Source organism: Miniopterus schreibersii (assembly GCF_964146895.1).
Source record: "Miniopterus schreibersii genome assembly, chromosome: 12".
Lineage (NCBI taxonomy): Eukaryota > Metazoa > Chordata > Mammalia > Chiroptera > Miniopteridae > Miniopterus > Miniopterus schreibersii.
The window spans coordinates 2878906-2939197 of NC_138112.1; the positions used below are offsets into that span (position 1 = coordinate 2878906).

The window sequence follows — 60292 nt, forward strand, 5'->3', positions numbered from 1 at the left end:
TCTGGCCTGATGGGATAAGAAGAGGTTCAGGTGAAGGTCAGTAAAATAATAATAGCAACACCAAGTAAAAAATTTTAGTGCTATCTACCGATCACTAAAATAAGTGATTTATACGAATTCTCGTGTACTCTTACAATAGCTCTAGGTCCTATTAGTCCCACTTTATAAATGCAGGAACGGAAGCTCAGGAGTTCAGAGTTAGTAAGCGGCGGGACTGGGGTTGGAACCCACATCTGACTGGCTCTCGATTTGAGCTCTGGTTGTGTAACAGCGAAGTGCTCCCTCTCCGACTCTGTCTTAATTCTAACTTGCATTTTCCCCATGGCCTTCAGGCTAATAGCTCCTGCTATAGATATGCTAATTATTAGATTTGGAATGCCAAGGCTTGAGGGTTTTTTTGTTTTGTTTTGAATCTTTTCTCTATTGCTTTCCAGAGAGTGGCAGGGAGGGAAGAGTTGCTGTGAGAGAGACACAGCAACTGGCTGCCTCCAGCCACCGGGCTGGGAACAAATCGGAAACCCAGGTGAGTGCCCTTGACCCCTTGACGGAGAATCCGACCCGAGACCCTTAGGTGCACAGGCCAACGCTCTAACCATCAAGCTGCACCGTCCAGGATGAGGCTTGAGATTTTGGAAGAACTGCTCCTTGCCAAAAGGTGCCTCTCGGAAGAGGTGGGGAAATATGTAATAAAAAAAATGACTGTTTACCAAAGACCAGACTTGAGGCAGGAGCCTCAAGACCAGACTCAGATCAGAAGGGGTCAATGGACTGGGAACAAAGAGAGTCTTCCTTTGACCCCTGTTGGTGCCCAGGTGCCTGCCACTGCCAGTCGCCTCTTGCCCTTCCTGTCCTCCTAACCTCGACATAAAAGAAGCCTGAATTCTGGGCTCTAGGAAGATGGATTTGAGAAATCTCTAAGTCCTTCATCTTGATCAGGCACATCTTCAATCAATAAACCTTTCCTTACCTCAAACTCTGACGTATTGAAATTGGCCTTTTGAAGTGACAGGCACAAAAACTTTGCACCCTTAATGGCTGGGCAAGAGCAAGCAGTGGGAAGGTGAGAGAACAGGCGCTTGTGGGAATCTGCTGGGTTTTGAATGGACTTTAGATAGGCCCAGGGGAAAGGAAATGCGGGGTGTCCAAGGCAAACAGTGGAAGGCGAGGGAACGGTTCTATCCAGGGGACCAGAGTAACAAGCATTTTGGTGAAAGGTGGTAAATCAGATGGAGTGGGCACACTGGCAGTCCCAGTCTGTCAGTGAAGTGTAAACTCCGTTTGGTAAAAAGAGACTGGGAGACACTAAAGGCTTACTCGGGGGGTGGTAGACGTGATAAAGAGTAATCTTTCAAATTCATCAAGCAGATGAAGTTAGGAAGGTCGCCAAGAGACCTCCGCAAGACAGTACTTTTTCCCCTGTTCAGTCTTGTCCTGTAGCCACTGATGTTACTTAAACCAACATGACACTCAGGACTGAAGAGACTGCCTACTTTTAGCTATAAACTGCCTTTCCAGGACTCATACGTATGATTACAGTTCTATTTTCAAGGACTGATAAAAGGCTCTGCAAATGGACTGGTGGCAGGAGACCAGAGCTGGGCACTTTTCCACAATCGTCGCTAACCCTGTAGAGGTTATTCAGAAATATAATCTTGTCACAAAGTCCTGGGTACAGACGTGGCATGGTACACATACCAAACGCGACAATTCCACAAGAGTGCTATGGACCCCCATCAACGCCGCCTGTCAGCAACTGCCCCTGAAATACCCGAAGGGGACCCGGCATCAGGGATGGCAGCAGCGGTTCCTTCTTGATCTAAGTAGACTAAATTAAATTTATACCTAAAGAACTAGTTTCCAGATTTCAGTGTCTCCCCAGCAACACATTATTTTTAAATCAATAAGTTAAAATTGCTGGTGAACAGTAATTTTTAGGAAAACTGAGAGGCAAAATGAATAGCTGGAATTCTCCGGGTGGGTGGCCACCTACCGGAGCATCAGCACGGCTGGGACCCGATGAGGCCCGAGGCACCTGGGGAGCTGAACTAGCAGGTTGTGGGGCCTTGGGAGTGGAGAGATGTTACGTCAGAAGGAATATAAATTCTGCAAACTAAACCTGGTAGTTTGGGGAAAACGTGTTTAACCCACTTTAGTGCTCCGCTTGTAGTGTTGCTTTCCTACTTTTCAACCCGCGTTCACTATGTGAGCGAAACACAAACAAAACGCGCCTGGGCGGTTGCTCGCCATGAAAACACCTGCCCGGTGCCCGCGCGTCCCGCAGGCGTCCTCCCTCGGCCTTCAGGGGCGCTGCCTCGTGTCTTCAGGGGTGTATCCTGAAGAGGTCATTTTTTACCTGCTCTGAAGCCCGAAGGAAAATGGTTCTTGGCTCCTTGGCCTTTAATCTTAGTGACTACCTGATGCCGCTAAAGCGTTTTAGGAAAGAACTTTATCTGCTGAAACTTCCTTTGGAAATCAGAATATTATACTGCAGGCCCTGAAAGGGGAAAACTATGAAGCTTGGCCAGGTGTGACACAATCATTTGATGGAGGACATGGTGTGGGCCAATCTTTTTTCTTAATGAACATACTTGTTATTGTTTGGGTTTGGAGAAAAGCTATTGTTTCCTTAAAAAACGTGTATAGAAAGCTAAAAGTGTGAAATCCATTCTAGCACGTTGAAAACATTTGGGTTTTAAGGTAGTATCATAGATATAAATATATCCAACTTCAAATTACTTGGAATTCTAGATTCTAAATATTTTAAGTTGACGTTAAAATGAGATGAAGTGTAAATTCACCTGTGATCCCCCCCCCTTCTGGTTCTTCAGTACATAGGATGCAAGACTGGGAGGTGACCTTTGCTAGGGACCGTTATTGCGACTGACTTCCAAGCAGTATTTTTTAGTTGCATCCCACTCTTTCAAAAAAGGAACCCTATTGTGCTCTCAATACAGATACTGAAACCTCAATTTCACTGTTGGATTTTTTTGTTTTTCAAAACATCTTTTCTACAGACAGATTCTCTAGAAGCTAGCCAACAATCCAGGCCTCACACCTGGGCTAACAGCTTCATAGTTCAAAATTTAAAAAGTCGGGTTGGAGAGAAGTGACTAAAAATCAAATGACAATGGCCAGCCCATCTGGGGAAGCACTTCCCCACAGCGAGCAGGGGGCTTCTCGGGGACAGCGGGCCCCCCAAGCCCACTACCACTGCTGCCAAGCGGCAACATGCTCACTAAGGAAGGGGCCACAGGAGTTACACGCTCACTATGGAAGGGGCCCCAGGAGTTACACGCTCGCCAAGGAAGGGGCCACAGGAGTTACACGCTCACTAAGGAAGGGGCCACAGGAGTTACACGCTCACTATGGAAGGGGCCCCAGGAGTTACACGCTCGCCAAGGAAGGGGCCACAGGAGTCACATGCTCACTAAGGAAGGGGCCCCAGGAGTTACACGCTCGCTAAGGAAGGGGCCCCAGGAGTTACACGCTCACTAAGGAAGGGGCCACAGGAGTTACACGCTCGCTAAGGAAGGGGCCCCAGGAGTTACACGCTCGCCAAGGAAGGGGCCCCAGGAGTTACACGCTCACTAAGGAAGGGGCCACAGGAGTCACACGCTCGCCAAGGAAGGGGCCACAGGAGTCACACGCTCGCCAAGGAAGGGGCCACAGGAGTCACACGCTCGCTAAGGAAGGGGCCACAGGAGTTACACGCTCGCTAAGGAAGGGGCCACAGGAGTTACACGCTCGCTAAGGAAGGGGCCACAGGAGTCACACGCTCGCCAAGGAAGGGGCCACAGGAGTCACACGCTCGCCAAGGAAGGGGCCACAGGAGTCACACGCTCACCAAGGAAGGGGCCACAGGAGTCACACGCTCACTAAGGAAGGGGCCCCAGGAGTCACACGCTCGCCAAGGAAGGGGCCACAGGAGTCACACGCTCACTAAGGAAGGGGCCACAGGAGTTACACGCTCACTAAGGAAGGGGCCCCAGGAGTCACACGCTCGCCAAGGAAGGGGCCACAGGAGTCACACGCTCACTAAGGAAGGGGCCACAGCAGACGCGCGCCCTGGCGGGCCGCCCGCGCCCCCGAGGCGCCGCAGTCCCACGGCTCGCGCGGGTCTGTCCGCGCCGGGACCTCCCGCCTACGCGGAGCCCTGGTGGCCGAGGGCCCGCGAGCTCAGCCCGGGAAGGATGTCTGTCTGTCTGTCTGTCTGTCTGTCTCCGCGGGACGAGGACGCGGCGAGGACTTACACAGCGCGGGCCCTGCGGAGGGAGCCCGGGGCCGCCCGCGCCGCCCACTCACGTCCGCGGGGCCGCGAAAGGCCGCCCAGGCCCCGCGCGGCGGTCCCCCAGCGAGGGTGCCACCTGCCGGGACGGGCACGCCGCCAGCTAGGCACTGTGGACGCCGCGAGGGCACCGTTTCGATCCCAGGAACGGCCTCTGCGCTGCGCCGCCGCCTCCCCGGGCTGCGGGGAGCGGCCCCAGGAGGACGCGGGGCGGGAGCGAGGGCAGCCGGCGGGCGGGCCGCGGCCGTTCCCGCCCGGCTCTCGCCCGGGCCGCGGCTCCGGTCACTTCCGTCAGGGACGGACGGGGCCTCGGGCGGCGGCGGCGGCGGCGGGAGCAGGCACCCCCGCAGCCCGGCGAGGCGCCCCGCCCCCAGAGCCCCCTCCCCGCGGCCGCCGCCCCGCCGCCCCCCCGGTGCCCGCCGGGCCGGGAGGAGGGTCGCGCCCCCGCAGCCCCCCCGCGCGCCCTCGGCCCCCCTTCCGGCCCGCTCCCCTCCCCCAGCGCCCGCGGCTCCGGGCCACTAGCTCGCGCGCTTCGGGACGGACGGGGCCGCGTCCTGCAGCAGCCTCCGGGCCGGGGACGCCAGGTCAGCCCTCCCGCCCGGCCGCTGCCCGAGGCCCCTCGGGGCGCGTCCCGGGTCCGCAGCGGCAGGTCCTCCGCGGCTCCAGCCCCGCTTTCCGCGCGGGGCCGACGGCAGGACGGACTCCCGCTGCCTCCGCGCCCGCGTCTCCCTCGGCGGCGGGAAGCGCCCTCCCGCCCTGCCTCCCGCCCTGTCCCCGGCTCGGGCGCCCGGGCCCGTCGGTGTGAGAGCGCGGCCCTGGGTCCCCGCGGGGCGCTTCCCCGCCGACTGCCGGCCGGGGGGCCGGGGGGCCGGGGGGCCGGGCGGCGGCCGAGCGCTCGCCATCTTGCTGGAGGAGGAGCCGCCGCCATGCGGGGCGGGCGGGCGGGCGGGGAGCGCGGACCGGGGTGGGGGAGCCGAGGCGGCCCGGCGGCGACTCGGGCGCCCTGCGAGCGGGCAGCGGCCTAGGTAGGGCGGCCGCCGCGACGCGCCGCGACTGGCGGCCAGGGCCAAGGCCCAGACCCGGACCCGGACCAGGGCCCGGGGCGGGGCGGCCGGGCGGGCGGGGCGGGGCCGCGGGCCGCGGGCCGCGGGCGGGGGCGGGCGGAGTGTCGGGGAGGAAGGAGCGCCGCCATTTTGGGAGCTTCGAGTCAACAATAAAGGACCGAGGGTGAAGCGGGAGCGGCCTCGGTGGTAGGACTCGGGCCGAGCGGGGAGTTGGCTGAGGGGCGGGGGGCGCGGTCGGCGGTGCGGTCGCGGCCGCGGGAAGCCCTCGCCGGCGGGGCGCCCTGAGGAGGCCGCCGCGGCCTGGACGGGCGCTGGGGAGGGAGGCCGGCGGCGCCGGGCCCGGGCGCCGGAGCGGAGTCGGCAGGGGGCCGGGGCGCGCCGCGGGGTCCGTAGGGGAGCGGGCCGCGTATTCGGAGGCGCTTTCCCGGGGCGGGGGCGGGGGGCGGCCGGGAGCCGGGCGGGGTGGAGGTTTCGGGTTCGAGGCGGCCCTCCAGGGGGCGGCAGGCACTGCGGTCGCGGAGGGCTCGGCTCGGACGGGGCCGGGGCTGGCGTGCGGCGGGGCCTCGTAGTCGGTAGCGAGCGGCGATGCCGGAGCCCCCGAGCCGTGGGGGAGGAGGGCGGTTTGGCCGAGGGCTCCCTTTGGGCCTTACAGGGAAACTCCATATTGTTTCCTCCCCGCGGGGCTGGTGCGTTCCCTGCTCGCGTTGCGCAGCTAGGATTGCTGGGCCCCAGCCCTTTTGTGTTCACGGTCACGGGGAGCTGGCTTGGACTGTGCGTGGTTTTGGGGGGGGACGGGGACAGGGAGAGTAAGAAATAATTGAATTATTATTTTACAATTACGGGGCTCAAGTCATTGGCTTCTTTCCCTTACTGCTTACTCCCTTGTCTCTCCCTCAGCCCCCTCTCCCTGCTCCGTAAAACTAGTCCCTCCGACTTGCAGACCCGCCTCGGGGGAACTGCGTTGGAGACGACGGTAACTGTTTTGCGTGTAAAACTGTCAATTGCTAACTGCAATCTGGGAAGTGCTGTAATTAACTCAGCGTGGGGCTCCTCCCAGCTAGTCTACGTTTCGTTCGAACTTTTGAAAATGTAGAAATACAAGTTGCAAATCTAAACTGGGAAGAGGTAGGAGGACTGTTTCCTTTTCTGAGACAGTGCTGCAGTGCAGGTTTCAGTTTTAATTGAGGGGAGCAGTTACCACCTTCCGGTCTAGCGAGACGCCTGGGTGCGTGGTGCGCGGCGGTGGTCACACTGGGAGGCTGCGCCCTTCGTGCTCTCGCTTTGCAAGTTTTCTGGTGTGAACTCCTGGTGCTGCTGATCATAATATAAACCTGTCGATACAGGATACCATTGACTGCCTTGAACTGAAATTAGGTACCTGTTAACCACGATCTGCTTAAGTTAATCCCATTCTGGGAGACTTCGAAATAATATTTCTTTGTGTGTGTGATAATTGAGCAACTTTTCTTTTTAAAAAGACATAAGCATTTTAGAAAAACTTTATTGTTTGAGAAGCCTTGGTGTATGGCAGAAACAACACCAAATAACCTGGCGTATGTTGGGTAAGAAATGTAAAGGAGTTAAAAAGGAACAAACCCAACAGAGCAGGCCTTTATCTTCCATCTGGCCTTTGTAAATTAAGTTTTTATTTACTACATTTTAAAATAAGAATTCGGTTTTGGGAATAATTAAAAATGGAGGCGTTTAACCAGTTCTTTTTTTAAACGATTAATTAGTACTCTGGGTCTCTTGGAAAGTTTGATTAAAGTTACTAGTGTGTTCAATCTTTCACAGCGGTTTTTTTGTTGTTTTTTTTTAAAAGGCAGGTTTGTTTTTTTTATAATTTTTTAAATACTATTTTAAGTTGGATTACTGTTTTAAAAAAGTGTTATATTGAAATGTAGCTAAGTTTTTTAGTATTCAAATTTTATGAGGTAGCTAAAGAGTTTCTTGGCTGTTTTCAAGCAAAAGATTTTGACATGTAGACATGTTTGTATCCTTGCTTCAGTTATTGTTTTAAAGGACAGAAACTTGGAAAAAAGAAAATGCATTTTTCTTCATAAAGTTTAACTTCCGTAGTTGAAATTCATAAGGGCACAAATGGGTTTTGTATTTCTAAAAGCATAAGGTTAAGTCAAAAGCTTACATAACTCTTTGAGGATTCTCAGTTGCTGTCAGAAATAGAAAAAAATTGTCTTGCCTAGTACATAGGGAGATTTACTTAAGTTGTGAGATACTTATCTTCTGAGTTGTAATGCAATTAAATGTAGTGAATCATTGACTTAGAGAATTCATGAGGGAGGAAACTGAAGGGGAGAGATTGTCATTTGACAACTATTTTTAATTTAATCACAGTATCTTTTTACCTAATACTCTCTGGGTTGCTTTGAACTGACAATTTACAATGTTTGATTTTGGTCTCATTGTGGGTTTGGTTTTGGGTGTAGTTCATCTTTTTGTGTGTCTGTCTACTAACCTGGCTAATGATTTGATCTAAGTGCAGCTGTAGTCTTACTTCTTTAATTTAAAAGAGAGTTAAGGGAAACAAAGTTTTTTTCTAACCTTCCTGTGTTTGCTAACTTAACTTTTTCTTTGTTTCAGATTGGAGTGAATTCAGATATATAACTCAATCTCATTAGAGAGCTTTTAAAAAAAGTTGATTCGGTGCATGAGAGCAAGTTACTGCTGCTTAACCGTTCAGAGACTTACAGGTGCTTGCCTGCATTGCAATAAAGGACTCAATATTGAGCAAGACTTATATTTATCTCTTCGTTTTGGAGAGCCTAATAAACTGTATTACAGTTTCTCTACTGACTTTCAAAAGTTTTGAAGTTTGGAAGAGACATCTGTACATTTAATACAGCATGAGCACGGCGAGAACAGAGAACCCTGTTATAATGGGTCTATCCAGTCAAAATGGTCAGCTGAGGGGCCCTGTAAAGCCCAGTGGTGGCCCTGGAGGAGGGGGCACACAGACACAGCAACAGATGAACCAACTGAAAAACACCAACACAATCAATAATGGCACTCAGCAGCAAGCACAGAGTATGACCACCACTATTAAGTAAGTGTTAGCATAAGTAACATACTTGGGGGTGGGGGGACAAGGATATTTCTTTTTACTACTTTTTAATGACTATGTATACTTTAATCATTTTGATTGTAAATAGAGGGCACATGGCTTTGTTTTATGGCTAGTAGGTATTTGCAGTAGAATGATGTATTTCTGTGATAACTCAGGTTTATTAAATATATAGGTACAGATGGTATATATTAATTTTGTATAGATTATATTTTGAAACATTGCTGGCTTTCATAATTAGCTGAGATTCATCTTGTTTTAGTCAATATGGTTTTTCCTTAGTGTTATAACTGCACCTTACCCTAGTTTAAATGACACTTAACCTTTAAAAGACGGCATTTAAAAGACAGCATCATACAAACTCCATATATTTTCCAGGATCAACTGTACAAATAATGGCTTCTTTCCTTTTGCCTTTGAAAAAGAACGTATATGCTTAGGTTTCTGAGTATTTAAAGTCAATTTCAAGTTTTAAATTTAAGGACTTGCCCAGCCTTCTGAACTTCAAACATACTCACTCATAGAAAATTTATCCATAACTTTTGTTTTTAGTTTATGCAACTTTGCATACATTTTTTAAAATAAGCTTTTTCCTCTTATACACACACCACATACACACAATAACATGAGTTAAATATCATAGAATCTCAGGATTTTGAACTCTTGGAAACATCTCTGAATAGCCCCAATCCCCCTTGTTGACTAAAAACTTAAGGGCCTCCCCTGACTGCAGAATGTTTTCTTTTAAATCTGGAAGATTGTTGGCTGCCGTTTTTAAGTGTTCACTATAAATTATTTGAATGGTAAATACCACTCTAAAGATTCAGTTAATAGAAAATTTAAAATCAACCCATTTGAGGTTTGGCTTTAAGAATCTAGCCATATAATTGATTTTATCTCGAGAAATCTAAGATGGTGAAACTGGTTCACTAAACTATTTTGTATTATAACCCAAATCTTTTCCATGCTTAAGAAGCACTTCCAGGATATCATATAGATGGTTACTGCTGTGTGGTTCACTTGCGGCCTATAAGAATTTCCAGTAGAATTGGTTTGGTCACTGGGAGAATTGTCATTAATGCATATTCTATTATTTTTAAGGTGAATGCTTTAATTAGAATATTTTCTAAATTGTAGTTTGTCTTGACAAACTATGAATAGGCTAGCAAAATTTAGGCTATTTTTAATCCTTAAAAACAAATCTGTGTTATCCTTATGAGAGTGTTTTCTACTTAAATTCTAAATTTGAGTCAACAGTGGATTTTACTTTTTTGCTTTTCCTGGGATTAATGGTTTCTTTTCAGTTCTGTGGCTTCTATAAATCTTAGTTCAAGTGTCATCTCCATGAAGGCTTCTAGGTCCCATCAACTGTTTAGAACTCTTCTAATACTTAATCTCTATCACTTATTTTCTCATTTTATGTAGTTTGGTTTATAAATTCCTTGTGGGCAGTTTTGCATTGTGTCTATCCTCTGTACTTGTATTCAATGCTGAATTGGACAGTGTGGTAGGCTGGCCTACTAGGATGTTCAGCTGACATGTTTTTGCTCAGAAACTTTGCTGTGGTATAGGCTGAGGTAGAAAGCTTTAGTTAGTACCCTTGGAATTGGTAGCAAATAATTACCTGTGTTTGAGTGTTTTGGATTATGTGGGACCTAGCTTTAAGTAAAGTAAGTGTTCATTTTTCTAAGTTAAGACTTGAAATGTTTTGGGAGCTCTGATTATGAGTGGCTATAATGAAAGCAATGAAAACTTCTTTTCAAGATAACACAGTTGAAAAGCATTGTTTGCCTTATTGCCAAATTTTTTTTCTATTAGATGCTTTGGATATTATAGTAGAGGTTTTTGCCTGACCTAAAAGAGATTTTTTAAATTATATTTTCCTTGTTTTTAATTCTCTTTCATAGTTTAAAGCATCCCGGGTAAGAGAGATGTTTATTAACAGCTAATATTGAGTTCTTATTTTGCCCAGCACTGTGCTGAGTATTTTATGTAAATTATCTGCTATATTTCCTTCTTTTAAAAGTTCATCTTTATTGAAAGTATTACAGATGTCCTTTTTTAAAATCTTAACCTGTTTTATATATGAGAGAATGCAAACTTGGAAAAAATTTCCAACTGCTGCAAGGTCATAAAATTAATAAGTGGTCAGGGCTTGAACTCAGTTCTGAAACTTTGGAGCCCTTGGTTTTAACTAGTCACCAGAAGTTACCAACTCAGATGCCTGTGCCAGATGAGAGGGTACTTGCCCTATTTAAAGGGGCCAGCTGCTTGATTTTAAACTTCATTTACTAAACTCTATCAATCTACTTCCATATAGAAATTTGGAACCAATGTTGCTAAATCTTCCAGTTTTTCAGGAAAAGCCAGAATCTGGACTTTTACACAAAATCTTCTAATTTTTTTAATATTGGTAACTAATTTAAATTAAAACACACATGATATGTAGGTTAAACAGATCGCATGGGTTCCTAATTGTGAGAACAGTTGCTCTGTTGTCACACTGTGCTGCTTCTCCTAAGATGGTTGCCCTGTTCTTTTTGTTTGTTTTTAATTTTTTGAATGTCTTTATTGATCTCAGAGAGAGGAAGGGAGAGGGAAAGATAGAAACATCAATGATGAGAGTCATTGATCGGCTGTCTCCTGCACGCCCAGTACTGGGATCGAGCCTGCAGCCAGGCATGTGCCCTGACCGGGAGTGGAACTGGACCTCTTGGGCCCTAGGTCTTTGCTCAGTTGCTGAGCCAGCTGGCCAGGCATATCGTATCCCCTCTAGTCTTGATATTTTTTATCCCCCCTAGACTGTTTTCTTTGTAAGAAGAGGAGTTTTTCTAAAGTTGTTTATCTCTTTTAACTATATATTTTTATATAATAGATTTTTAAAAAATTGATTCTAGAGAGAGACGAGAGAGAGAGAGAGAGAGAGAGAGAGAGAGAGAGAGAGATTGATGTGAGAGAAACATCAACTGGCTGCTTCTTACAGGCGCCTGACCAGGAAGAAACCCTGCCATCTTTTGGTGTGTGGGATGGTGCTCCAACCAGCCGAGCCCCAGTGACCGGGGCTGTTAACTATATTCTTAAGTACATGCCAAGATATTAAACTTACTGTGCTTTTTATAACTTAATTACAATCTAGATGAGTTATCTTTGTATTACAATAGTGATGCTGTGAATTCTGATACTTCAATTTTGCTACGTTCTCTCTAGACCTGGTGATGACTGGAAAAAGACTTTAAAACTCCCTCCAAAGGATCTAAGAATCAAAACTTCGGTAAGTTGGTTGTAAATTTAACTTAAAATGGTATGGAAACTCTGCAGGTGAAGTAGTTACTTAATGCTAGGCACTGTGTGCTCATTCTTCACTTGAGATGGTTGAAATTGTGTTGTTGCTGAAATGTTTCACTATTTGGAGGAATTATTAATAATGTGTCTACACACTGATATTTTGTTTATATGTATGTGTATCATCTAATTTATGAATAATGGTTTTCAAGGTATATTCTCTCTTGTTCAGTAAGATTGAGGCCAGGTGTTGTCTCTGTTTTGTGGATGAGAAAATAGAAGTTGATGGGTTAGCTCTTAGCCCAGTATTTTCAACCAGGGGGTATTTAGCAGTAGCTAGAAACATTTTTGGTTATCACAGCTGGGGAAATGCTATAAGACAGCCTCTTAAAACAGTGAATTTTCTGGTCCAAATGTCAGTTTGCTGAGCTTGAGAAACCCTGATTTTGACCAGGATACTGCAGGCAGCGAGTGGTGGAGCTAGGGTTTAACGCCATGTCTTGGCAATGTTCGTTCCACAGCATGGTTCTTCCAGCCTTCCACCTATTCCTCAGAAGAATACGAGCACAGGGTAGCCTTTCCCCCAACACAGTTTTTAACTGGCTTGTGTGTGAGAGAGAGAGTGGTTATTCTGCAGGAATAGTTGAAATACAGATCAAGATAGAGCTGATCTGCATATATTTATATTTTAAATGGGATAGAGAATTAGTCTCTCAAACAAACTTTCTTAAAGCATTCTAACAAAGGAACACAGCTATGCTTTATTCTTTTATTGTTTTGTTTGGTTGACTAGGATGTAACCTCCACAAAAGGAAATGAGTTTGAAGATTACTGTTTAAAGCGGGAGTTACTGATGGGAATTTTTGAAATGGGCTGGGAAAAGCCATCTCCTATTCAGGTATGTTTCCCCTTTTTATCACATGTGTAATGTTATGAATGGAGCATTACCTACTTTTTGATATGTGGGATGATAAAATGAATCAATATTTCTCGTGTGTGTACACACCCACAAAGATATACATGCACATGCACTTTCTCTGAACCTTTTAAGGGTAAATTACAAAATCATGGCCTATTACCTCTAAATATTTCAGCGTGTTTCCTAAGAAGAGAGATACTCTGTTGTATAACCATAGTGTAGTTATCTGCAGTCAGATTAACATTAATACTATATTGCTGTATCACCTGTCATTTGTAGTCTAATTTTTAATCGACCCTACAATGCCCTTTTTTGCATTTTTTCTCTTCTGTCCGAGACTCATCCTAGGATAGGGTATTGCCCATAGTTGTGTCTCTTTAACCTCCTTAATGCGCATCTCCCTGGTCTGTTTTAGTCTTTTATGACACTGACATACTAAAAACTTAGCCCCTTTCCTTTTTTAAATAGAACATTCCTCATTTTGGGTTTCTCATGTTTCCATGTGATTAAAGTTAATACGTTCTTAGCCAGAATACTGTAGAAATCATGCTATGGCCTTCTTGGTATCACATCTGGATGTATATACAGTGTCTGTTTGTTTCTCATTGGTGATTTTAATTTTGATTACCCTGTCATGGTGGTGTCTGATTTTTCTACTGTATAATTGCAGCTTTTTTCCTCCACCCTTGAAACTAATCAGTCTATAGGCATCCCTTTAAGATCATACAGAGATCTTACTCTTCATCAAAGTTTCTCCTTGAGTTTTAGCATCCATGGATGATCCTATCCCTGTTGGGTTATGATGAGTTTCCAACTCTAGGACTCCTTCCACATTTGGCCTTTTAAAGAAGAGCCTTCCCTTTTCTCCTCCTTATGTATCTTATCAGTATGGAGTCATGAATTCCTTTTTTCCCCCCAATGATATTTTTGTGCTCAGACTCCCAGATTTGGGCAGTGTGAGCTCCTTCAAGGTTGTTTTGTAATGTGCCCCCCCCCCCCTTTTTTTTTTTGGATAGACTATTTTTTAGAGCAGTTTTAAGCTCTCAGCAGTTAAGCAGAAGATAGAGATTTCCTATATACCTCTGTCCCCACTTAGGCATAGCCCTCCCCCCCACCCCCCAGTGATCAATATTCTGGCAAGAGTTGTACATTGTGATACATTTGTTACAACTGATGACGTAGGTTGACATGTATCACCCAAAGTCCATAGTTTACTTTAGGGTTCACTATTGGTGTACAGTCTGTGAGTTTGAACAAAAGTATAATGCCATGCATCCACCATTAGGGTATCATCCAGAGTAGTATCACTGCCCTAAAAAAATCCCTCTGTGCTCCACCTCTTCACCCTTCCCTCCCTTCCTCTCTCCATTTTTCTTTAGCACTTCCTTTTTGGCATATCATGATACCAAGCTTATCTCTACCTACCCTGCCCCAGCCTCGGAATCAGCCATTTCTCCAAGGAGCTTTGGTTCCAGTCAGTGGGGAATAGTATTAGAGGCCAAGATCTGAGCAGTAGGTGTACTCTTTGGTCCTTGGCCCTTTCAGTGGATAGAGCAAGGGAATATACAGTATGTATGTATACATGTACATACATGTACCTAGACATAAACATGCAGTGTACATATACAGATTTGATAAACCTGTCTGTCATCTTCATGTAAGTTAAAACCGTTGCATCCAGGCTTTATTAAGGACAAACCCCAGTGACATCATTGAGCACTTTTTAACTGAGCAAACATTGAGGGGACCTAGAAAGTGTTGGATGCAGGATGTTGTGATGAACAAGGCAGAGAGGGTTCCTGCCTTCACAGTCTGGTAGGAAGGACAGCTAATTGTACAGATAAATTCAGTGTAGTGTTACTTTCTACTTGAAATTGCACATACGTAGCCATTAGAGGAAGATGGAACAACCTGGAAGAAGAATTCATTTATGTTCCAAGCACAGAACACTAGGATAGTGATTGCCTAGGGGTGAAAGTGTGCCTTTGTGGGCAAACTGAAAGAAGTTTTTTATGGCTGGAGAAAGTGTCAAGGTAAAGTTATACATCCATCATCAGATAGGCATTGCTAGTGTAGATATTAAAAATATTTAGGAACTACTTTTCTATAATGTAGTTCATGTTAATCTAAATTATCTGTAGGAATGAAGAGCTCTTCTGTAGGGACTGTATCATTCAACTTCATTATCTCTGGTACTTAGCAAGGTGCATGGCAGGAAATAGGCCCTCAAATAATCAATTGTATTTAGAAAGCTTTGGTGAAATTAATGGTTAACATATGTTAGCAGGTGAATTTGATCTGGAAAACTGCTTAACGGCACTAGATTTGCAGTCAGACTGCCCAGGTTGAATCCCAGCTCCACTGCTTTCTAAGTTGATTATTTGAGATATCTTTCTAAGCCTTGGTTTGCTGAACTATAGAATTGATATAGTATATACCATAGGCTGTTGTGAAGATTAAGTGAGGTGATTAATGTTAGTATTAAGCATACTTAATACAGTACCTAGTACATGATAAATGCTTAAGAAATGTTATGGGTTATTAGTTCATATAATAGTTTTATTGGTTCATTTAGCAGACCCTTGCTGGCTTCCATTTCCCACCTTTGTATTAAACTTTAAAATTGACTTTGTTATTTGCGCTCTCAGTGTTGGTATAGCATATAGGCAATTAATTCTCCAGCCACTTAGCCAAGGTGTTAGATACCATTCACATTGCCTTTTTCTTCACTATTGTTTTGCCTGAGAATTTGTGGAAAATACAGTAATGTCATTGTCTACCATTTGGCTGAGGATGTTGGTAGACTGTCGATACATTGGGGTGGGGGAGATGTAATTCCTCAGAAGGAAGTTGGGGTGCTAACTAAGAAAGGGAACTGGATACTAAGGAAACCAAAACACATCAAATGTATGTTGGATCAGTCCCTAGACCTTACAGTGAAACATGGACTTGGAGAGCTAAGGTGGCATGATTCTGTCACCATCAGACCTGGTTAAGTTAAGGTATAACTTGAATATTATACAACTTACAAAGTTAAAGTATACAATTCAATGGTTTTTAGTATATTCACAGTTGTGCAACCAATACTACAATCAGTTTTGGAACATCTTCATCACCCTAAAAAGATTCTTTTAGCAGTCACTCCTCATTTTCTCCTAGCCCTAAGCAGCCACTAATCTATTTTCTGTCTCTGTGGACTTAACCTATTTTAGACATTTCATATAAATGGAAATTTATAGTATGTGGTAGCTTGTGGCTAGCTCTTTTGGCTTAGCATATTTTCTTAAAGGTCATCCATGTGGTAACATACCAATACTTCATTCCTTTCTCTTGTTGAGTAATACTCCATTATCTGGCTATACCACATTTGGTTTATCCACTCATCAATTGGTAGGGCTCTTTACACTGTTGTTATGAATAATGCTACTAGGAACATTAATGTACAAGTTTTGTGTGGAGGTGCTTCACTTTGGGGGGTATATATCTGGGAGTGGAATTGGGGGTTCATATGCTAACACTGTTTAACCTTTTGAGGAGCTGCCAGACTTTTCCAAAGTGTGTACACATCCCCACTAGCATTGCATGAGGGCTTTGATTTCCCCACATCCTCACATACGTGTTGTTATTTGCAGACCTAAGTTCAAGTCCTGGTTGTAGCATTTCTTTGTGACCTTGTGCTAAACAATTAATCTCTGAGGATCCATTTTGTCAGTTGTACAAAAAGTACCTAACTTGAAAGGATATAAATACAGCCTAAGGTGTCTAGCAGGGTACCTGGCACACAGCAGGTGTTTCGAGAATTTTTTGCTCCCTTTTCTCCTCCTCCTCGGCAGCTTCCCATTATTTCTGTCCTCTTGGGTTTCAGAGCTGTCTGAGCCTGACTTGAGTGTTCTTGCTTCATATAACCTAGTCTGCCTAGGAAACAGTGGTGAGAGACAGTGTGGATGTGCAATCACCAGACTCATTGTAATGGCCGTCATATGGGGCAAAATACCAGTGCATCCTAACTTAGACACTAGCTTGCTTACTTCGTTAAAGCCTTACTTCATGTCTGTAGTGCGTAAGCCCTGTCAAAGAAAGCAGAGGAATTTAGAAGTCAGTGGCCTCAATCTAAATCAAAACACATACCCAAATGTGAGTTAGGATACCCCCATTATAATTCTACCCTGCCTGACTTCATTGAAAATTTTTATAGTTTTAAAGGACCTGGTTCAGAAAATCATTAGAAGACCTTTGGAGACCATCTAGGCCCCCACACTCTCCCCCCCCCTTTTTTTTTGCTATAGAACTGAGTAGTGTGCAGATGGTCTGTTCAAAAACCATAGAAGAGGCCCTGGCTGGGTAGCTCAGTTGTTTAGAGCGTCCTCCTGATACGCCAAGGTAGTGGGTTCGATCTCCAGTTAGGGCACAACCAATGTATGCATGAATAAGTGGAGCAACAAATCAGTGTTTCTCTCTCCCTCTCTCCCTCCTTCTCTCCCCCCCCCCCCCAAAATCAATCAATTTTTTAAAAAGCCACTGAAGAGAATGAACCAATGGCGGTAAGGTGGTAATGGGTCTCCAGAACAACGGAAGATTAACGGAGTTGACTCAAAGTACGAGGGAAGAGGTTAAAAATGGTCAAAGCCAAGGTTTCTTCTTTGACCTGCTTTACCATAATAAGCACACTGTGTAATGCTGGTTATAGGACCAAGATAACGGTATTGTCACTGGACCATTTTCAGTCTGGCAGCTGTGTCAGGTATTACCATATGGAACCAATCTCACCCCTGTGATTGGAGTTCTAGGTAGAATGAATGTCATGATAGGAAATAGAAGTCATTATGCTTATGACTTAGATATTTCTACAATAGAAATTTTAAAGTTCTAGAGAGATTTCTTTTGGTCATTAGCCTAGGCATAGAAAGAACTAATAATTACAATGATTATGGATCTCTTTTCTAATTTATTTTCCTAATTTTTTAGTTTTAGAAATTAAAACTTTTTTTTTTAGAAACAGGAATGTTCTGCTTCCTCCCTATTTATACTTTTTCTGCCTATTTAGTTTATGTGTGTATTTAATTTTCAGTAATTGCTCAGACTCCTTTTTATTGTCTGGGAAATTTGTCCAGAGTTAATAGGAAGTATTGTTGTCTTCTGCAAAACACTAATGACAAAGCAATTTAAATAAGAAAATGAGAGTCATCCTCAGTGATGTGACCATGGATTGAGGTAACTGGAATAGATTTGATTCTCCATTTGAGCATATTTCAGGACAGAAGTTGGCTGTGAGACAGATATTGGAGGTTTATGGATATAATGAATAAATATCAAGTAGGGTCTGTGGTTAAACTTTTCCACCCTATTCCTGCTTTATGCAAGGATAAGTCGTCCAAGCTACAATTTTTCACTGTAAAATTGGTTTATTAGTATTAAAATAGCATATAAAGCCTTCGCTTTATGTTTGTCATTTTTTTCCTCCAGTTTTTGTGAACTGTCTTTTGCTTTTTTCTCTCTATTTATGTGTCAGCCCCAGTTTCTCCTTTCTTTGTTCTCTTTGTTGTTGATGCTCAGCTTCCTTGGCCATACACACTTACATGTACAGTTTTATTACATTGGGATACAATTTAATAAGTATTCTATGAGCAGTTTTGCTAAATACTGGTTGATAATGATGTGATATTGACTGGTCTTACTAATTTACTTGGTCTTTACTTATAAAGTGCAAAGATACAAGACAGTTTAAGCAGTACCGAAGTGGTATACCTTCAGTGTATTTTCAGCGAGAATTTGCAGTTTTACTCAAGTAATTTGCATTGTCTTGTCTCTTTTAGGAGGAGAGCATTCCCATTGCTTTATCTGGTAGGGATATTTTAGCTAGAGCAAAAAATGGAACAGGCAAGAGTGGTGCCTACCTCATTCCCTTACTTGAACGGCTAGACCTGAAGAAGGACAATATACAAGGTTAGTTGTTTGTTTAAACTAAAAATGGGAGTTTAAACCTTGGAGCTATGTAGAAGATAATTTTTTTGTTGTTAGAATTGATATAATCTAGAATTACTATTTACCCTCTTTTCACAGCTCTTTAAAGAGACTTGCAATTTTTCAAAATATTTTTATAAAATATTTTGACAACAGTTTGTGTTTTTTTAAAATGTTTTTTATTGATTTCAGAGAGAGGAAGGGAGAGAGAGAAACATCAATGATGAAAGTTATTGATCGGCTGCCTCCTACATGCCCCCTCCTGGGTATCGAGCCTGGAACCCAGGCATGTGCCCTGACAGGGAATCGAACCCTAGCCTCCTGGTTCATGGGTCCACAGTCAGCCACTGAACCATGCTGGCTGGGCTATTTTGACAACAGTTTTGACAACATTCCAGTGAGAGAGGCAAAGTAAGTTATTGCCTTATAGATAGGAGCACTAAGATCATGAGAAGTTAAATTGTCTGATATTACTACTTAAAAACTATGGAACTGTGATTTCACTTATATGTGGAATCTGATGAACAAAATAAAATGGAAAAAAACCTGGAACTTTATTGTTTCTGTGGCAACTGTGTGCCTGCAAGTTTCTTGTAGAAACATGAACCTTTTTTCTTTAAAGCCACGTGGTTTGGGATTTTACGAGCTTAGGCAGCAGGGAAGAACTGTTTTCATACTTGTACCCAGAGTAAGCTGATTAAGTTTTCACTTCTAAGGCGTTGTCTTAAATTTTCAGCTTTCGTGACCTATAATTGTCATTTCTCCCATCTTCACTTTACCTGCTTTATGTGATATAAATGAACCTGAGGTAGGAGTTTCCTATTTGGGTGTTTAGACTAGTGAGTCCCTTACTGAAAAATTAATAAACTTTGAGCAGGTTGCCAACTCATAGAAACCTTTAAAGGTTTGTAACCAAGAATAGAACAAGACTTACATAGCAACATTGTTGAGGAAAAGTTTGTATCTGGAACACTATAATATATATATATATTTTTTAAGGAGAGTTACTCATTTGACTTCAGAATTGGTTAGGCCTATGATAATTTAACTTTTTAATATATCTGAGTATATAGATTTTAAGGGGTGGCAGTATTTCTGTAGCTTCTTAAACTCTTAAAATATGTTCTTTTTTTCTATTTTCTCTGTTGCTTGATATTTTTTAGCAATGGTGATTGTTCCTACAAGAGAACTTGCTCTACAGGTCAGTCAAATTTGCATCCAGGTCAGCAAACACATGGGAGGGGCCAAAGTGATGGCAACCACAGGAGGAACCAATTTACGGGATGACATTATGAGGCTTGATGATACAGGTAGGAAATAACTGATATAAGGTGGCCTAGCTCTCTTAAGTGTAATTTCATGTACAGGTGTTTCCTTTCAATAACTTATTAAAAAATTGTTTTAAGAATAAGGGCCCTGGTTGGGTGGTTCGATTGGGTGGTTCAGTTGGTTGGAGTGTCGTCCAGTGCACCAGAGAGTTTCGGGTTTGATTCCTGGTCAAGGCACACACCTAGGTTGTGGGTTTGATCCCTAGGTACGGGAAATCAATTGATGTTTCTCTCTCTTCCCCCCCTTCCTCCTTTCCCCTCCCTGTCTCAAAATCAAAAAAAAAAAAGGAACAGAAACATTGTAGTAGAAAAATGAATAAAGGAAATGACAGTCTTATCCAAGAAAAAAGACAAATTGACAGTAATTGAAGCGGTATTCAACCTTATTTTTAAAATGTAAATAAAAACAGCAAATTGGTATTGTGCCTTTCTGATTGGCAAGACCAAAAACATTGGTAACCAATAATGTGAGTTTGTGACAAAATAGCCTGTCTTGCAACATAGTGGGCAAGATGGCATATTTCAAAGTTATAAATGCATATTTTCAAGAATCTTTCTTGAAGAAAAAATTGGGCAAATGCAAGGTTGTTCACTACAGTGTGTTTTTGTAGTACATCTTTGAAAAATTGGGACAACCTAAACATCAGAGGATAGCCTGAATGGAATTCCACACAGCCATTAAAGAATGAAGCTGATCTGTATTCATTTTATGAAGAGTTCTCCATGATACATTATTGTGTGAAAAAAACAGATGAAACACCAAGAGTGAGATCCACTTATATATAGAATTATACATAGAATATTAGTCAGAATTTCATATAATTGTCATCAGATTAATTACTGTATTCTTCATACTGCAGTTATTTAAAATGATTATCTCATTTGATCCTTATAACCATCTTCTTAGGACCATTGCTCTAGTTGAGAGGCTGTCTACTATATTAGAAGCCTGGTGTGCCTTTTGTTGTTCATTAGGGATTGTCCTAAGACAAGGAAATATGCCCCTTATTTGGAGCAGGTGATTTGGGAACCTTTAGCCCACCACATGTAGAGGTGAAACAAACAAGTATTCTCTTAGTCAACCTAAGATGAAATGGAAATCCATATCCTAAAACACATCTTTGCCTCTTTGTACTGCAGTAGTCCCCCCTTACCTGGGAGAGAGATGTTCTAAGACCCCCACTCCCCCAGTGGATGCCTGAAACAGGATAGTACTAAACCCTATATTGTACTATGTTTTTTTCACACACACATGCCCCTATGATAAAAAGGTTAATTTATAAATTGGTCACGGTATGAGATTAACAATAGTAACTAATAATAAAATGGAACAATTACAGCAGTATACTGTAATAAAAGTTAAGAGGATTTGACCCCTCTCTGTTCATATCTGTCACGCACAAATGTAAGCACTTTATGCACTGTGGCCGTAACTTTGACAGTTTGAGGTGCAACAGCAAAACTAGCACAAGCTGCTTTTTCTTCACAATTTCATGGATAGAAGGCTGATTCTTCTTATACATCTTAGCAAACTGAACATAGTTTTTTTTTGTTATGTTGAGGACTTTCACCTTTTCACTTAAAGGAAGCATGTTCCAGCTTCTCTTTGGCACACCCAAATTGCTAGCATCACCTCTCTTGTGCTGGCCATTTAATTAAGTAAAATAAGTGTTGTTTGAACACAAGCACTGAGGTACAACAGTCTGACAACCTAGATGGCTCCTAAGTGACTTAGCAGGTGGTTAGCAGATACACCAGACAGGGGTGATTTACGTCCTGGCAGGACTGAGCGAGAAGGTGAGTTTTTATCACTACTCAGAATGGCTCGAAACTTGAAGCTTATGAATTGTTTATTTCTGGAATCTTCCATTTAATATTTTTAGACTGCATTTGACCATGGGAAGTGAAACTGGGGATAGGGAGGGACTATTGAATTCCTACCTCTACAACAATGTTTCTGATTAAAAAAATGTATATACATTTTAAAGGTTTATATATGTATACAAACCTTTACTGCATCCTTTTTGCCAAGCTAAAGTTAATGAGAGCCCTGGCCGGTTTTGCTCAGTGGTTAGAGCATTGGCCTGTGGACTGAAGGGTCCTGGGTTCAAGGGCACGTACCTCAGTTGCGCACTAGATCCCCAGCCCCAAATAATAGAATTAATGAGAATTCATGTTTTCTAATCTTGTGTAGTGCACGTGGTAATAGCTACTCCTGGGAGAATCCTGGATCTTATCAAGAAAGGAGTAGCAAAGGTTGATCATGTCCAGATGATAGTATTGGATGAGGTAATGTCTCTTCATTTGGAAAGATGCTATTCTGTATTATTCTGAGCTTTGTTTATAAAACTGTTGGCGAATGAAGCAAAGGTTCTTTGTGTTTTATGACCTCCTACTAAACACATGACTTTTGTCAGTTCAAACTAATTTGCTTATAGATGATAGGCATTTATAGGAATAGTTCAGTCTTGTGCCTTTTTAGGATGCCAGATAGTTTGGGTTTTATTTTTCCAAGATGAGAGGTTGTTGAATAACCTTAAACCAAGGTCATTCTAAGTCTCTCTCCATTCAGTGATACATCTTAAAAGGCATGTAATGTCTCTAACCCCTCATTTAGTATATAATACTTTGTATTTGTTTTTTTGGTCTGTGTTACATGTGTTATCTCACCAGGAAGTAAGTGCCTTTTAAGAATTTAACTCTGTGTCCTTGGGCTCTGGTAGCGTTTATACATACAGTATGTTAATATATTGAAATAAAGTTACTTTTCTAGTTGGTCTGCCTTTTAGATAGCTACATCAGGTTGATCATGGTCTAATTCAGATGAGGCTTTCTTGGGTGTTTTTTTTTTGTTTTGTTTTTTTTTTTTTGAGTAATGAGAGAGAACATTTATTCACTGTGTGCTAACACTAAGTGCTTTACATGTTTTTCTTAAGTTTAATTTTTGCAACAACCTTGTAAGATAAGTATCCTGTAAAGTAGTTACTACAGTGAGTATAAACACCCTAATTTAAAAGTTGTGGAATGTGAAGTGCTGATTGGTAAAGCAACCTTCCAACATAGTAAATAAATGAAGGAAACAAGGTTTCAATCTAGGTAATTGGACTCTGCAGCCTGTACTTTTAAGCAGTATAGCATACTGCCTCTTTAATGGAAATCACATTAAAATTCTGTTATGGATGTACAAGGATTCTATCTGTCTGGGGTTCCCCCCTACCCCCTGAAGATGGGTATTACAGACCTCTCCCCCTTCTGAATCACTGGACTTTAGTCTTGGTGCTGTTGGATTATGTGGTGTTGTAGAGAACTTGATGTTCACAACCAGGAATGTTCCCTGAGTGCTCTTGTTAGATGATGGCTTGTTAACCAAGGACCTTGACATTATTTGATTATTTTTAAAATGGTCTTCTCTTTGTACTGCAGGCAGATAAGTTGCTGTCACAGGATTTTGTGCAGATAATGGAGGATATTATTCTCACGCTACCTAAAAACAGACAGATTTTATTATATTCCGCTACTTTCCCTCTTAGTGTACAGAAGTTCATGGTGAGTATAAAACAGATGTACTTGGAAGCAGTGCCATCCTCTTGCCTGTGAACATACCTTTGTTTGTAATTTACATCTTATTTATCAGTCTATACTTTGGGCTGATTATTTCACGTTTTGGCTGTTTGCCTTTTTTTTTTAGCTGATCATTTATGGTTTGTGCATAAATTAACTGAATTTTTTAAAAGCTATAATAGTAATTTGATTAAATTATTCATCGTTCACTTAGTTTTTGGTGTCAGGCTGACATAACCATTGATGCTAGATAACTTGATTACAGCATAATGCTGTACACAAAGTACAGAATAGTAACTTAGCTACATATATGACTGTTGAGATCTCCCATTTTATTGTAATTTATTTCTTCCATAACAGATTATGTATATTTGTTTTGAAGAGAGCTGCATCCTTATCAAGAGTTTATCAGACAGATGTATAGGATATACTTTGAGTTTAACAGATACACTCTGCTTTCACTTAAGAATAAAACTTCTTTTTTCAGAATTCCCATTTGCAGAAACCCTATGAGATTAACCTGATGGAGGAACTAACTTTGAAGGGAGTAACCCAGTACTACGCATATGTAACTGAGCGCCAAAAAGTACACTGCCTCAACACGCTTTTCTCAAGGGTAAGTAAGAGGTTTCAGCTGCTGAAAGTTTTCCATTACTTAACCCAAGAAGACAGACAATATTTATTTAAATATGTTTTTATTGATTTCAGAGGAGAAAGGGGGAGAGAGAGAGGTAGGAACATCAATGATGAGAGAGAATCATTGATTGGCTGCCTCCTGAACACCCCCTACTGGGAATCGAGCCAGCAACCCAGGCATGTGCCCTGACCGGGAATTGAACCACGATCTCCTGGTTCATGAGTCCACGCTCAAACCACTGAGCCATGCCAGCTGGGCAAAAACAGGCAACTGTATCAGTTTCACTGTCACTTTAAATGTTAAAAAAATGTCCTTAGCTTTTCCTAAAAGGCAGTTTCAGTTGAATAGGGTATAATTGACAAGTCACAGGCACTTTTAATTCTAAAATAGTCTGACCTTAATTACAGTTGATCCTCATTATTTGCACTAATTATAGTCAGTCCCCATTATTTACAGATTCTGTATTTGCAAATTCGCCTACTTGCCAAAATTTATTTGTCACGACAAATCAGTACTTGCTTGCTCTCGAGGTCATTTGTGGACATGCAGGACACGGTGAAAAGTTTGAGTCACTGTGCATATTCCCGACTGAGGTCAAACACGGCAACACGGCCTTCTTGTTTCAGTCCTCATACCATATACCATTGTTCTTTTCATGGCCTACCTAATCCCTTTTTTTTTTTTTTTTTTTCCATTTTTGTGCCCTTTTTTGTTCATCTCATTTTTTAAAGGGGCCCTTAAGCATAGTGCTAAAGTGCTGTCTAGTGCACCAAAGTACAAGAAGACTGCTTTGCAGAGAAAATGTGTATTAAACTTTGTACAGGCTTGAGTTATGGTGCTGTTTGGCCATGAGTAAATAAGGTGTCTTTAAACAGTAACAAGGTTTTCTATTGATTCATTGATGAAACACTCATCACCAGCCCTGGCCGGTGTGGCTCAGTTGGAGCGTCCTCCCATGCACCAAAGGTGGCAGGTTTGATTCCAGGTCAGGGTATACACTCAGGTTCCAGGCTTGATCTCCGGTCAGGGCACATGAGGGAGGCAGCTGATGGATGTTTCTCTCCCCTTTCCTCTCTCTAAAATCAATTTTTAAAAAAAACAAAAAACTTATGACCAGAGGCTCACGGGAACTACCCTGTGTTTCTTCTAGGAGCAGTGGTTCTGTATTCTCTAATTTAGTGTTTGTAGCAACTTGAAAGAATATAACTGCCACAAATGATGAGAATTGGCTGTATTTTACTCTTGTTGGCAATCGTGTGCCCTTATGAAATATACTCTACTACAAGTAAAAGTATGTTATCTACAGATAATAAGTAAATGAATAGTATTTACAATTTGGAGAGTTTTGCATCTTTTGAATCATAAGACTAAGTCATAGATTATGATTTTAACATTTATTTGCCAGTCAATATTTTCAAGATGTGCAAAGTAAATGTGTGTTTTTTCAAAACCCTTATGTCTTTTTTCCCTGTGTTCAGCTTCAGATAAACCAGTCGATCATTTTCTGTAACTCCTCTCAGCGAGTTGAATTGCTAGCCAAGAAGATTTCTCAACTGGGTTATTCTTGCTTCTATATCCATGCTAAAATGAGGCAGGTGAGTATAAAACTAGAATGTGCACAGATTTTTAAAATACGTTTTTCTAAGAATCTCTTGGGTTTTGTTTTAATGCTCCTCCAAATTTTGAGTTTAAGAATAAATTATTCGCCCAGTTGGCGTGGTCCAGCAGTTGAGCATTGACCTATGATCCAGGAGATGGTTCGATTCCTGGTCAGGGCACATGCCCAGCTTTTGGGCTTGATCCCCAGCCGATCAATGACTCTCATCGTTGATGTTTCTCCCCCTTACTCTCTCTGAAATCAATAAAGACATGTTAAAAAAAAATGAAAAAATCAATTATTCTTTAGTAGGTGACGGACCCTACATTTTTAACCTCTTGGAGGCTCAGTTTTTTAACTATGAAATAGGGGTAATAATCTCACAAGGAAGATTGAAATGATGTACTGATGTTTGTCAGTTGTCAAGCGTAATAACAGATGTGAGACTTTATTACTTTCTTTCCCTAGGTAATCTCTAGATTTACACTATTTAATATAATAATCTCTAGCCACATGTGGCAATTTGAGTTAAAGTGAAATAAAATTTACAATTTCGTTTTACAATTTACAGTTACACCACATTTCAAGTGCCTCATAACATGTCACAAGCAACTACAGTTTTTGACAGTACAGCTACAGTACATTTCCATTATTGCAAAAGGTTCTCTTGGACAACACGACTCTATTTTTTAATCTTTCTGTGTACCACCTCAGCTCAGATATTTTTCCCATTACTATTTGCCTTAAGAAAAGGATGGGATCTCTAAATTTCTGAACTTGATTTAGCAGAGAATAAATTCAAAACTAAGGACATTTTGTGTGTGTACTAACTATAACTGAAATTGCAGGAAAAGAAAGCAGTTTCTATAGACTTGTCAAGGTTAAGAACTTAGTCAACTCACATTTGGTTTTCAAAGAAGCTTAATGTCATGGATCAGATACCACCATGTAGGCACCTAGTAATTAGAAATTATCACAGGAAATGAATGTATTAAGCTGAGGAGAATATTTAAAATGGAAGACTGTTGTGCTGAAAAGATGAGCCAATGCCTGGCTGGATGGCTCAGTGGTTGATCATCACAGTTCGATTCCTGGTCAGGAGCTCAATCCTAGTGGGGGGCGTGCAGGAGGCAGGGATCAGTGATTCTCTTTCATCATTGATGTTTCTGTCTGTCTCTCCCTCTCCCTCTCTCTGAAATCAGTAAAAACACACTAAAAAAAGAAGAAAGAAAAGATAAGCCAGTTTACCAGATGCTAGATTTATCACTTTTCCTAGTCATTGTATATGTTTTTGTTTTGTTTTTTTAATTGGAAAGTAGCTAGTTTTAGCTTTTGTATATAATTACTAAAAAGGTAAAGACATGATGTTTTGGTCAAGCCAAGCTTTTGGCATCATCTGTTTGAAACATTTTTAAAGTGTATATATACAAAAACATGGTGAAAATTGTCACTTAAAACCCACCCCAGCAAAAACTATAAATACCTTTGTGTTAAAATAAATGCTACATATAGATATCTATTAGTTGCTTATTTATTCCCATGGGAAACCAGTTTGTGGTGGTTTTTTAACCTTTTTAATATATGTATATTGTGAATTGGCTCATCTCTCATTTGTGTAAACAAATTTTGTATAGGAGAAATAGTGGGAAATTTTGGGCTATGTGTATGAGTTTTAATCATTTGATTAATGCATTGCTTTGTGCCTAGGAACATCGAAATCGTGTCTTTCATGATTTCCGAAATGGCTTATGCCGCAATCTTGTTTGCACTGGTAAGTATTTTCTATTTCTTTTACCCATTGCTTTTTCCCTAGTTCTGCTCTGCTTTTCTTCCATATTACTTAATAGGAGCCTGTGACATAGCCTAGCTCACCCTAGTACCACTTCTAGAAGTTCTGAAGTTGAGAATGAGCTGTAGTTAACTCCTGAAATTAGGTTCCATATCTGAAACTGCAGAAGACTTTTTCTGGCGCTCATGCCTTACCTACCTTTTCAACCAATTTTGGAATTTTTGTGTTTTCTGAATAGTTTTAGCATACAGGAGTGAATTACATATAGCATACACAAAGTGAATCCTATTCTGAAGCCATCTATGTTTTAGAAGTTGTTTATTGTAGCTTTAAAAATTTTTTTTTGCCAGAAGCGGACTAGTCAGAATTTTGTTGTATTTTCAGTACATGAAGAAAAACGCCAGGGAGGGAGGTGGACAATCAGATTAGACAAAGCAAATGGATTCGGTATCCTCCCATCTTTTACTAGGAATATAATTTTATATTGGTATAAGATTAATAATCTGGGTAGAGAGAACCTAGAATTTTTAAAAATCATTGAGGTATACACAAAGTTAAACCGTAAGTATATTATTTGAATTTTCACACGTGTATTCATATCAAGATTTAAAGCATTTCAAGGTTTATGTTTTTAAAAATGATGCTGTAGAAAATAAACTTCAAAATTTTCTAGCAGAATATTAAATTTATTAATTTACAAGAGTTTAAAAAAGGAGTCTATCAAATGTCTTTGATATCTGATAGACAAGAGCCTATCAAATATCTTGCATACCTACCTTCCCATTTATCTTGTTTCTCTGCCTTACACTTGAAGGAAAGTTAATATAGCTGTGAATTAATACATTTATGTTCACATTTATAAACAATTTTTACCTTTAAATATATTGAAGTATTCAAAATAGAAAATATTTGGTTAAGTGGAAGGAATACTAGACTCCTAGAATTTTAAGACTACGGCCCAAGTCCTACCTTTGTTTTAGCCCTAACCATAAGACCTTAGGCAACTACCTCTTTCTTTTATGGCATTTTTAAATCTGCAAATGGGGATGCTTTAACTGAATTCTGGACAAGTATTTGTTGTAGTTTATTCAAAAAATATTTATTGAGCCCAGCCAGGCGTGGCTCAGCGGTTGAGCATTGACCTAGGATCCAGGAGATCAGGGTTTGATTCCCGGTCAGGGCACATGCCCGGGTTGCGGGCTGCATCCGATCAATGACTCTCTCATCATTGAGGTTTCTATCTATCTCTCTTCCTTTCTCTCTCTGAAATAAAGATATATTTAAATATATATATACATATATATGTGTGTATATATATTAATATTCAACAAATGTTTACTCTTTGCTAAATACTTGGCTAGGTGCTGCGAAAATATTTGCTCCCCAATTTTATGTAACATGTATTTTACCACATTAAAAATTTTTAAAGTGTATACATGCTTCCTATATTTGGGGAGCCTATAATCTAGATGAGGAAATTATCAGTGAAATGTTTAGAATTGTTGAACAAATTTGGAATGTATAGGCAAATGGAAGGTGTCATTTGCTATTAAGCATTTCCCTGTTTGAGAAATACATTTTTTCTTAATTTTATTTATTGATTTTAGAGGGGAGGTGGGGAGAGAAACATCAATTTGTTGTTCCAGTTATTTATGCATTCATTGGTTGCTGCTTGTATGTGTCCTGACCGAGGATCAAACCCTCAACCCTGGTGTTTCGGGATGATGCTCTAACCAGCTGAGCTACCTCGCCAGGGGGAGAAATATTTTTTTCCAAAAAAATGTTGTTTGTACTTATACACTGATACGAATTATTGTGGTTAATGGGTTTTATTTTTAATCATTACTTGCAAGGTTGCCCTCAGGTTTTTAAAGGGTCAGTGCTTTCTTTCTGGTTTTTCAGAACAATAATATATCATTAAATAAGTACTGAGTACCAAGTATAAAATGTATAAACAAAATACATGCAAAGTACCACCCCTTCAAGGAGAAGTGGTTTAATCAGTGATAAAAAGGTAAACATTTCTAGCCTGCTTGGCTCAGTGGTTAGAGCATCAGGCCTCAGACAAAGGTTTTTGGTTCAATTCCAGCCAAAGGGCATGTACCTTCGTTGCAGGCTCGATCCCCAGCCCTGGTTGGAGTGAGTGAAGGAGGCAACCAGTTGATGTGTCTCTCTCACATTGATGTTTCTCTGTCCCTTCCACTCTCTCTGAAAATCAATGGAAAAAACATCCTCAGGTGAGGATTTTTTCCCAAAAAAGGTGAAAACAACATTAAGAGTCTAAGACAGGACCTGCACACTTTTTCTGTAAAGTGACGGATAGTAAGTATTTTAGACTTTGCACACCATGTTGTCTTGTTATGAGTTATTCAGCTCTGCCATTGTAACTCAGAAGTACCCTTAGATGGTATATAAACAAATGGGCATAGCCATGTGGCTGTAAAACTTTAGTTATAGCCCTGGCCAGTGTTGCTTAGTGGTTGGAACGTTGGCCCACCCACAGAAGGGTCGAGAGATCAATTCCTGGTCGGGGGCACGTGCCTGGGTTTTGGGTTTGATCCCTGGCCCTGGTTGGGGGGCATGCAGGAGGCAGCCAATCGTCTCTCACATTGATGTTTTTCTCCCCTCCCCCTCTTCCTCATCTAAAAAAATCCAGTGAAACAATATCCTCTGGTGAGGATTAACAAAAAACCCCAAAACACCGAACTTTATTTACAAAGACAGGCCTTGGTCTGGATCTATAGGGAGTAAAGGCAATTTGCAAATGAGAGGAATGTACACCGGTGATCCTTGAACAACATGGATTTGAACTGCAAGGAAAATTTTTTATTGTAAGAACACAGTATATAAAACATACAAAGTATGTGTTAATCGACTATGTTATTGGTAAACCTTCCAGTCAATAGTAAGCTACATTAATAGTTAAATTTTGGGGGGTCAAGTTATACGCAGATTTTTGGTAGGCCTCCCCCACGCTGTTCGAGTCAACTGTAGTAAGCAAGCCTAAATTTTCGTAGGACGGGAGTATCTTGCTGAGGTTATCTGAGAATAGATGGAATTTTAACTGGCTTTATAAACTAGATAAGTTTAAGTTAGGGGACTGGTGTCAGAAGTGATCCATAGAGGTCTAAGACATATTCAAGGAAGGATAAGTGGATGAGTTTGGTAGAGAGGAAGGTTTGAGATGTGTTAGGAAAGTATGTTAAGACCAAAATATTAGAGTGGAGGGCCTTGAATGTCAATTTTAAATTTTATCTGGAGGCAATTTAAAGCAATGAGGTATAAAGTCAAAGTAGTATTTTAGAAACACTATTCTGACCATCATGGATTATTTAGTTGTGGTGTGGAGCCTATAGAAGCAGGGAAACCTAGTTATTAGCCTGGTGTTTGTATTTATAGTTTGCAGAGCCTAAGTTAGCTTAGTAATTGTGGGATTAGCTTACCTCAGACCTATTATAAATAACCCAGCAGAAAAACAGACTAAAGAAAATAAAATTCCTGAGACTCATTTATGAGTTTACCAGTATCCTGGTCTCTTCCTGTATTTGCAATTACTTTAGGCCATTTTCTAAAATTTTTTTATAGAACTGGGCAAAGACACCTTGTGAGCAGAAAGTTATTTATGATAACATGCGTGAAAGGTAATGCGAGCAATTTGAAAGTGCATTTGAATTACTAAGTGAAATGAATTAAATTTAGGTTTTACTAGAAATATCTGTTAAATAGTACTATGGTACAAAGACACATGTTTAAATGCTTAAAATTGTTTAAATGCTAAAACATTGAAAGTAATAACGGAGGTTTTTGTTGTTTTAAGATTTGTTTACCCGAGGTATTGATATACAAGCTGTGAATGTGGTAATAAACTTCGACTTCCCAAAGCTGGCAGAGACCTATCTCCATCGTATTGGAAGATCAGGTAAGGGAAAAAAAGATGTTTGTGGAAGTTTTTTGGAGATGTTTAATCACTAAATTTTGTGGAGGATTTTTGTGTAAAGTAGAGTGTGGTAGCAATGAGAACAGTGAATTAAAACTAATATAGTTTGATATTTAAGATTTAATTTCTTGTTTTAGAACACTTAAGAAAAGTTAACTACCATATGCGTAACTTGAGATAAAATTCACAAAGGATAACCTCACTTTTCTCATTAGATGGTGCATTCTGCAACGACTGGTTAGTAAGTGCATTTTTGGCAACACCTGACATAAATAAACATCCATTTTGTCCTTTGAAAAAGGCAAATCGAGTACTACTTTGGGCTGTAAAACCTGAAGTAATGTGAATATAAGGAGACTAGAAAATGGGGCTTCATATTCCCAGAATGGCACTGAACAAAAACATTAATCCTGTATGGTTTTGACGCTTATAAACATAAACATTCATATTCTCATAATTTAACTCCTTTTTTAATTAATTAAAAAATGTCTTTTGGTTTTTTTCTTGTTGTTAGGTCGCTTTGGTCATCTTGGCTTAGCTATCAACTTGATCACCTATGATGATCGCTTCAACCTGAAAAGTATTGAGGAGCAGCTGGGAACAGAAATTAAACCTATCCCAAGCAACATTGACAAGAGCCTATATGTGGCAGAATACCACAGTGAGCCTGTAGAAGATGACAAACCATAACAAGCATGTGCGTACCCTACCGAATAGCTAAGTGAGCATAATGTTTAAAGAAAGGAAAGAAATTGAGATCTTCTTTCGTGGGGGAAATTTGATGTCCCAGCATACATAATAGCAATATAGGTTAAACCACTTGTTGGCATAAATGACAGTAAAACAGACATCTCTTGGGTGAAGTTGTGGTCTGTCGCATTAGAAAATCCGTAAATACTGTTGTTGTCTTTTTAAATGTCTTTATTGATTTCAGAGAGAGGAGGAAGGGGGAGATATAGAAACATCAATGATGAGAGAGTCATTGACCGGGTGCCTCCTGCACTTACCCCACCGGGAATTGATCCCGCAACCCGGGCATGTGCCCTGACCGGGAATTGAACCACAATCTCCTGGATCCTGGGTCAATGCTCAACCGCTGAGCCACGCTGGCCGGGTCTTAAATACTATTCTTGAATGTAGTCTTCCTAAGTAATGGGATAATGTGAGCAGTATTAACACAGATTTAGATTTCAAAAATAATGAAAACATAGAGTCTTTTGCAGCAGTTTTGAATGTGAAAATATTTTGTTTATCATTCAGTCATATCTCTGTTGCAATTCACTCTTTTAGATAGGTACCTCAATAAGTCAGGTTAAGTTACCTATGATACCTTATTGCCAAATGTGTAACCATGTTATGAGGATCACTATCCCTTTTAAATGCCCACTCCGGTTTTCTCCACCACCCTCTCATTCAGTCTTTGGGTGACTATTGGGCTCTGGTAGAAATGCTCAAAACAAGGTTCAACGTAAAGGAAAGGAGACTATTGTGGAGTTTTTTCCTAAGGAAAATCTGATTTAATTTGAAGGGTGACTTCCAAATTAGCAATGAACATTTTACTTGTTGTTTTTAGACTTTTCAAATTACTCTTCACTTTTTAAAAAATTTAAATGTCAAAATCCTCAAATGTAAAACTAGCCAATGTTTGCTCTAGTATATTAGTAGGCTATTTATTAAGTTTGTGTAAGTTTAAAAAAAGTTGATTTGTGTTGAGAATGACTGCTGGCTTTTGCCAGAATTATCAGGTGCTCGTTCTGTTTTTAGAATGGCTGGCAGAAATTCCTTAATCCCGCGTGGATTCTGCAGTGGGCAGAAGAAGTTCAGTAGATGCTATACAGAGAGCCTTTGGGATGGCGCTTGTAGGAACCTACATAGCCTAGTTCATGTTGCTTTCACAAATGTTAATTTTAGGTTTCTTCTTTCTTTAGGCTTTGACAAACTAACGGCTTGTTTGGATCTGTGACACATCATTTTGGGGGGATGCTCTTCTCTTTGTGGGTTTTTCAACTTTTATTTTGGAACTATGAAGACTTAAAAGAACTCAGACATTTTTTTCTTTTAACTGGTGAAGAGAAAAAAGCTGAAAAGAAGGAATTTACCTTTTTTGTTCCACTTGTTTGCACTGTGTGCTGACTGAACATTAGTTGCACTAACTGCTGGTTTTTTAAAAATGTTTTCTGGGGAAGGGGGACAAGGAAGGAGGAGAGAAAAGAGAAGGGGAGAGACCCTAAAAGAGAAGAACCTTGATGAACACACGCCCGCCTGTGATTCCAGAATCCCCAGCAGCTGGCTCAAGTGCATGTCAACTTCTCCCTGGCTCCTCATCCATTTTTTAAGCCTGAAGAGCTTATTACTTATTTGTGCGAAGTGCCTTATGCTATGAGACCATTCAGAATATCATCTTTTAGACGCAGCCCAAGGAATCAACAATAGTAATTCTTTCCTATTTTCTTTTTAAAACTTTTTTTCATTTTGGTTTCATGTTGAAGTCTCTCTCTTCTCTTTCTACCCAATACTCAAGCCCAGGGCTGAAAGATGAAACGTATCACAGTAAAGTTAAACATCATTTTTTTTTCTTTAAGTGGAGGAGTTGATATGCAACTGCAGTTCATCCGCACTGTAAATACATGTATTTAAAAAAACAAAACAAAACAATCCCAAGTAAAAATTTCTTCTGGGCCGAGTAGATGCAAGCAACATCATCGCTCGCAAAGGAAAGAGCAGTCTGTCATTGCAGGAGCCATATGACAAGCCTTTGTGCTCTACAGCAGAACACTAAAGACTGGTTTACATACGCCTCCTTAGCAGTTATGGCACTTGATGTGTAGACATGTCAGCCTTGACCCTCTTTCCTCTGTGGCAAAGCGTGTCCCATAGAAAATTGGGTGTGTATACTTGTATAAACTTTGTAAATACGTTTTTTTTCTGGGTTCATATATATATATATACATATATATATATATATATATATATATATATATATTATTTTTTTTGGATGAAGGTTGCTGGGATTAAGGGGATTAGAGTGATTATGGGAGCAGCTAAAGATGAGAGGGGCTCAGTTTTCCGCAACACTAAATTCTAAGAAGTACTTGGACCTCTTACTGTAGAGAGCAGACTCCTGTGGGGACCCTATGTTGGAAAAGGGCCCCAGAAATCTTCACTGTTTGCTGCCACACTATCCCTAGTACCTTTAGAGGAGGCCTACCAGGGGGAGCAAGGAAACTTCAAAAACCTATAATTCATGGTGGTGGTTTTGAGAAGCTCTCTCTGATTTTGCTTCTTCCCCCTTTTTAAAAGTTTGAGAAACTTTTTAAGCTCTGCAAAAGGGGACAAAGATTCATCTGCCTTGCAGTGTGGGAATTCAGTTGAGTGGCAGTGTCTGAGCAGGATATGTATAAAGCTTGGATTTGCATTTCACGATGTTAGCCAGTACTGGCTTTGGTAAGGTTAGCAGTTCTGGAGCTTAATTTCTGTGGATTGCCTCCTGTACTGTGTAAGTGTGTTGCCCTCTGCTCACCTTGATACATAAACTTGCAGGAATGGGCAACCCTTGAGAGCTGTTAACTTTAATGCTGCAGCAAGCTGCTTGCCATCCTCTAGCTTTGTGACAAGAATTATCATTTTTGCATTGTAAATTGCTGGCAAATGCTTTACAGTCAATAGTGTTGCATTAAATTGTGCCCCTCCCAACATGCTTGATGTTTGGCCTGATCTCCAGGCAAAAGGAGTGAGATGAATCAAACCAGTGAACTTTTTTTAAACAATGTTTTTAATACCCTTTTAACCCAGTATACTAGGTCAATCAGGAGGCATCTAGGGTTAAGAAGCAAAATAAATTCTTAAAATTTGGTTTCCACATTTCATTGTTTTTTGAAGTCCTAAAACAGTCCTGCCTAAGCTTCATGCTTAACTCATCTGGATAAAGAAATCAGTTACTCAAAGTTGCTTTTTTGACTCAGTCTAGTTCTAAACATATTTGTGACTCACCCAAAATTCCTTGAAGATCAAAATCCTGCAGATGCCTCCTGATCAGACATAGCCCTAACTCCTTAAAAACTGTAGCAAGAGCTGCACAGTACAAACCCAAAAAAGAATAAGCTCATTTATTTGGTGTCCAAGCCACATAGGTTCTTCTATCCAGCCAATGTTGGCAACTAAATACAAGCCCTAATTAAGGAGTAACTTTTTTTTCCAGGGAGGGATGGGGGGAGGGAATTTAAAAGGCATCAACTTTTGACCAAAAGAAAAACAACTTGCCATGTACTGATGCAGCTCTTTTTCTCCCCCACCTCTGGCAAGATAAGAGGGATCATTATAGAAGAAAAGCAAGAAAGCTCATAAATGTAGTTTTATATCTTGCTAGAGTGTGGGTGACTATAAACAGCACAGTCCTCTCTGCCATCCTCAGACTGTCTGCTTGGTGCCACATGCCTGTGGGTCCCTCTTAAAGCACAGACTTTAAATTGAAAGTATTACTGAAGTACAGCCTCTGATGAGGAGTGGCACTTAAACTGTCTGGGACACCAGTATTGGACACAGTCTTATTTAGGCGGCTGTCCAGTTTTGGTGCTTGACTAGAATAAGAATTGTAACATGGAAAGATGCTCTAAGGGCTAGGTCAAAGCCTAGTCTCTTTCTTTTTAAATCCCCCTCACAATAAGAAACATTTGTTACTATTGGAAATTGTTTTCCTGTTTTTGCAGTATGGGGTGTTTATTTTAAGTAATGGTAATATTTTTCCAGCAGTTCATTTGGATGAAAACTATTCTCTATTTTTAATACTTAAATAACATCCAGCCCATGGTTGATCCTGTGGTTGTATAGTTGTGTAATGGGTTATGGACTGTTACACACCTTGCTGCCTCTGGGCCTGTTTTGTCTTTCCCTCCCCATACACACTGATGGGGAAGCTTTCTTGCCTTTCCGTTAGGAATGGAATAGATTCCAAAATGATCTTCCATGGGAAGAAGTAAGGGAGAGGGAAACCTAAATATATGTCTCTAAATTTTCAAGTTTGCCCTGCATCATAATAAGGGTTGGCCCCAAAGGTGGGTGGGGGTGGGGGGACAACTGGTTATCAATATTTGTTTTCAGAATGAGATGGGAGCATCTTTCCTTTGCCATGTGCTTTGTGTTTGATACCATCACGCTTGGGTTAGAACCAGACAACTCAGCACAAAGCCTTGAGTGTAAATTGTTGGAATCAAAACATCTCATTCTGATCACTTGGTTTAATTTTTTTCTTTTTTCTTTTTTTTTAATAGGGGTGGGAGGGAGGTGACTGTGCCCCAAAAGGGAGGGTGTCTGCACTAAGGATTTAGAAACACTTTGCAAGCTCATAACCTCATCAGAAACTGCCTTTAGCCACACTCCTGACCTTATAGATGAGTAACAAAAACATGAAATAGATTCTTGGAAATTAAGCCATGTTATTTTAATTTGGAACTTTTTTCAGCATTCTATGTATCTTAAAAATTGTTATTGTGGAATCATTTTCTGGCAAAGTATCTTTGTCAAACAAAATTACTGGCCTCGTGGGAGCTGACGTCAGTCAACTTTTTGGTGAGCTTAAGTGGACTTTGGTGAGCTTATAGTTCTGTATATCCTTAAAGAGTTTTATTTAAACTCCCAAAGAAAATCCATTCTCCTGATCTAAAAACTCATCTTTGGGGTAAAGTTAAGGGTCCTGTAACAGTTCTTGAGGTCAGAGGGAGCTAGCCTGGCACCTGGACTCTGCCCCTCCACAGCTGACAGATTCCAGCAGGAAGTGTATTTAAATTCTCCAGTAGACAGTACTGGGCAGGGGATGGGGTAGGGTTGGGTTATTAAGATACAGACTACTGTATTTTAGCCAGTGGTTGTGGGGGAGGGGTGCCTGGAGAAAACAAAGTCACTGTTCCCTTTTTTGAAACAAAACTAAAACCTGAAGAAAAATTTTTGTTCAATAAAAATGGGGTATGATTTCATTGTCCCTAGCCACAAGGGACCGGCTCCACTGAGCAGTGGGGACTCAAACCTTTGAGAACATTGGGGAAGGGAAATTGGCTTTCTGTTAATTGGCAGATGTTCCAGTGGGGCTTTGTTTTTGTCAGGATGTGTTAAGTTGTATGTGCACATATGGACCAGAGTCTCTGCTGAGTTTATAAAGTTCAGAAAAGATGGTTGATAAAATCTTGACTTAAGTTAATTTATCTCAATAAAAGCCCACTGGAACTCCAAGTGTGTGTGGCGTGTTCTTAAGCAGAAGGCTATGCCTGCTGAAGGGGTTCACACTGATTTGAAGCAGTGAGGCTGCACTACTGTGAGCCCAGCTGAATCAAGTCTGAGAGGGCCTCTGTCCAGCCTGGCTAGACATTGTCTGGCATTCACCTGTCCCTTGTCAGTTTTCATAGCCTAAACCCAATAGAGAATCATTTGGAAAGGAAAGGTGGCCCACTGTCATCACTTTGTAGAAGAAATTTTTAGATGTTTCAAAAATACAAACGTGCCCACAAAACTTTATTAGGAACAAATCTAACAATGAGTGGCACTTGTATTCTAAGAACACTGAGGAAAGAAAAGAGCTAAATGAGAAATTCATACACAAAGTTGAGCCATGACACCCCCAAAGTTCTTAGATATAACTAACAATACAGGGTAGGGCAAAAGTAGTTTTACAGTTGTGAGTACAGAGTACATGAAACTTGAAAGAGGGAGCAGGGAAAGACAATCCACTGCCTCCCGTATCCCTTAATGGGGATTGAACCCCCAATCTGGGCATGTGCCCTGACCAGGAATCAACTGGCAACCTTTCAGTGCACGGAATGATGCCCAACCAACTGAGCCACACAGCTAGGGCACAAACAGTTTTATTTTTGTATTATATATAATTTGCCATATGAACAACCGTAAACCTACTTTTGTCCCACTCTGCAAGTCTGGTTACAGAAAGCACTGGGGATCTCTCTGCCTCAGGATCTGTTTCCGCTTCAGGCTCACTTGGGTTTCCCTCCAGCTCTAACTTTGTAAATAGGGCATATGTAAACACATTGTATGTGGGAAACGTATTTATACGTTTTACATTGACTGGTAGTTGACTGGTGGTAGAGCACAAGATAAAAACTACCCGCAAACAATGTGTAAATAAGCTGCCCTCAGATTTCCTCCTTTTACAAGTGTGCCCTTTGTTTTGTGTTGGGACCCAGACAGTAATTGGGACCAGAAATGACCTCCGGGAACATTCTTTGACAGAGATTCTGGGATTGGGTTATATTTGATGAGATCAATGAAAGCCTTACGGGGGTTGGTGGAGGGGAGGCAGGGCATGGGGTGTGAGTAACCCATGGCATACAGTGTCATAATTCATATTTTTGCTGGTGGTACCATGGGGTGAACTGCAAGTAAAGGAAAAGCGAGGTGTGGGGGAATCCAGGGGCTGTGGCAGTTAGCAACAATAGGCCTTCAAATGCATGCATTAGAAAAAAATATGAACATGCAATTAACATACAAAGAGAAAGTGGCCTCTGGGAGTTTTGAAGAGGGGCCCTTATCTGTAGGTAGATTTGTCCTTAGCTAAGTGACTACAGTGTCCCTAGAACTGAATAGATGGCAGCCTTCTAATGTTTTACTTGATTTGTATGCACAGAAAGGCTCTAGTTCTCATGAACAGAATTCTGACGATCCAATCTGTTGAACATCGCTGAAGCTGTCAGGCTTGAGCCAGTTCACTGACACAGCCTCTTAAAGGGGAGCTGGGTCCCCCTTCTAGTATTCCTCAAAAGGACTTGTGACTGTTTGCTAGGTTCACTGTGTATTTGGAAAAGAAATACACTTTTTAAAAATAATTATTTTTCAATTACAGTTGACATACATTATTAGTTTCAGGGGTACACCCCAGTGATTGGACATTACATAGCTTACTAAGTGATCATCCCGATGAATCTAGCTTCCATCTGACACCATGCATAGTTATTACAATATTATTGATTCTGTTGCGTGTTGTACTTTACATCCTTGTGACTAATCGGTAACAACCAATTTGTACTTCTTAATCCCTTCACCTTTTCCACCCACTCCCTCAATTCCCCTCTCGTCTGGAAATCATCTAAATGCTCTTTGTATCTGTGTCTGTTTCTGTTCTGCTTGCTCATTTATTTTGGTTTTTTAGATTCAATTGTTGATACGTATTTATTACCATTTTCTTGTTGAGATATATATTTTTTTTCCCTTAAAGAAGACCCTTTAACATTTCATATAATACTGGCTTGATGGTGATGAACTCTTTTAGCTTTTTCTTGCTGAGAAGCTCTATATGACCCTTGATCCTAAATGATAGCCTTGCTGGGTAGAGTAATCTTGGTTGCAGGTTCTTGCTTTTCATCACTTTGAACATTTCTTGCCAATCCCTTCTGGCCTGAAAAGTTTCTGAGAAATCAGCTGATAGTCATGGGAGTTCTCCTTTGGGTAACTAATTGCTTTTCTCTTGCTGCTTAAGATTATCTTTGTCTTTAACTTTTGGCATTTTAATTATGTTGTGTCTTGGTGAGGGCCTTTGTGGGTTCATTTTGTTTGGGACACTCTGCACTTCCTGGACTTGTATGTCTTATTTCCTTCACCAGGTTAGGGAAGTTTTCTATAATTATATTTTCACACTGGGTTTTGATTCCTTGCTCCCTCTCTTCTCCTTCTAGCAACCCCATAATGTGAATGTCCAGGCACTCAAGTTGTCCAGAGGCTCCTACACTGTCCTCATTTTTTTGGATTCTTTTTTCCTTTTGCTGTGCCAATTGGGTGTTTTCTGCTTCCCTATTTCCAAGTCGCTGATTTGATCCTCTGCTTCATTACTCTGCTGTTGATTCCCTGTAATGTATTCTTCACTTCAGTTAGTGTATTATTCATTTCTGACTGGTTCTTTTTTATGTTTTCTAGTTTGGTTTTCATGTTTCCTTTCTCTTTGCTGAAGTTCTCACTAAGTTCATTTACTCTTCCTCTTATATAACCAGTGTTTTGAACTCTGCATCTGGTAGGTTGCTTGTCTCCATTTTGTTTAGTTCTTTTTTCCTGAAGTTTTATTCTTTCATTTGACAGCCTCCCTGTGTTTGTTTATATGTAATAAATAGAGCTGTTACATTTCCTGGCCTTGGTAGAGTGGCCTCATGTAGCAGGGGTTCTGTAGGGTCCAGTGGCACAGCCTCCCCCATCACCCAAGTGGGCACTTGAGATTCACTTCCCCCAGGTGGGCTGTGTACACCCTCCTATTGTAGTTGAGCCTTGATAGCTTTTGGCACATCAATGTTCAATGTGGTTTGAAGCTGTCCACGAGGTGCACTGGCTTTGGGACCTACTGGAAGGTACAGGCCAAGGTCAGCCACCGCCTGTGTTCTGCCAGGGCCACCCTAGGTGAGCTACAAAGGGATATGCAGATGGCTGCTACTTTTGCTGGGCTTGGAGGTACTCAGGTGAGGCCAAGCTGCAAACCAAGGCTGCTACTGCCAGTGCTGGGCCTGGGACCTTTTAGTGAGAGGTATGGGGCTAGATGCTGCTTGTTTGAGAGATTTTAGGAAAATCTGAAGCATGAGCCAAGACAGGCTCTGTGAGGGGAGGGATCAGAAGAGAAATAATGGACTCTACCAATACTTCTGTCTGGTAGAAGGCTGACCTCCTCCCCCACCAGTACTCACCCTGATGCTGGACAATTCAGTTCCTCCCTGTATTTCCCTGGTGCCTTTTAAGCTGCTGCCCCCAGCTGGAGCTCAGAGGGAGTGAGTCCAAGTAAGTCCATGCACCTGCCTTTTGTGAGAACTACTGGGACTCCAGCAGCCTCTGCTTCACTCAGCCAAAATCCCCACTTGGTTTTACCGCCAGAAGCTATGGGAACTTCTCTCCCTGACACTGGAACCCTGGGTTGGGGGGGGGGGGTCTGGTGTGGGCCTGGGACCTCTTGCTCCTCAGGTGGGCCCTCTGCAACTGAGATATCCCTCCCGATTTTTTGCAGATATGTGGGTGTGGGACTAGTCTGTTCCTTGTCTCCATCCCTCCTACCAGTCTCAATGTGGCTTCTTTAATTCCCTAGTTGTAGGGCTTCTGTTAGCTAGATTTGAGACAGTTCTAAATGATGGTGGTTCTGCAATTTAGTTGTAATTTTGATGTGGTTGTGGGAGGACGTGAGTACTTTATCTGCGCTGCCATCTTGACCATTACTTCAAGAGGTAATTCACTTTCGAGAACTACTGAAGCTCAAAATGCTACAGGTCACAGTAAAGGCATGTGGGGGTCAAGTGATCCATGGAGTTCTAAAAACATATATATATGTATATGTGTGTGTGTGTGTGTATTTTTTTTTATTCCCTCCTCCCACTCCCTTACCCTTTGACAACCATCAGCTTGTTCTCTATATCTGTGGGTCTGTTTCTGTTTTGTTTATTCATTTTGGGTGGGTTTTTTCTTTAGGTTCCAAATATAACTGAGATCATATGGTATTTGCCTTTGTCTAGCTTGCTTTACTTAGCATAATACCCTTTAGGTCCATCCATTTTGTTGCAAATGGGAAGATTTCATTCTTATTTCCATTGTGTGTGTTTGTGTACACACGCACCTCTTTATCCATTCATCTATCCGTGATCATCTAGGTTGCTTTCATGTCTTGGCTATTTGTAATGATGCCACAGTGAATATAGGGGTGCATATATCTTTTTCAACTAGTGTTTTGGATTTCTTCAGATACATACCCTGAAGTGGAATTGCTAGATCATATGGCAGCTCTATTTTTAATTTTTTGAGGCATCTCCATCCTGTTTCTCATAGTGTTTGTACGAATTTACAATCCCACCAACAATGCACGAGGGTTCCCTTTTCTCCACATCCTTGTCAGCACTTGGTATTTGTTGATTTATTGATTACAGCCATCCTGATTGGTGTGAGGTGACCTATTATTGTGGTTTTAATTTACATTTCCTTGATGATTAGTGATGTTGAGTATCTTCTCATATGCCTGTTTGCAATCTGTATGTCATCTTTGGAAAAATGTCTGTTCAGGTTGTCTGCCCATATATTTTTTTAAAACATTCATTTTCCGTTTATTGATTTTTTGTTTGTTTGTTTTCTATAGAGGAAGAGAGAGAGAGAGAGAGAGGGAGAGAAACATCGATGTGAGAGAGAAACATTGATCAGTTGCCTCCCACATGCACCCTGCCCGGGGATTGAATCTACAACTTGGGTATGTGTCCTGCCTAGGAATTGAATCCACCACCTTTTGGTGTACAGGACAACGTTCCAACCAACTGAGCCACACCAGCAAGGGCTCTCTGTCCACTTTCTTTTGTTGTTGTTAATCCTCACCCAAGGATATTTTATGCACTGATTTTTTTTAGAGAGAGAGGGAGAGACATATGTGAGAGAGACACATCGCTTGGTTGCCCCTGCATGCACCCCAACCAGGGCCGGGAATCAAACCTGCCACCCAGGTACGTGCCCTTGACCGGCAGTCAAACCTGTGACCCTTTGGTGCGCAGGTTGACGCTCTAACCACTGATCCACACCTGTCGGTGTTCTCTGCCCACTCTAATTTTAAAGGTTTTAGTGTGTGTGTTTTTTAAATGTTTTTTATTTCAGAGAGAGGAAGGGAGAGGGAGGGAGAGAGAGAAACATCAATGATGAGAGTCATTGGTCGGCTGCCTCCTGTACCCCTCCTATTGGGGATCAAGCCCGCAACCCAGGCAGGTCCTCTGACCAGGAATCGAACCATGATCTTCTGGATCATAGGTCAACACTCAGCCACTGAGCCACTGTGGCCAAACTCTGCCCACTTTTTAATTGGATTGGGTTTTTTTAGTGTTGAGTTGTATGAGTTATTTATAATTTTTTATATTAATCCCTTATCAGATATGTCATTGGTGAATATCTTCCATTCAATGGGTTGTCATTTCATTTAGTTGATGATTGCCTTTGATGTGCTAAAACTTCTTAGTCTGATGTAGTCCCATTTGTTTATTTTTTCTTTAGTTTCCCTTGCCCGAGTGTAAGTGTCAGAAAAAGTATTGCTAAGAAAAACGTCAGTGATTTTACTGCCTGTGTTTTCTTCTAGAAGTTTTATGGTTTCAGATCTTACATCAAAGTCTTTAAGCCATTTTGAGTTTATTCTTTTTTTTTTTTTTACTTTAAAAACAATTTATGTTTATTGTTGAAAGTATTACAAATGTTCCCCTCTTTTCCCCGTTGATCCCTTCTCTCCAGCACCCCTTCCCCAGGTCTTCACCACAATATTGTCTATGTCCATGGGTTATGCATATATGCAGATAACTTTTTAGGTTAATCTCTACCCACCCACCCCTGCCTTCCCTCTGAGATTCGTCAGTCAGTTCCATGCTTCTATGTTTCTGGATCTATTTTGATCATCAGTTTATTTTGTTCATTAGATTCCACATAGGAATAAGATAATTGACACTTGTCTTTCTCTGACTGGCTTATTTCGCTTAGCAAAATACTCCCCAGGTCACACCGTGCTGTCTCAGAGGGTAAGAAATCCTTCTTTTTCACAGCTGCATAGTAATCCATGGTGTAAATGTCCAAGAAGAAGCTTGATATGATGAGATTTGTTTTGTGTCCTAACTTGCAGTCTTTCATTGAGAATGACCCATGTGCACTTGAAAAGAATGCATATTCTGTAGCTTTGGGGTGAAATGTTCTGTAATGTCAATTAAATCCATCTGATCTAGTGTGTCATTTAGAGTCACTGTTTCCTTGTTGATTTATTGTCTGGAAGATCTATCCAAGGAAGTCCGTGGGGTGATAAAATCCCCTACTGTGACTGTATTCCTATTGATCTCTCCTTTAAAGTCCTTCTGAAGTTTTTGTTTGTTTGTGTTTTTAGCCTGTATGAGTCTTTTGTTCTGATGTGGGTTTCTTGTAGACAGCATATATTTGGGTCTTGTTTTCTTATCTATTCAGCTGCCCTGTGTCTTGTGATTGGGACATTTAATCCATTATATTTAAGGTTATTGATAAGTACTTATCTATTGCCATTTTATTTCTTTGTGCCTATGTTTCTTGTTCCATTTAAACTTATTACAGCAGTCCCTCTAACATTTCCTGCAGTGCTGGTTTGGTGGCGATAACCTCCTTTAGCCTTTTTTTGTCTGGGAAGCTCGCTATTTCACCACCTATTTTGAATGATAGCCTTGCTGGATAGAGTATTCTTGATATGAGATCCTGGTTTTTCATTACCTTGAATACTTTATGCCATTCCCATCTGGCCTGTAGAGTTTCTGATGAGAAGTCAGCTGACAGCCTTATGGGAGCTCCTTTATAGGTAACAGATTGCTTTTCTCTTGCTGCCTTTACGTTTCTCTGTCTTGAATTTTTGGCATTTTAATTATGATGTGTCTGGGCATGGGCCTCTTTGGGTTCTTCTTGTTTGGGACTCTCTGTGTCTCCTGAACTTGTGTGACTTTTTCCTTGACAAGGTTGGGGAAATTTTCTGCCATTATGTCTTCAAACAGTTTCTCTAACTCTTACTTTCTAGATCTTCTGGTACTCCTGTGATCAAATATTGTTATGTTTCATGTTGTCCCACAGCTCCCTTAAATTGTCGTCCTGTTTTTTAATTGTTTTTTCTTTTTGGTTCTCTGAGTTATTTTTTCTACCCTGTCTTCTAATTCACTGATCTGATCCTCAGCTTCCATTAATCTTCTGTTTATTCCTTACAATGTTTTTTTTTATTTCCTCTATGTCATTCTTAATTTTCTTCATAATTTCATTTTCTTTTCTCATGCTGTTGAGCATCCTTATGATCAGTATTCTGATAGGTTGCTTATCTCTGTTTCATTTAGCTCTTCTTCCGGAGAATTCTTTTGTTCTTTCATTTGGGGCTTGTTTTTTTGTCTCTCCATTTTGGCTGCCTGTTTGGATTTGTTTTTATGTACTAATTAGATCTGCTAGGACTCCCAGTCTTTTGGATGGTCTCTGGTGCAGGCCAATGTCAGACATTGTATGTGAGTGGCCTTGAGTACCTTGTTTGAAGTTTCCCACACTCCACAGCTTGTGGTTCCCTCTGATGGAGCTGGGTGTGTTTGAACAGGACCAAGATGTGCACCAAAGTCTGCTTTTCCAAGCCCTGGGTCCAGAAGCAAATCAGGCAAAGACTCAAAGCACCCAAAGGCTGTTATTCAGTCTCTTAATGAGCCTCAGGCTGTAGAAACTCCACAGGGTGGGAAGAGAGGTTTTCCAACAGGGTGGGCAATTGCTTCCCCCCCACACCCAGGCAAAAGCAGCAAATTGTATGCCTGAGAAAGATGTCCTCTGCCTTATGGCGGAATGACTCAGCACAGGAATCCAGATGCCTGCCCTCTGATCTCTCTTCCCCCAAGCCAGCAATCCCAGACTCTCCTCACACAGCTCCAGTCCATTCTGCCCTCCCTCTGCCACATCCAGAGGTAAGTGGCTGCACATGAAAGTTTGCGCATTGGCATTTTAACAGGGTGCCTGCGTTTCCAGCCATCTCTCCCTGGCAGACAGAAAGCCTGCAGCTTTTCACAGCCAGATGTTATGTGGGCACCTTTTTCAGTTCTGGTGCTCTTAGCTGGAAAGCCCAACTTGGGGTTTAGGCCCCAGAGTCCTCAGTGGGAACACCACAGCTGAGATATCATTCCAGACTTTCAGTTGCTGCCTGTGGGAGCCCAGCCAGCCCTCTTGTGCCTCCGCTCTTCCTACCAGTCTCTGTGAGGTCTCCACTTTAGGTCCTTGGTTATGAGGGTGCTCTCCAGCTCGTCTTCAGTTGCCATTGATTATTCAGGATGTTTTTTCTATATTTCAGTTGTCATTCCAGTTTGGTCGTGGGAGTGTGTCAGTGTAGCTTCCATTCAGTTCACCGCCATCTTGGAATCTTCATAAGTTTATTCTTATATGTGGTGTAAGAAAGTAGTTTAATTTCTTCCTTTTTTTCCCTGTGTATCTGTCCAGGTTTGTTGACACCACTTATTAAAGAGACTATCTTTACCCCATTGTGTAATTTTGCTTCCTTTCTCATAGATTAATTGACTATAGAGGCATGGTTTGTTTCTTGGGTTTTTCTTCTGTTCCACTAATCTTTGTGTCTGTTTCTATGCCAGTTTGGCTATTATAGCCTTGTATTATAATTTAATATCAGGTAACATGATTCCTCCAATTTTGTTGTTCTTTCTCAAGCTACTTTGGCTATTTGGGTCTTCTGTGGTTCCATATAAATTTTTTATTTGTTCTAGTTCTGTGAAATATGCTATTGGTATTTTGATATGAGTTGCATTGAATCTATAGATTGCTTTGGTGGTATGGACATTTTAATGATGTTAATTCTTTATATCCATGAACATGGTATATGCTTTCATTTAGTTGTATGTTCTTAAATTTCTTCAGTTTTTTATAATTTTGATAGTACAGGTCTTTTACCTCGGTTAAATTTATTCGTAGGTGGTGTTTTTTGGGGGGACAGTTGTGAATGGGATTATTTTCTTAGTTTCCTTTTCTGAGTTCATTACTGATGTATAAAAATGTAACTGATTTCTCAATATTCATTTTGCATCCTGCTACTTTACTGAATTCATTTATCAGTTCTAGTAGCTTTTTGGTGGAATCTTTAGAGTTCTCTCCATATAGTATCATGTCATATGCATATAATGACTGTTTTACTTTTTCCTTTCAATCTGGATATATTTTATTTCTTCCTGTCTTTGGCTTTGGCTAGGACTTCCAGTACTATGTTGAATTAAGAGTGGTGAAATTGGACACCCCTGTCTTGTTCTTCATCTTAAAGAACACTTGTAGTTTTTACTCAATGAGTATGATGTTGGCTGTGGGTTGGTTATATATAGCATTTTTATGTTGAGGTATGATCCCTCTATTCCCACTTTGCTGAGAGTTTTTATCATAAATGGGTACTGGATTTTGTCAAATGCTTTTTACTGCATCTATTGATATGATCACTTTATTTTTATCCTTAATTTTGTTTATGTAGTTTATCACATGTAGTTTGCTTGTGGATATTGTACCAATCTTGCCCAGTGGGGCGTGGCTCAGCGGTTGAGCATCGACCTGGGATCCAGGCGATCGGGGTTCGATTCCTGGTCAGGGCACATGCCCAGGTTGTTGGCTTGATCAATGACTCTCTCATCATTGATGTTTCTATCTCTCTCTCTCCCTCTCCTTTCCTCTCTCTGAAATCAATAAAGATATATTTTTAAAAATTTAATTTAATTTAATTTAAAAAATAGAAATAAAGAAAGATATTGTACCAATCTTGCATCCCAGGAATAGATCCCACTTGGTCTGGTGTTTGATCACCATGAATTCGATTTGCTAATATTTTATTGAGATTTTTTTCATCTATATTAATCAGGGATGATGGCCTATAATTTTCTTTCTTTGTAGTGTTTTTATCTAGTTTTAGAATTAGGATAATGCTGGCCTCATAAAATGAGGGTGGGAGTCTTCCCTCCTCTTGCATTTTTTGGAATATTTTTAGGATAGGTGTTAGTTCTTCTTTGAATGTTTGGTAAAATTGACCTGTGGAGCTATCTGGTCCAGGACTTTTGTTTTGTTCGGAGTTTTAAAAAAAATTTTTTTTATTACTCCTTCAATTTTATTAGTTGTAATGTGTTCAGATTTTCTGATTCTTCTTAATTCAGTTTTGGAAGATTGTATATTTCTAGGAATTTATCCATTTCTTCCAGATTGTCCATTCTGTTGGCATATAGTTTTTCATATTTTCTTATAATTCTCTGTACTTCTGTGGTGTCAGTTGTTAGTTCTCCTCTCTCATTTCTGATTTTATTTATTTGGACCCTCTTTCTTCTTGATGAGTCTGGTTAAAGGTTTATCAATCTTGTTTCTCTTTCCAAAGAATCAGCTCTTGGTTTTATTGATCCTTTGTATTATTTTTATTTTAGACGCTGTTTCACTTATTTCCACTCTCATCTTTATTATTTCCTTCCCTCTACTCACTTTAGGCTTTGACTTTTTTCCTAGTTCCTTTAGGTGTAAGGTTATATTGCTTATTTGAGATCCTTCTTGTTTCTTGAGATAGGCATTTAATGCTATGAATTTCCCTCTTAAGACTGCTTTCACTGTGTTCCATAGGTTTTGTGTTGTAATGTGTTTATTTTCATTGATCTCAAGGTATCTTTTGATTTTTTTCCTTGATCTTGTTTTTAACCCATTCATTGTATAGTAGTACAATGGACTACTATACAATGTGTTTATGTTTTGGACTCCATGTGTTTATGTTTTTCAGTTTCTTAAAATTGATTTTTTGTTTCTTACCATTGTGTTCAGAAAAGACGCTTGATAGGATTTTAATGTTCTTAAATTTAATGAAACTTGTTTTGTGCCCTAAGATGTATTTTGATAAAGATTGCATTGTATTTGTAGATTGTTTTGAGTAGTATGGACATTTTTAAAAATTTATTGAATTGAGAGAGAAACATTCATTTGTTGTTCCACTTATTTATGCATTCATTGGTTGATTCTTATATGTGCCCTGACGAGGGATTGGAACCCACAACCTTCGCATATCAGTACAACACTCTACCCAACAGAGCTACCCTGTCAGGGAAGTGTGGACATTTTAATGGTTAATTCTTCCTATCCATTAGCATGCTTTCATTTATTTGTATATTTTTCAATTTATTTCTTCAGTGTCTTACAATTTTTTGAGTACAGATCTGTTATCTCATTGGTTAAATTTATTCCAAGGTATTTTTTGATGCAATTGTAAATGGGATTGTTTACCTAATTTCTATTTCTGATAGTTCATTTTGGTGTATAAAAATGCAACCTATTTCTGAATGTTAATTTTGTATCCTGATACTTTACCACATTCTTTTATTACTTCTAGTAGATTTTTTATGGAATCTTTAGGGTTCTCTATAAATAGTATCATGTCATATGCAAATAATGACAATTTTACTTCTTTTTCAAATTAGATGCCATATTTCTTTGACTTTTGTGATTGCTGTTGCTAGGACTTCAAATAATATGTTGAAAGTGGTGATTGTTTGCATCCCTGTCTTGCTCCTGATCTTAAAGAAAAAGCTTTCAGCTTTTCACTGTTGCGTATGATGTTAGGTGTGGGTTTGTCATGAAAGGCCTGTATTATGTTGAGATATGTTCATCTATCCCTACTTTGTGGGTGTTGGATTTTGTCGTGTTTTTCAGCACTTTTTATATGATCATATAATTTTTATCCTTCATTTTGTTTATGTGGTGAATCAGTTGATTGATTTGCAGATATGGAACCAAACTTGCATCCCAGGAATAAATGCCACTAGATCATGGTGTACAATCTTTTTAATCTATTGCTGAATTCAGTTTTCTAATATTTTGTTGGAGATTTTTGCATCTATGTTCATCAGGGATATTGACCTGTAATGCTCTTTTTTTTGCCTTTTTCTGGTGTTGGTATCAGGATAATATTGGCCTTGTATCATGAGTTTGGGAGCCCTCCCACTCTTCATGTTTTAGAATAGTTTGAGAGGGATAGGTGTTAATTTTTTGAATGTTTGATAAAATTGGCCTGTGCAGCCTTCTGATGCAGGACTTTTGTTGGTTGGGACTTTTTTTTTATTACTAATTCAGGTTTTTTTTAGCAGTTATCAGTCTGTTCATATTTTCTGTTCCTTCCTGATTCAGTCTTGGAAGGTGAGAGAGAAATATCAATCGATTGTCTCCTGAACTCGCCCCAACCAGAGAGCAAACCTGCAACCTAGGTATGTGCCCTGACTGGGAAACAAATCCACAATCTTTTGGTGTACAGGACGATGCGCCGAGTCCCCTGCCCAGAGGTATTTGTATTACTACTACTATTATTATTATTATTATTTTATTATTATTTTAATCCTCACCTGAGGACGTTTTTTCCCATTGCTTTTCAGAGAAAGTGGAAGGGGAAGAGAAAAGAGGGAGGGAGGGAGGGAGGGAAACATCAATGTGCGAGAGACACATCAATTGGTTGCCTCTCACACTCACCCCGACCAGGGCCGAGGATTGAGCCTGAAACCAAGGTATGTTCCCTTGGCCGGAATCGAACCAGTACACCTTCAATCTGCCGCTCTAACCCCTGAGCAAAACTGGCTAGGGCTATTTGTATTTTTAAAATAATCATTTGTATTTCTGTGATGATGTCATTTCTGTTTCATTTCGGATTTTATTTAAGTCCACTCTCTTTGTTTCTTGATCACTCTGACAAATGGTTTATCCGTTTTATCTTTTCAGAGAATCAGCTCTTGGCTTTATTGATCTTCTGTATTTTTTAGACTCTATTTCACTTATTTCTGCTCTGATTTTTATTATTTCTTTCCTTATACTTACTTTGGGCTTTGTTTGTTATTTTTCTGGTTTCTCTAGGTGTAAGGTTATATTATTTGAGATATTTTGTTTCTTGAGGTGGGTCTGTATTGGTATGGATTTCCCTCTTAGGACTGCTTTTACTCTGTTCCATAGATTCTGGGTCATTGTGTTTTCATTTTCATTTGTCTCAAGTAACATTTTGATTTCTTACTTGATCTTGTTAACCCATTCATTGTTTAATAGCATGTTGTTTAGCGTCCATATGTTGTGTTTTTAAGTTTTCTTCTTATAATTGATTTCTAGTTTCATACCATTGTGATCAGTGAAGATACCTGATATAAGTTCAGTCCTCTTAAATTGATTGAGACTTGTTTTGTGACCTAACATGTGGTCTAGCCTGGAGGATGTTCCATGTGCATTTGAAAAGAATATATATTCTGCTGCTTTGGTGTAAAATGCTCTAAAAATAACAATTAAATCTATCTGGTCTAATTGTGTCATTTATAGCCACTGTTTCCTTGTTGATTTTCTGTCTGGATGATCTATCCATTGATGATGATGGGGTGTTAAAGTCCTTTACTGTTATTTTTATTTATTTATTTATTAAAAATATATCTTTATTGATTTCAGAGAGAGGAAAGGAGAGGGAGAGAGAGAGATAGAAACACCAATGATGAGTCATTGATTGAGCCCGCAACCCGGGCATGTGCCCTGACCGGGAATCGAACCCCGATCGCCTGGATCCCAGGTCGACTCTCAACCGCTGAGCCACGCCCGGCCGGGCCCTTTGCTGTTATTGTCTTCCTGTTGATCTCTACCTTTATGTCCATCTATATTTGTTTTATATATTTAGGTATCCCTACATTGGGTGTGTTGAACTTTATAAGAGATTCATACTCTTGTATATTGATCCCTTTATCACTATGAAAGGCCCTGTTTCTCTCTTCATATATCCTCTGTTTTTGTTTGTTTGTTTTTTAATCCTCAGTGGAGGATATTTTTCCATTGCTTTTTCAGAAAGAGTGGAAGGGAGGGAGAGAGATACATTGATGTGAGAAAGACACATTGGTTGGTTGCCTCCCACGCATGCCCTGACTGGGGCACAGCCTGAAACCAAGCTACGTGCCCTTGGCTAGAATTGAATATGGGACCCTTTAATTCACCAGCCAACACTAACCACTGAGCAAAATGGCCAGGGCATGCATATATATATATATATGTATATGTATGTGTGTGTGTGTGTGTATATATATATATATATATATATATACACACACATATATATATATATATCTCCTCTGTTTTAAACTCTATTTTGTCTGATATAAGTACTACTACCCAGTTTTTTTCCATTTCCATTTGCATGAAATATCTTTTTCCATCCCTTTACTTTCAGTATGTGTGTGTCTGTCAGTTTGAAATGGGCCTCTTGTAGGCAGCATTTAGTCTATTTACATTTAAAATAATTATTATTGATAATTACGTAGTTTTCTCCATTTCAATAATTTTTTCCTGATTTTTATTTTTAATGTTTTTTATTCTTCAATTATAATTGATGTACAATATTATATTAGTTTCAACTGTGCAACATAGTGATTAGACATTCATATAACTTACGAAGTGATCACCCTGATAATCTCACACCCATCTGGCACTGTACATAGTTGTTACAATATTATTGACTGTATTCCCTGTGCTGTACTTTACATCCCCATGACTCTTCCATAACTACCAATTTGTACTTCTTAATCCTTTCACCTTTTTCACCGAGCCCCCAGGCCCCTCCTATTTGGCAACTATCAAAATGTTTTCTGTATTGATGAGCCTCTTTCTGTTCTATTTGTTTATTTTGTTTTATAAATTCCACATATAAATGAAATAATCTGCATTTGTCTTTCTCTGACTTATTTCACTCAGCACAATACCCTCTAGGTCCATCCATGTTGTTGCAGATGCAAGATTTCATTCTTTTTCATATTCCATTGAAATATATGCACCAATCATATTCCATTGTATATATGCACCACTTCTTTATCCACTCATCTGTTGATGGACACTTAGGTTGCTTCCATATCCTAGCTATTGTAAATAATGCTGCAATGAATATATGGATGCATATGTCTTTGATCTAGTACTTTGAGTTTCCTTGGATAAACATCCAGAAGTGGAATTGCTGGGTCTTTCTTTGTCTCTTGGTATAGCCTTTGTTTTAAAGTCTGTTTTGTCTGATATAAGTATTGCTACCAGCTTTTTTTGTGTGTTCCATTTTCATGAAATGTCTTTTTCCATCCCTTTACTTTCAGTCTGTGTGCCTTTCCATCTGATATGAGTCTCTTGTAGGCAGTCTATGTAAGGGTCTTGCTTTCTTATCGATTCAGCCTCTGAATGTCTTTTGATTGGAGCATTTAATCCATTTGCATTTAAAGTGATTGTTGATAGATATGTATTTATTGCCATTTTATTATTCGTACTTTGATCTTTTTTTCCTTCTCCTCCTCCTTCAAGAAGACCCTTCAACATTTCCTGTAATGCCCACTGGGTGCTGATGAACTCCTTTAGCTTTTCCTTGTCTGGGAAGCTCTTTCTCCTTTGATTCTAAATGATAGCTTTGCTGGGTAGAGTAATCTTGATTGTATGTTCTTGTTTTTCATCGCTTTGAATATTTTGTGCCACTCCCTTCTGGCCTGCAAGGTTTCTATTGAGAAATCAGCTGACAGTCTTATGGGAGCTCCCTTCTGGTAACTAGTTGCTTTTCTCTTGCTGCTTTTAAGATTCTCTCTTTGCGCCTGGCCGGGCGTGGCTCAGCGGTTGACGTCAACCTAGGATCCAGGCCATCGGGGTTCGATTCCTGGTCAGGGCACATGCCTGGGTTGCAGGCTCGATCCCTAGTCAGGAGCATGCGGGGGGCAGCTGATCAATGACTCTCTCATCATTGATGTTTCTATATCTCTCTCTCCCTCTCCTTTCCTCTCTCTGAAATCAATAAAGATATATTTTTTAAAAAAAGATTCTCTCTTTGTATTTTAATTATGATGAGTCTTGGTGTGGGCCCCTTTGGGTTCATTTTGTTTAGGACTCTCTGTGCTTTCTGGACTTATGTATCTACTTCCTCCACTATGTTAGGTACATTTTTCTGTCATTATTTCTTTAAATAGGTTTTCAATATCTTGCTCTCTCTTTTCCTTTCAGCACCCCCACAATGTGAATGTTGGTGCATTTGAAGTAATCCTAGGAGGCTCCATAAACTATCCCCATTTGTTTGGATTCTTTTTCTTTTTGTTCTGATTGGGTGTTTTCTGCTTCCTTCTCTTCCTACTCACTGATTTGATCCTCTCCTTCGCCTACTCTATTGTGAGTGTAATGTATTCTTCATTTCAGTTAGTGTATTCTTCATTTCTGATTGGTTCTTTTTTATATTTCCTATCTCTTTGTTGAAGTTCTCACTGAGATCATCGAGCATCCTTATAATGAATGTTGTGAATTCTGAATCTGGTAGATTGCTTGTCTCCATTTTGTCAGTTCTTTTTTCTGGAATTTTGTTCTGTTCTTTCATTTGGGACATGTTTCTTTGTCTTCTCATTTTGGCTGCCTTCCTGTGTGTTGTTGTTTTTCCCCCTATAAATTAGGTAGAGCTAATGTGTCTCCCAATCTTGGTAGAGTGGCCTTATATAGCAGGTGTCCTGTAGGGCCCAGTGGCACAGCCTCCCAAGTCACTCAATCTGGAGACTTCAGGTACAACCTCATGTGGGCTCTGTGCATCCTTCTGTCGTAGTTGTGCCTTGATTGCTGTTGGTACATCAATGGGAAGGATTTACCCCCAGGTTGATCAGCTTTGAGGACTGGCTGAAACCACACTGGAGGAGCTGCTGTTCAGGGGTCTACCCCACCGAGCTCTGGTGCCCAATGAGTCCACCCCTTGAGTGTGTTGCTAGTGGAGGTTATTGGGGGGTGCTCTGGTGTGGTCCTAAGCTGGCCACTGGGTGCACTGGGTCTGGGGCCTCCTGGGAGGTGCAGGCCAAGTTCCCTGCCTGGGGCCCTCTGGCATGAGCTACAAAGCAATCTGCAGATGGTGGCTACTTGTGCTGGGCTTGGAGGTGCCCAGGAGAGGCCAAACTGAGACTGAGGCTGACTACCACTAGTGCTGGGCCAAGGGCCACTTAGCAAGAGGTATGGGGTATGCTGAGGCCAGATTGTTCTTGTTTGAGAGATTTAGGAAAATCAGCATAAGCCAATACTGGCTGTTTGTATGGAAAAGCAACTGGAAACAGCTTAGGTGGGTCTGAAAGTTGGGTGGGGGAGGGTCTCAGGGAATCACCAGGGTGGAGGGAAAAATGTTAGCTAGGTTGATGGAGACTCAGATATAGTGCCTACCTGCTGGTTTTTCTGGGGGGAGGGCTCAGAAAAGAAACAATTGTCTGTACCAAGATTTCTGTCTGGGAGAAAGCTTGACCTTCATTCCTTACCCCTAGCCCAACAATTACGTTTCTCCTCATATGTACCACATGAACCTTTTGAAGTGCTGCCCCAACGTGGGCCCTTTAAGAGGAATGCCTGGGACTCCAGCAGTCTCTGTCTCCCTCAGCCACAATCCCATCTGGTTTCCACAGCTGGAAGTCATGGGGACTTATGTTCCTGGCCCTGGAACCCTAGGCTGCTGGGTCCTGGAGTAGGCTAGGACTCCTTGCTCCTTGGGGGAGCCCTGCAACTGAGATATACTTCCCAAGTGGTTGTTAATCCTCACCTGAAGATATTTTTTCCATTGATTTTTAGAGTTGAAGGGCAGAAGGGAGAGAGAGAGAAACATCTATGTGAGAGAGACACATTGATTCGGGGTCAGGGGCCGAACCTGAAACCCAGGTACGTGCCCTTGACTGGGAATCGAACCTGGGACCTTTGGTGTGCAGACCGACACTCTAACCACTGAGCAACACTGGCCAAGTCTCCCCCTCAGTTTTTACCACCACACATGGGTGTGGAACCAGCCCATTTCTGCATCACCATTCCTCCTACCAGTCTCACAGTGACTTCTTTATATTCTTAGTTATAGGACTTCTGTTTAGCTAGATTTCAGATGGTTCTGAATGATGGTTGTTCTGAAGTTTAGTTTTAATTTTGATGTGGTTGTGGGAGGATGCAAGAGTACCACATTTAATTACACCGCCATCTTGACTAGAGGCCCTGATTGTTTTTGTTGATCTTCTCTGTTCCTTTTTTACTCTCTCTCTTTTGTATATTGATTACTTTCTGTTGTGTTGTGTTTGGATTCCCTTCTCTTTACTTCTTGTACATCTCTTACAGACTTTTGGCTTGTGGTTACCATAGGCTTCATATATATCAAGCCGTGTTTATAGCAGTCTGTTTTTTTTCTTTATTGTAGAGAGTACTACAAAAGTCTCCCCCCTTTTATTCCCTTTCCCCCTCCATTCAGTTCCTGCCACACCCCAGGCCTTTATCACCCTATTGTCTGTGTCCATGGACTATGCATATCTATATATAAGTTCTTTGGTTAATCTCCCCCCCCCCTTGAGATTTGTCAGTCTGTTCCATGTTTCCATGCCTCTGGTTCTATTTTATTCATCAGTTTATTGTGTTAATTAGATTTCACATATAAGTAAGATCATGTGATACTTGTCTTTCTCTGCCTGGCTTATTTCGCTTAGCATAATACTCTCCAGGTCCATCCATGCTGTCTCAAAGGGTAAGAGATCCTACTTTTTTACAGCTGCATAGTATTCCATTGTGTAAATATACCAGTTTTGTTATCCATTTATCTACTGATGGGCACTTGGGCTGTTTCCAGTCTTAGCTATTGTAAATAGTGCTGCTATGGACATAGGGGTGCATACATTCTTTCTGATCCAAAATATATAAAGTACTCATACAACCCAACAAAAGGAAGGCAAACCATCCAATTTAAAAATGGGCAGAGGATCTGAACAAACACTTCTCCAAAGAGGACATACAAATGGCCAAGGGACATATGAAAAAATGCTCAATGTCACTAATCATCAGAGAGATGGAAATTAAAATCACAATGAGGTATCACCTCACACCTGTCAGAATGTCCACCATCAACAAATCAACAAACAGCAAGTACTGACAGGATGTGGAGAAAACGAAACCCTAGTACACTGTTGGTGGGAATACAGACTGGTGCAGCCACCATGGAAAACAGTGTGGAGTTTGCTCAAAAAATTAAAAAGGGAACTGCCAATTGTCTCAGCAATCCAACTTCTAGGAATATATCCTAAGAATCCCAAAACACCAATCAGAAAGAATATAGCAGTCTATTTTAAGTTGATGGTTGCTTAAGTTTGAACTTAATCAGTACAATTTTTATTCACCCTCTCTACATTTATGTTTTTCTCATTTTTTACTTATTTTTTGTGTGATTGTGTGCATCCCTTAATTTATTGTAATTACATTTGATTTTCCTACTTTCATCTTTTAATCTTTATACTAGCTTTATAGTTGGTTGATCCACTGCTTTTACTAACTGCTTTCGTCAGTGAGAATTTTTTCTTTCCTATATTTTCCTATTTATACTTTTGATCATTTCTTCTTTTTTTTAAATTTTATTTTTATTTAAAATATTACAGATGCCCCTTTTTCTCCCCAATGACCCATTCCACCCTGTTCCTTGCCCCTCCCCAGTCCCTCTCCCCACCATTGTCCGTGTCCTTGGGTTGTGCATATATGCATATAAATTCTTTGGTTACTCTCTCCCCCTCCACCCACCTACCCTCCTCCATCCCTCTGCCATTTGTCAGTCTCATCTATGCTTCCATGTCATTGAATCTATTGTGTTCATCAGTTTATTAAGTTCTTTAGATTCCACATATAAGCGAGATCATGTGATATTTGTCTTTCACTGCCTGGCTTATTTCACTCAGCATAATATTCTCCAGGTCCCTCCACACTGTCCCAGAGGGTATGAGATTCTTCTTCTTTACAGCTGCCTAGTATTCCATGGTGTAAATGTCCCACAGCTTTTTATCCACTCATCTACTGATGGGCACTTGGGCGGTTTCCAGATCTTAGCTATTGTAAACTGTGCTGCTATGAACATCAGGGTACATACATTCTTTCTGATGAATGTTTCAGGATTCTTAGGGTACATTCCTAGGAGTGGAATCACTGGGTCAAAAGGCAGCTCCATTTCTAATTTTTTGAGGAACCTCCATACTGTTTTCCATGGTGGCTGCACCAGTCTGCATTCCCACCAGCAGTGCACCAGGTTCCCCTTTCTCCACACCCTCGCCAGCACAAGTCGTTTGTTGACTTGTTGATGGAGCCATTCTGACAGGTGTGAGGTGATACCACATTGTGGTTTTAATTTGCATCTCTCTGATGATTAGCGATGTTGAGCATTTTCTCCTGTGTCTCTTGGCCATCTGTATGTCCTCTTTGGAGAAGTGTCTATTCAGGTCCTTTGCCCATTTCTTAATTGGGTTGTTTGTCTTCCTCTTGCTGAGTGCTATGAGTTCTTTGTACACTTTGGAAATTAGACCCTTATCAGATACATCCTTGGCAAATATGTTTTCCCAGACTGTGGGGTTCCTTTGTATTTTGAGGCTGTTTTCTTTTGCTGTGCAGAAGCTTTTTAGTTTGATGTAGTCCCATATGTTTATTTTTTCCTTTGTTTCTCTTGCCCTAGGAGATGTATCAGTGAAAAGTCCACTACGTGGGATGTCTGTGACTTTACTGCCTATGTTTTCTTCCAGGATTTTTATGGTTTCGTGACTTACATTTAAGTGTTTTATCCATTTTGAGTTTATTTTTTGTGTATGGTGAAAGTTGGTGGTCTGGTTTCATTCTTTTGCATGTTATCTGTCCAATTTTCCCAGCACCATTTATTGAAGAGACTGTCTTTACTCCATTGGATACTCTTGCCTCCTTTGTCAAATATTAACTGACCATAATGGCGTGGATCTATTTCTGGGGTCTCTGTTCTGTTCCATTGACCTATATGCCTATTGTTGTACCAATACCAGGCCGTTTTGATTACAATGGCTTTGTAATACAGTTTGAAGTCTGGTAATGTGATCCCTCCCACTCTGTTGTTTTTTCTCAAGATGGCTGCAGCTATTCGGTGTCTTTTTTGGTTCCATATAAATTTTCAAAATGTTTGTTCTAGGTCTGTGAAATATGCTGTTGGTATTTTAATAGGAATTGCATTAAATTTGTAAATTGCTTTGGGTAGTATGGACATTTTAATGATATTAATTCTTCCAATCCATGAGCATGGTATATTCTTCCACTTGTTTAAATCTTCCTCTATTTCTTTTTTCAGTGTCACGTAGTTTTCCGAGTACAGGTCTTTTACATCTTTGGTTAAGTTTATTCCTAGGTATCTTATTTTTTAATTGCAATGGTAAATCGTATTGCTTTTTTAGTTTCTCTCTCTGAAAGTTCATTGTTGGTGTATAAGAATGCCATTGATTTCCAGATGTTGATTTTGTATCCAGCTACCTTGCCAAATTCATTTATCAAATCTAGTAGTACTTTGATGGAGTCTTTAGGGTTTTTATGTACAATATCATGTCATCTGCAAATAATGACAGTTTTACTTCCCCCTTTCCAATTTGGATACCTTTTATGTTTTCTTCCTGTCTGATGGCTATGGCGAGGACTTCCAGTACTATGTTGAATAAGAGGGTGAAAGTGGACATCCCTGTCTTGTTCCTGTTTTTAAGGGAAATGATTTTAGTTTTTGCCCATTGAGTATGATGTTGGCTGTAGGTCTGTCGTATATGGCCTTTATTATGTTGAGGTATGATCCCTCTATTCCCACTTTGCTGAGAGTTTTTATCAGAAATGGGTGCTGGATTTTGTCAAATGCTTTTTCTGCATCTATTGATATGATATGATTTTTGTCCTTCATTTTGTTTGTGTGATGTGTCACATTTATTGATTTGTGGATGTTGTACCAGCCTTGCATCCCTGGAATAAATCCCACTTGGTCATGGTGTATGATCTTTTTAATGTATTGCTGGATCCGGTTTGGTAGTATTTTAGTGAGGATTTTAGCATCTATGTTCATCAGGGATATTGGCCTGTAATTTTCTTTCTTTGTAGTGTCTTTATCTGGTTTTGGGATTAGGTTGATGCTGGCCTCATAAAAAGAATTTGGGAGTTTTCCTTCCTCTTGAATTTTCTGGAATAGTTAGAATAGGTGTTAATTCTTCTTTGAATGTTTGGTAAAACTCTCCTGTAAATCGATCTGGTCCATGACTTTTGTTTGCTGGGAGTTTTTTGATTACTGCTTCAATTTCATTAGTTGTTACCGGCCTATTCAGGTTTTCTGCCTCTTCTTGATTCAGCTTTGGAAGGTTTTATGCTTCTAGGAATTTGTCCATTTCCCCTATGTTGTCCAATTTGTTGGCATATAGTTGCTCATAATATTTTCTTACAATCCTTTGTATTTCTGTTGGGTCAGTTGTTATATCGCCTCTTTCATTTCTGATTTTATTTATTTGGGTCCTCTCTCTTTGTTTCTTAGTGAGTCTGGCTAAAGGTGCATCAATCTTATTTACCTTTTCAAAGAACCAGCT

At 40.5% G+C, this 60292-nt stretch overlaps 1 protein-coding gene across 3 annotated transcripts; it reads left to right on the top strand.

Moving 5' to 3' along the window:
* Positions 1 to 4790: 4790 nt before the first annotated feature.
* Positions 4791 to 34077, top strand: DDX6 (DEAD-box helicase 6). 3 transcript variants are annotated; one of them, XM_081153134.1, is made up of 14 exons: positions 4791 to 4869; positions 7951 to 8413; positions 11639 to 11702; positions 12507 to 12611; positions 18446 to 18575; positions 19757 to 19903; positions 22116 to 22210; positions 23345 to 23467; positions 23970 to 24098; positions 25598 to 25714; positions 27424 to 27487; positions 31323 to 31424; positions 31957 to 32139; positions 33371 to 34077. In XM_081153134.1, exons 2-13 carry the CDS (start codon positions 8214 to 8216, stop codon positions 32130 to 32132), a joined length of 1452 nt encoding a protein of 483 aa, XP_081009260.1. In that variant the 5' UTR covers positions 4791 to 4869; positions 7951 to 8213; the 3' UTR covers positions 32133 to 32139; positions 33371 to 34077. The 3 variants fall into 3 exon arrangements, with proteins under 3 accessions (XP_081009260.1, XP_081009258.1, XP_081009259.1); XM_081153132.1 differs by lacking the exon at positions 4791 to 4869 and adding an exon at positions 5229 to 5310; XM_081153133.1 differs by lacking the exon at positions 4791 to 4869 and adding an exon at positions 5434 to 5535.
* Positions 34078 to 60292: the final 26215 nt, after the last annotated feature.

Excerpts from the sequence above, each read along its gene's own strand:
- DDX6 (XM_081153134.1), top strand. The coding sequence starts at position 8,214 with ATGAGCACGGCGAGAACAGAGAACCCTGTTATAATGGGTCTATCCAGT. Across the intron at positions 11,703-12,506 it reads ATCTAAGAATCAAAACTTCG|GATGTAACCTCCACAAAAGG; the intron begins GTAAGTTGGTTG and ends TTGGTTGACTAG. Across the intron at positions 12,612-18,445 it reads AAAAGCCATCTCCTATTCAG|GAGGAGAGCATTCCCATTGC; the intron begins GTATGTTTCCCC and ends TGTCTCTTTTAG.